The sequence below is a fragment of the Carassius gibelio genome, chromosome A24, assembly GCF_023724105.1.
Source record: "Carassius gibelio isolate Cgi1373 ecotype wild population from Czech Republic chromosome A24, carGib1.2-hapl.c, whole genome shotgun sequence".
In the NCBI taxonomy this organism is placed as follows: Eukaryota; Metazoa; Chordata; class Actinopteri; order Cypriniformes; family Cyprinidae; genus Carassius; species Carassius gibelio.
The window spans coordinates 4,434,083-4,506,171 of record NC_068394.1 but is presented as its reverse complement, the minus strand read 5'-3'; the positions used below and the strand labels follow the sequence as shown (position 1 = coordinate 4,506,171).

At 35.6% G+C, this 72,089-nt stretch overlaps 5 protein-coding genes across 7 annotated transcripts in view; 1 reads left to right on the top strand and 4 right to left on the bottom strand.

Annotated features, from left to right (window-relative positions):
* The window catches only part of LOC127946185 (E3 ubiquitin-protein ligase DTX3L-like), a 4,581-nt gene extending 2,476 nt beyond the window's left edge, over window positions 1–2,105 (bottom strand). The window contains exons 1-2 of the mRNA XM_052542553.1: window positions 2,024–2,105; window positions 732–895 (exon numbers count right to left, since the gene is read on the bottom strand). Coding sequence (XP_052398513.1) covers window positions 732–895; window positions 2,024–2,105 — 246 coding nt within the window. The remainder of the gene's footprint in view (window positions 1–731; window positions 896–2,023) is intronic.
* Window positions 2,106–19,418: 17,313 nt separating this feature from the next.
* On the bottom strand, window positions 19,419–24,083 carry LOC127946441 (complement C1q-like protein 3). The gene is made up of 2 exons (XM_052543024.1): window positions 22,807–24,083; window positions 19,419–21,107 (listed from the first exon to the last, which is right to left on the bottom strand). Exons 1-2 carry the CDS (start codon window positions 23,389–23,391, stop codon window positions 20,928–20,930), a joined length of 765 nt encoding a protein of 254 aa, XP_052398984.1. The 5' UTR covers window positions 23,392–24,083; the 3' UTR covers window positions 19,419–20,927.
* A 3,715-nt stretch (window positions 24,084–27,798) lies between these two features.
* LOC127946361 (ras suppressor protein 1) lies at window positions 27,799–55,255 on the bottom strand. Of its 3 annotated transcripts, none has more exons than XM_052542883.1 (9): window positions 55,086–55,255; window positions 52,795–52,906; window positions 52,536–52,586; window positions 49,272–49,392; window positions 46,629–46,747; window positions 45,167–45,249; window positions 44,579–44,693; window positions 42,317–42,449; window positions 27,799–28,856 (listed from the first exon to the last, which is right to left on the bottom strand). In XM_052542883.1, exons 1-9 carry the CDS (start codon window positions 55,101–55,103, stop codon window positions 28,754–28,756), a joined length of 855 nt encoding a protein of 284 aa, XP_052398843.1. In that variant the 5' UTR covers window positions 55,104–55,255; the 3' UTR covers window positions 27,799–28,753. The 3 variants fall into 3 exon arrangements, with proteins under 3 accessions (XP_052398843.1, XP_052398844.1, XP_052398845.1); XM_052542884.1 differs by lacking the exon at window positions 55,086–55,255 and adding an exon at window positions 53,020–53,187; XM_052542885.1 differs by lacking the exon at window positions 55,086–55,255 and adding an exon at window positions 53,009–53,170.
* Window positions 55,256–65,277: 10,022 nt separating this feature from the next.
* On the bottom strand, window positions 65,278–70,112 carry LOC127946616 (tRNA (cytosine(38)-C(5))-methyltransferase-like). The gene is made up of 10 exons (XM_052543312.1): window positions 69,950–70,112; window positions 69,582–69,691; window positions 68,846–68,922; window positions 68,523–68,594; window positions 68,174–68,239; window positions 67,325–67,394; window positions 67,161–67,244; window positions 66,776–67,083; window positions 66,001–66,188; window positions 65,278–65,527 (listed from the first exon to the last, which is right to left on the bottom strand). The coding sequence occupies exons 1-10, from the start codon at window positions 70,020–70,022 to the stop codon at window positions 65,424–65,426; spliced, it is 1,152 nt and encodes a 383-aa protein (XP_052399272.1). The 5' UTR covers window positions 70,023–70,112; the 3' UTR covers window positions 65,278–65,423.
* A 1,046-nt stretch (window positions 70,113–71,158) lies between these two features.
* The window catches only part of LOC127946615 (vimentin beta), a 6,677-nt gene continuing 5,746 nt past the window's right edge, over window positions 71,159–72,089 (top strand). Inside the window, exon 1 of the mRNA XM_052543311.1 lies at window positions 71,159–71,770. Coding sequence (XP_052399271.1) covers window positions 71,250–71,770 — 521 coding nt within the window. The 5' untranslated portion in view covers window positions 71,159–71,249. The remainder of the gene's footprint in view (window positions 71,771–72,089) is intronic.

Genomic DNA, 72,089 nt, shown 5'->3' with positions numbered 1-72,089 from the left:
TTAGTCAAATAAATGTTAAAATTGATAGCTCTAAGTTATACTATAATGCTGAATGGCTATTGTCAATGGCTAAATATAAGAACAAAAAGAAAATAAAAAACAACAACAACAAAAACAAAAAAAATTTCCTAGAGACATCAGTAGTATCAGTGATACTCGCCTTCAATCATATATATATATATATATATATATATATATATATATATATATATATATATACAATTAATTTAAATTAAAATTAATTATTTAGAAAAATGATGTATTACAAATGATATGAAAAATAATATATTTCTTAAAGAATGTATAAATGCAATATTTATAATCATTTATTTACATGCCTAAAACAAAAGTAAAACTTAGATGGCACTATAGTAAAGCTGTTTTTCAAGTTATACATTCACATGAAAAACATCTCATCGCATCTGATTGAAAATAAAAATCTGATGGTCACTGTATGAAAGCTAAAGCACAGCGCAGGAAACACTTCAGGCATTCATGCTTATCATAATAGGGGATTTCGGTAGTTATCAGCACACATCCGTCAGTGTCTTCATTTGTCCCTTGGAAGTGAATTAGAAACAGGCTGGACAAGATTCCATAGAGCAGGAAGACGGATAACTGAGATGTTTTAGAGTTGTCAGTGATACACTGAAAAGGTGGCTCAATTGACCTCGCTACTAAAACAATGTCAAAGTGATACAGTAAAAGATAAGAGCACATCATGAACTCACCGACTGGATTCCATCATCAAATTGAAAGAGGATTTGAATTGTGTCACAGTCAGAATGTCCCGGCAAACTCCGTCTTTCGATTTTCCAATTCATCTGCCCTCCGTCTGGCTGATTTCCTTGTTTTATCAGTGAGTTCTTTTTGAGGTTGCTTGATCCTTGTTCATCTGTTTACATTTACATTTAGATTTATTCATTTAGCTGATGCTTTTATGCAAAGCGACTTACAATTGCTATATATGTCAGAGGTCACATGCCTCTGGAGCAACTAGGGGTTAAGTGTCTTACTCAGGGACACAGTGGTGTCTCACAGTGGATTCGAACACCAAAGGCATGTGTCTTATCCACTGCACTGACACCACCCCCATGGCTGTTTGCCATAAAATATAACATACACTAAATAACTAATATAACTTCCCTGAGCTTATTTTTTTTTATTATTTTTAACTAACAGGTTCAGTGCAGGGGTGTCATGCACTCATTATTTTTGAAGAGGCACGAGTTAATTAAGATTATGGGTGTTATGCCATAACATATTCTTAATACAACTGAGTTTATATTTAATGTGAATTTAACATTCAAAGTTAATGTGAATCAAAACATTGCAAGTTAGGCTACTAATCATCAGAGGGGGACTTAAGCATTAGGCAAAGATAGGTGATGCTCTTGGACCCCCAAAAGCCAAGGGCCCCCTGAAATTATTTTTATATATGAGATGCACGTTCAGCGTGGAAGCACAAGTCGTTGCTGTGGTGTTCATTACCAATTCGCCAGCGAGTGAAGAAAACACAGTCATTTTAGCGATAACTCATCTGAACAGATCTGATTGGTCATTGCATTCATAAGCTCAACAGCATCGTGTGTGATTGGTTATAATGCAGAGCTGTAAAAAACGTGTCTGTCTCTAGCTCAGCGCCAGCCAGCGAACACAGATTTGAATTTAGCAGCTGATGAAATGATGCACTCAACGTTCTAATCATGCTGGTGAATTGTTTTAAATACAGAAAATATTAACTGGCATTAATATGAATAATCTAAGTCTTTCTCACGAAGTTCACACATGTGTGCAGAGTAACCAGGTATAGTTTATTACATGAATTACTGTATGAACTTGATCCACTAATGTTTGACAACCACAAAGTGTCCAAATATTTTTGTCTTAATATATTGCAATATAATTACAAAAATTATTTAAAAAATTCAATTTCCGTTTATGCATTTAGCAGATGCTTTTATCCAAAGCAACTTACTAAAGGGGAAGAAAGTGAAGTGTCAGGAAGTGCTCAGAAATTCACCTGTCTCAGTCAGCGGTGGAGGACCTTTTCCGTTCAGGTATCTGGTGCAATGCATCTTCTCCTTGCTCTGTGAAGCTCCCATGATCCGTTCTGAGTTAAGTGAGCAATGATTTTATAGGTTTGCAGATCACTGAATAGAATAAGCTTTGAAATAGATACAAACATAAAATAAGCATCACAGAGGTTTTGATTTGATGCAGTTTATTTCAAACCATTTTTAAAAATGTTATTTGCAGTACACATACCTGATGTCTTTACACCTGCTTCTCTCGCCTTTAAGGGTGAACTGCTCATCCACACTCTGACTACAAGCTTAAATCTTTCTCATAGCTCACAGATTATCAGTGCAAAAATAAGGGCATACATACGGAAATGAAGGCAGGTGTAGTTAAACCTGTTGTGGATGAGACGGCTGGTTAAGAACGGGAGGGGTTTTAAGGATTTGAGCAGATGAGCATAGCATGTAGTTTTGTTTCATTTGTTTGCTGTGTCATGACAGACATTTAATCTGGTTCATTAAGTTCCTGTGGCTCAGTGGTAGAGCATTGCGTTAGCAGCGGCAAACATGGTTAAGGGTTCAGTTCCCAGCAAACAGACATACTGAAGAAGAAAAAAATCCTAAATTAAGTGTAAGTCGCCTTGGATAAAAGCGTCTGCTAAATGCATAAATGTCATTATTAGTGTGCTATGAATGTCCTCATGATTTACGGATGCCAAATACTCACAGTATTTGATAGGTTTAGTTCAGTTAATAGTGTAATAGAAGGGCTTTTAAAGCATTGATTTTACTTTTAAACATTTTACAGAATATGAGACAATTTGCAAGTGTTCTATAATCAAATATCTACTTATATTTGGTATTATTTAATGAACCATTTAGCTTAATGATTCAGTGACCAATTGGTTGAATGAATGACTCATTGTCTCATTCATAAAAAAACAGTCACTTGTCTCCACCTGTTGTGTGTGTGCTGCAGTGATATTAGTTTGTTAAGTTATTTCTGCACTGATCTTTCAGGACTGAATTCACTTTAATAGCATATGGATAAAATCCTACAGATTTATGTTAAGATACTTGCATTCATTTACTGTAGCTATCTCAAATGATCTAATGAATATTTATTTTTACAGTGCTCGAGAGTATTCTACTGTATAACTTCCCAAATATAGGGTTTCATTGGCCATATACTTCACTTGAAGTTTGTAGAGATCTGTTTCTTATGAAACACCGAGGGGGTTTTCCGACTCTGTAACGTATTATTTAATAAAGGAAGGATAGAAAAACAGGAAGTCTGATTCTCAGAAGCGTGGAGAGAACATCACTCAGACAGCCCATGAAGCCGTGGATCTGCTGCAGAGGCTCAGAGTGAGATGAGGGGAGATGAAACCAAAGACTCCAGGCTGAGAATAGATTGAGAATCCCTGCTTTCAGCACACAAGAAATCCACAGACGTGAGCAGAGAGAAGGACTTACTGATCTGCAGACTGAACAGAAGTTTACTGTTTCCTTTTTTTTTTTTTTTTTTTTTTTTTTTTTTTTTTGGGAGGCAAAACAAATATGATTTTTTTTCCTGTTTGTGTAGATTCTGTCTTTTCACACACAATATTCTCTACTTTTTCTTTCCTCTCATACATATTGATTATATGTTCAATTCAGCAATAAATGTTTTGAGGAGCATCATAGAGTCTTGATGACTTGATTAGTGCAAGGAGCTAATCAACCAGATAATTCATACACACACACACACGCGCGCACACACAGAGAGAGAGAGAGAGAGAGAGAGAGAGGACAGAGATAAACCTCTGATTGTGTTATAATATCTAATATATAATAAAATTACTTAATGTTGCAAAGTTTTTTATCCTTTCTCCAGTTAAATGCAATTTGGTTTTTCATTACTTTAGCCACCCTCTCTTTGACCCTTACAATTAAATAAAAAAAATTGCTACTATAACTTTAATTTCTATATATGTTTGTGCACCAAAAAATCATTTATGTTCATTTATCTCATTTATGAAAAATTTATATTTATTATCTATTTATCTCAAGTTTGTAGTGGCAAATAAATATTATTTAGCCTTTTATGACTTTTTCCACCCTCTGATTTACCCTTAAATGCAGAATTTTTGCTACTGTACCTTTAAGACTTCTATGTAATGAAGTCTTGGCCATCTTGGCCATATATTTTTTTTGCAAGAGACTGTAAGAGTGGACAAAGTGTACATCATGATGCATTTAAGAGAAAGATTCACATTCCCAGCCTTTCCTAGTTCTTCCGTACCAGCTTTAAAAGCCACAATTATCCTGAGAGCACATCACTTCCATCTTCTTCTAAAAATCACCATCCCTCTATCGCCTAGAATACTCAAGAGCACATGCACACTTCCTCTGGGCAGCATGGCAGCATTAAAGAGTGTGTTTTGTCACAGGAGGAGAGAGAGGCATATCTGTACTGTGCTCCTCTGGAGCGTGCCGGAACATTCCTCACAGATTTGGGCGTCAGCTTCTTTCTCTTAAATCCTGGTAGTGCTGCGTTTCCATGGTGATCCAAACTTATATGAGCCATCTTTATTCATCACTGTTGCCCAGAGGGCTGGAGAAGAAGCACTGACGATAGAGAAAGATAAAGAGGAAGACAAAGATAATCTCCTGCATCTGTCTGGGGTTGAACAGACACCTTTTTATATAAAATTTACAACAGTGAAAGAAACGATAGTGTCAAGTGATGCAACAAAAAACATTTGTTGGTTATAAAATGTATTAATTACTCCCATTGATCCCCGCAGCATATGACACATGAAAAATACACAAGCTTCTCAATGGAGAAGCAACGATGAACACTGATGTACTAGTTTCATAACCCATCGTGCCCACTGGCTCTGAGCCTCTAATCTGTCTGTGTCCTGTCTCAAGTCTACTGCTCTTTCAATAGTCATATAACAGAACCATAGAAACTACATTTGGAGTTTGTTTTCATCTCTACCTTGTCTCAAGAGCCACATGTTAGCTCTGTCTCTCTCATTGCTTCGCCTGAGAGCAGACATGCAGTGGGACACTGAAGAGGGCAACACTTCTGACATCATACGGTACTGATGAATGATAACTCAAATCACGCAGCTTTTGAGCAGAGGTGATCTATACCTTTCTAAGTGTGTGAAATTATGACTTCCACATGGCTGATTATAAAAGGGGTGAAAAATCTATTTACATTGAAGGAGGAGCCTGAGCGTATTTAGAGATCAGTGTTAATTTAGTATTATTGAGATATAATATTGAGATATAAAAAAATGATGTTTCAGCTTTTAAAATTAAGTGTTTGTGGCGCCTTAAAATTTGCTTAGTTGAGACCCTTCGCTTAACAAGTGTGCACTTTACCATACAGTCTCACATTTGAAAGTGTCAGCCAAGCTAAGTTTGTGCATTCAGTGCCATGAATGCAGACAAGGAATATATACATGTATATATAGATATTTGAATCATACGGTTAGATTGTATTGCTTATTTGAAAGGTTTCTGGAACATAACTTGCCTACATAAATAGCTGGGCAGAGGAATCACTGCGATGTCCGGCAACTGAACTGACTTGCCTTACCCAGGCTTTTTCAATAGTGCTAGAGATTTTAAATAATCTCAGGGTTTTGATTCAGCTCACTAAAGAGATTTGCTCACTGCTTCATTGACCATTTGGCCTACTCATTAATTGTATGTTTTCATGTGATCTGTTTAAACCCCACTGATAGACCTTCATGCTTGCTCTTCTAAAAATCTTATGTTTCCATATTACGTAATGCAATGCACATAATGCAAACTCATATGAAATTGCCAGGACACATGGGGACAGGACAAAGCTCCACAAAAACAAGTTAAATCCAAAACAAAGAATATAAACCAATGAACTAATAAAAGTAAAGTAACAAAGTAAGAAATTACCAGTTTAACCCACTTAAGAGAATGATCAAACAAAACCAAGACTAGAAAACTAAGTAAATATTACAAATGAAAGCAAAGGGCAAGAACAAACAAATTACTAAAACAAGGAGCAAGACAAGAACATAGAATTACAAAGACTAGACAAAACAAGGGCACAAGACCAACCAGACAGGGAGACATATTCAACCACATCCACAGACAGGGTGTGAGAATGACAACGGACTAGCAAACACAAAAGGGTAAGATGGACTATAAATAGGAAGGAATATACATGAGGGACAGGTGAGCACAATTAAACCAACTAGGGTAACAAGAGGGTGTGGTAAATAGGAAACAAGGAAGAGGGGCTAAAGGAGCACATGGCCGAGAAAATAACTAAGAAGGCCATGTGCTGACACTAGACACAAGAAACAAACATAAAACAAAGTGACAGTGCAAAACCCTGACATATATTTTACATAGGGGTATATAGTGAATGAGAAAACAGGAGGCAATTCAGATTCAGCCTTTGTTTTGGTTGCACCATTAAACCAGTAACTGGCAAACAGTGACATCTTTTTTTGTGATATCAGTGAATCAACGAATCATTCCCTCAGTCATTCTTGAATCAATCCCTCCTCTGCTGTCTTTCCACATCTGTCTTTATGAACAGGGCAAAGGATACGTCTGAAGGGAAATACACTGACCTTCTGTGTACACACACATTAAAAGGATGGCCTAATCGTCTGAGTTCTGTTATATAAACCATTACTGCCACAGTCCATGTATTTTTTATCAACCTTTAAATATGAGGCGGTGGGAGCATTTAATACCAGCTGGACAAATAGGGGTCTGACCGCGGTCGTGATCAATAAACCTCCCTTACAGGAAGCTTCAGATCCCCTACTATCCAACCTTATAGTTCTTATACACCAAAGAAGAGCAAGCAAAGATACACGGCCATTGGGACTCACAAACTCAATACTTCTCCCTGTTCGCAGGCCTGAGGGGTCATGTAATGATCCATCCTCTGTGCCAAATATTATTCCAGGCCAGTTTAGAGAGGTGTTTTCGATCTACCCAAAAGAGTGTTTGAAACAAGATAAGAGACTTTACTTCATTCCCACTGTCTAACTCTTTGCCTCGTCTACCAGATTAATGAGCCTATGCTCATCAGAACTGCTAAACCTGTTAAGCTATAAGACGTTCAGGATAGAAAGTGGATTTTGTTAGCAGAATCAAGGCTTTGGCTGAGATCCGGTAGCTTCAGATAGCTGCCAAATAATTAGGTATCAGATGTCCGGCGCCTTACAAGGGGCAGTTGAGCGAAATTAAGTGAACACACAGAATAAATGGACAGTGGGTCCTGATAACTGATCGCAGAGCATCTTAACAGACAACCTGACTGCTGCCCTACGCAGGCGTATCTTTAGAAAATTCAGCATTCTCCAGCGTGTCTCACGCTAATTAAATGCAAAACGTTCCATCCAGAAATGTCACAACTGATTTATCTTCTTCTGTGGCCAGTGACTTTACTTCAATCTTTCCATGGATAAGTGAAGAAAGAAGAAACACTGGGGGAGTGGTGATGTCATCCGTCAAACGCTCGCTTGATCTTCATGTCCTTTTTTTTCTACAGTATGTTCTAAATTCTCTGTTTATGTATCTTTATTTTACTGGATGGTTAGCTGGACTTACAGATTGAAAACAGTATAGGTCTGCTGACACAAACATTTTTTAATGCCATTACATGGTGTCCAAAATGTTCAGTTCAGTGAGTCGTTCAGTCAGTAAAAGGTCTGATCAATTCAGTTCATCAAAGTAATTGTCACACTGATTCAAACTCTAATTTTTGATGTGATCAAATGTTTGTCGATGGAAACTGATAATGTAGTATGACTACACTAAAAAAAATACAAAATAAATAAAAGAATTGTTCATAAGATTAAATTGTTGCAGAATCAGATTACCCTAGTCATGCTTTATGTTTATAATTCACTAAAAAGGACCAAGTCAATGTTCAGAAACATACCCTTTCGCATTTTATGATGTTAACGTGTAACCCATGAGAAAAACTCAACAGAAAGACGGGGGGTTTTTTGCCATTCCACATTGTACTCAGTCTTCTATTACATCAAATTCAACACAGTCTACAAATTCACATACACAACTAAAACATGGTTTCGTTTCCAGTTGCTCTAAAGATTCAGCAGTGTGGAGCCCGCTTCTGACAAGCGATGGAGCAAACACTGTATATGCAAATCAAATAATTTTTTTTCCAACATATATCGCTAATATCTCTTAATATTATAGTAGATGCTTTACTGGAAGGCTCTTCGTAAGTGTTTTCCCTGTCTTCTGCCTTTGACGTCGCAGCTCAAGATGAAGTTGCTAGTGAAGGGATCTGTGCACGTTCCCATAGTGACATGATGTCATTTCCTCTGGCTACAGAATATTTTAGACTCTTATGATTGGCTCAGTTGGGTTATTTGGTTGTGCTGAAGCATGACACAGTTACAACTAGCTCCACTGATAAGCAAGAAACCAATGAGAGTCTCTTCCTCTCTGTCACTTCCTTTCTGTCAGAGAAGACCGAACTGAAGCATCATGTCATTGTAAATGTGTCAGGCTCTGTGTTGTCATGGCGACTATAGGAACAGGAGCCCATTAGGGTTGTGTGGCCCCTGATTGGCTTGTCTAGCCTGTCCAAATTTCACTTTATTCCCAAGACTGCCTTGTGCACTGGTTTTTATTTCATGGTGCCAGCTTGTTTCCTGTTTGACCCCACATCCACTGTGATGGACAGAAGCTACAAGCACTTGTGATGGCAAGGCTGTGATTTGACATCTGTCTTGTCTTGGCTCAAAGCAACAAGTCATGGAAAGAGAAAGACACCAGGACATCGATGTCTCAGGGCCTGTGATCTGTGTTTTTAGTCTAGACACATTCATACATCTGTCTGTCTGTCTGTCAGTCTGTCTGTCTGTCTGTCAATCTGTCTGTCTGTCTGTCTGTTGTCTGTCTGTCTGTCTGTCTGTCTGTCTGTCAGTCTGTCTGTCTGTCTGTCTGTCTGTCTGTCTGTCTGTCTGTCTGTGAGTCTGTCAGCCTGCAACACATGTATGTGCTTTAAAAATGTAGATAACTAAACTCTGGTAAAAACAGCCTGAGATGTTCCCTATTAGTCTGGTTAACTTATCATTGCCAGGAAGAATAGCTGCTCTTTGACGTTTTGACTTCTTTTTCAACAATGCTCATGCAGTGTTATGTTACACATGGAAATGAATGGGATATATCATAAATTTGCCTGTAACTTTATTTGAAACTACTGAAGTTAGTGAAGCAATAAACAGAGTAACTTGCAATATCGAATCTGAAATGTAAGTTACTAACAACTGTTGTATAAAAGCAATATCACACTTGCAGCCGTGCTGTTGATCTGAATATCAGCATAAGAACATTAATGTGCATTAATACAAAACTCCTGCTTGTGTGGTATTCAGTGTTACTGTAGCATTATTTATATACTATTATGGTATTTATTCATATTTTGAAATAGCTTTTATATGTTTTTACTCCCATTGTTATCTTGGTTAAAGTCATTTCAACGCTATCTCACGGCCAATTTGTACGTATTTTACGAGGTGGCTTATTCGTACAAATTTGTACGACCTCACTCGTACGATTTTATACGATTTGTCTAAACCCCAATGACGGTTAGGTTTAGGGGCGGGGTTAGGTGTAGGTCATTCATACAAATTCATACGAATTGTGCAACTCGTAAAATATGTACGATTTGGCAACAATCGTATGAATTTGTACGAGTGTGGTCGTACGAATTCGTACGGATAAGCCACCTTGTGAAAAAATTTACGAATTGCCGTGAGATCGGGTTGGTCATTTTTATGTGCCTTTAATTTACTCTTTAGCTTATTTATTTTTTATTGTCTAATGGTTATATTTTATTCCAGGTTTATATAAATGAACAAAAATAATTCTTAAAAGTTGTATTTTTAGTTAATAACAACACTGGTGATATTGCTTAAAAGGCCAGTGTGCTTTTAGTTCAAAGCTAAAATAAATCAAAATATAGTTAAGAGTTGCAAACTCTTGTGTTTCTGATCAAAATGCTACTGTTAAAATTAATTAATAAATCAAACATCATCACATCCAATCATGTTTGATTTAAGATGTATCAAAACTGGATCAAAAATGGCCAACATTAAAGGTTGCTGCTCAGTTTACTCAGAAACAAAAATCCTATTGTAATTAAGCCAATGTCTTTATTTCTGTGGAATTTATAAAATCTGCAGATTTCTACAGACTCATTCTTAAAATTATGTAAATATTTAGCAAGTTTACATGTTTGATTATATTAATGCTTTTATTAACATATTTTTACATGATCATATCTATTTTACAGAGTTTCCCTCAAAACCTGTGCAAAAACCATGCAGGAAAGGTGTGCAGATTCAAGATTCAGATTCAGGTCTAATAATGGTTTGTAAAGAGAAAGAAGGTAACTGGTTAAGTTATTAGTTAGTACAAGTGGTCACAAAGCAATCAGGAAAATGGCTTTTTCTTTAGAAAACCAATAAGAGATTGTAAAAGATTTTGCAATGGTGCTATAAGGAACTAATTTTGTCTTTATTAGACACTTTCTTACCAAAATGTCTCTCCAAAGTGAGCACAAATCACACCAATGGCAATTATCAGGACGGGTGGCTGAGAATACAGGCAAAGAAAACAATAGCATAGAAATACTGTAACACTCTGAAGAGGAGTATAGAACATTTTTGTTACATTTTCAATAATATCTGAAAGTGTGTATGTATTTATAAGAGATGAATATGAACACTGCCAGGCATGATCAGACAGGAATTATAAAGAAATTATAAATTATAAGAAACCAGGATTTTATCTGGTTGTTACAAAAACTAATTTTGATAAAAAATTATAATTTAGAATTCATATCTCACAATTTCTACTTTTTCTTTTCTGAGAAACAAGTCAGAATTGTGAGATAATTCAGAATTCTGAGGAAAAAAAAGTCAGAACTTTGAGATATATTTAGAATTCTGAGCTATAAACTCGGAATTGTGAGAAAGAATTTCAGAATTCTGAGTTTGCACCTCACAATTCAGAATGTTTTTTTTTTTTTTTAAGAAATGAGGGTTTATATCTCATATCCTTATATATTTAAGAACTTTTTTTATTTTTTGTCATGGTGGAAACCAAGCTTCCATGGCTTATTCAAGACACACAGACAGAGAGAGTGTAGTACTCAGAGAGAAGCCATGACAAATGTGCTTTTACCATCACTCACCCTAACAGAGCACAGCAGACTTCTTTACACTCCGACAACAAATAGAGATATTAGGGAAATTGGAACAGACAAGCCCCTTTAAGCTACATGGCACACTTTGCTCTGAGTTAATAGGCTCCTCTCTGGGAGATTTGATAAGCATGGAGAGCCGTGTATCACATCCCCATCCAAATAGTTCCACAGCACTGTCACAACTGATAACATCAAAGTAGGAAAGAGAGGGGCAGTGTGTGTTAATGTGTGTGTACTGTCCTGATCTCTGCCACCACAGACAATCAGTTGTTTACGAAGCATCAGATGGCTCCATGTTCCCCAAATGCATGGATTGCTTGTGACAGCGCTGTCAGTGATACAATAGGGAATTCTGGTAGGTGTGTACCGTGGATGTCCAATACTGGCCTTCAGCTTTTAATTGTAAGTGCTCTTTAAAATGTACAATATAAAATTAATTATATAAAGTACATCTATTCTAGAGCTGCACGATTCTGCAAAAAAGGAGAATCACAATTTTCTTCCACGAATCTGTATCATGAAAACTAAGCAAAATAACATGTATTTTTCTAAAATGTTCCCAGCTAACAAAAATATGTTCTATGAACTTTTTGCTAATAACTGAATGCTCAAACATGTTTTTTTTTAATGTAAAAAAAAGTCATTTTTAATGTTAGACGAATATCTACAATTTTTAAGGAAAATGTTGAGAGACCTGTCAGAACATTAGCCAAAGTTCTGAAAATGTTCCCTGTTTGCTAGGTTAAGTCCTGCAGCCTATCTAAAAATATTTATTTAATTGAAACATTTATTTATTTTTTTTCTGAGAGAATAATTAAATTACTTTATTTGTTTCAGTACTGTATAAATCAGCATTTTTGTACCGAATCTCTTGTATGGATGATTCAATGACAAGTGCATATTAAACTCACTTGTTGCCACCTACTGGCATAACAGTGTAATTATACAATCTTTTTGTATTCAAAAATATTTTGTATTTTGATCTCTGCAGTAGACATCAGTGTTTATATTGTACAAAAAAAATGGCCCATGATTTCTGTGATAATTTATCGCAGAAATAACTGTCTTGACTTGTTTCAGCATGGAATAAAATAAAAGGTAATTGCACATTTTATCTCACAATGCCGACTTTTTTCTTGCAATATTGATTGTAACTTTTGACGCTCGGTTAATAAACAGAACTGCTTGCGTCTTGCGGAAGAACATCGTAGCCGGAACTACTTCTCTCTTCTTATGTCTATGAAGAATCACAAAGGTACTGGGTTACTCCGCCGCGGTACCCCCGAAGCAATCTAAAATAGTCCGAATATAAACACTTATTATAGGTGCACCCTAGTTATTCAGGACAAGCTAAAAACACGGTTTGGAAAATGGATTCATGGTGTAAATTGTGAACACAAAAAAAGTTACTGACCGCAGCTCTGATTGGTTGTTTCTTAACAGGAGTGGTGTATTTCTGCAAATAGCAGTAGTACCACTGGGAGGAGCCAGAGGAGCTTGATTTTTTCACAGATTATCTGTCTCATATTCTACTGTCAGGGCATAATGAAAGGTTTAACAAATATGTAAAAAATACATTTTTACAAAAGTTACCTACTGCAGCTTTAATTGAGATATAAACTCGCAATTGTAAGAAAAAGTTAGAATTGTGATATTAAAAACCTTTCTTTTCATTTATTTTTTTCTGTGGCAGACACAACAAATAAAATTTAGAGATACTTAAGAAATTGTGAGATTTAACTCGGAATTGCAAGTTTAGTCTACATTTTTTTTCTCAGAATTGCAACGAAAATTCAGAATTGTAAGACAGCAATCTTACAAAAAGTCACAATTATGTTTCTGTTTTTATTATTATTCATATATTTATTTATTTATTGTAATCCCATGGTGGAGACAGGCTTCCATAGTAAAGACTTTTTGTGAAGGTGCTTTCATTCATATACATGACATTTGCCCTCTCTGGGTCAATGACAGCACGAAGGTCGATAATGTTCTGTTGTGACTGTACTAATCAAAGGCTTAACAGACATTTCTTGTGCTTTTATTTGCATAGCTTCATAAAATTATGGATGAACCACTGATTCCACATGGACTGTTTTAGCGATGTCCTGACTACCTTTCTGTCCCTTGAAGGTGGTAGTTCTGTTGCAGTCTATGCAGAGCCAGAAAGCTCTCGGAGTTCATCAGAAATATCTTAAGATCTCACGGGTTTGGATTGACATAAGGGTGAGTAATTAATGACACAATTAAAATTTTGGGGTCAGCTATAGCATTAAGAATGAGGACTGAAATGCATTTCTCTCAATCCTCTCTCTCTGTCTCTGTTTGAGTGAGGGATGGGGGGGGGGAGGGATGCAAGGAAAGGTAATTGGACATATTGGTTTTTTCACTGTGGATCCGTCAAAGTCCGGGAGGATTTTAGGCTGTCAGAGATGGTTCCGTGTTGGGTGTTAATTATCCTCCTTGGAGCTTAGGGACAACAGTGTCAGCAGCCCAAACTGTTTTCCAAACAGAGCTTTAAGATCTCCGAGTCCATCTAGCTCAGACAGGGTCATCTGCCATCACAGCCACTGGATTGTTTGGTATTCATACACACCACCAGAGACACTCGCTAGTCTGGAAATCAAACCCAGCAGATAAAGGATAGAGTTTAATGTGGAATTCTCCCCACTGCTCACGTCATTGCTTGAAGACCCAAAATTGGTCAGAACTGGAATTTTGTAGCTTTTAGTCCCTGTCTATAAAGTTTGAGGCCATCCGTGTTCTCAATCTGTACATTGTTTTGGATAAAAGTGTCTGCTAAATAAATAAACTGAAATCTGTTTGCTAGTATACCCCTAGAAATTGACAAAATAAAGATCGATGTGTACTTTCATATGAAGTTATTAGAGTTTTTTTTTTTTTTTTACCCATAATTATTAAATTATTATTTTTTTTTTGATTAATTATTTAGTTAATTACAATTACATATTTGAATATTTAATTGTTCATGCTCGTTTACCCTACATTTCAATAACTCGTTGATTCTGTAACATTTAAATAATTAAATTTAGTCTTTAATGTTTTTTATATGTAATATTTTAATGTGCAATGGTTTTTTGTTTATATGGAGTAATGCTTATCAAAATATATCTACACATCAATATTTTATAAAGAAAAATAAATCTTATCATGGTATTCACAAATATATATATATATATATATATATATATATATATATATATATATATATATATATATATATATATATATTTAGCAACAGCTGTTTTTAACATTGATACTAATGAGAAATATTTCTTGAGCAACAAATCAGCATATCAAAATGATTTCTGAAGGGTCATGTGACTCTAGACTGGAGAAATGATGGCAAAAATACAGCTATGCATCACAGGAATAAATTACATTTGACAATATATTCAAATAGAAAACAGTTATTTTAAATTGTAAAAATATTTTGCAATATTATAGTTATTATAATATATAATATTATAATATATATATATATATAAAGTACAGTCTTGGTGAGCAAAAGAGTATCTCTGTGTTCAGCTATACTAATGCAGATGTGTTTATGTTGGTGACAGCAGTCATCTGCTGCACGAGGGATCATAGCGTTACTTTTCCTTTTCACTCTCAGTTTTTTCTCTCTTTGACCTTGATAAGCTCAAATGTTTGGGAGCTGCTTGTAGATATTCATACACAAGAATTGATCCAGTAAGAACAATACGCTTCCTTAACTCCTTTTCTCTCTTTCTGCTTTCTCACTCACTAGCTCATTAGCTTCTTCACTTTTTTTATGTGAACTATCCCTTTAAAAGCTCTATTTTTACAGCGGAATATCTCATGATGCTACATTATCCATATGATACTCACAAGACGGGACATAAAGAAGAATCTGAAGATGGATTTAGAGCTCGGTGAACCTCAACTGAAACACTGGCTTGAATCTGGTTTGTGATGAGTAGCACAACATGCCAGTATTATGAATGTCCTGTAACGGCTCTCAGAAATGAACAATACAGATTGATTTTTCCCCTCTTCCTCCAGTCCACAGGCCTACAATCGTCCAATTCCTTTTACTAGCTCTGCTATATAAATGATACACAATGTATTACACAATTGTATCAGCATTTCTATCAATTTGTATTGAATTTTGTCTTAGAGACCCTCTTTCTCTCCCAGTAATGACACCCATGGGTCCCGTACAACACTGTGTGTGTTTGGAGGTAAGTCATATTTCAATTGAACCTTCCTAATATTTTCAAAATATAAAGTGTTGTGCTTTAAAACTGCATTTAAGATTCAGTCTGACAGAAATTGTTTCTGATCAAAAGATGTAATCTCTTTATGATCAGGCAAGGTTTTACAGAACAGACTAGGACAAAGCGGAGCAGGGTATTTAAACTCACAAAGCATTCGAGGGAAACTCAGGACAGCTCAAAGATTCCTTAAGATCCTGTCAAACAATTTCAGCTTGGGTCCCATGAGTGTGTGGAACAAACCTCCAGTCAAATCTGCTGTTTTTGTGTCTTGATGCTTCTTGCAGATGAAGGTCTGATGGCGGCAGCTCACCGTAACCAGTGCAGTGCATCAAATGATGAGCGACCGAGTCATAAGTGAGAGGATGACCTTTCATAGTGGTGCAATTTTATTAAATGTTTGCATAATAAGCTCATAAACTGTGCACGGTTGTTTTTGTACAGATGCGCCCCATAAATTCATATCAAGGGCTCATATTTACACTGGTCCGCCTGTAAGAGGATTTGTGTCAATATAAGTGCTAGAAAAGAAACTCCTATCCAGGCAGCAGTCTATGAAGATTTACATTTGCAGTAAAAAATATATTTTTTTTATATATTTTAGATATGTTGAAATAAATATATTTTATTCTATATTTTATATAATTCGCTATAAAAGTAGTTGATAAAATCTTAAAATAAACAATGAAAATGTTAATAATTTTAAACAAAATATATAAATATTGTGTAAATATTTAATATGTGATTATTTTTAATTAAAAATAATTTTTTTAATAGTCATAATATTGGGAATGTTAAACTATGTAATTAAAAATATATAAACCTAAAAGAAAAAATATTTGTTACAATTTTATTTTTAATAGTATTATTTTTATATTTTGTAATAAATACACAAACAATATTAGTAATGTTAAAAATATTAATATAAAAATATATAAAAAACGAAATAATATATTTTAATATAAAATAAAAATATTTTATAGCTTTATAAAAAAACCATTATATATATATATATATATATATATATATATATATATATATATATATATAGTTTTTATTGTATTGATGTATTATAATGCGATAATTAATTCTGAACTGTTGACCACATTTCACTTTTTTACAAAAACATTGTATCATTAATTTTATATATTTATATAATTTTATATAATATTTATTATTTAGAAATGTACTTATTTAATTATACATAAAATAAATATAAATGTTTATTATTTTGTATTTCAAATGTTATTTTATTAATATATATATAAATAATTATTATCATACTGTGATTAGTCATTCTGCAATCATTACTGTAGTCACTATTGACCACTCCCCCCACTATTAGACCTCTTTAGTCTGTGAAATAGTAAAAAAAAAATGGTAATTAATAAAAAGCTGTGGTCAGCTGATATCTTTTCCAGCAGAGACAAATTCCCCATAAATGTTCTGATATGTTATGCATGTCTAATTAGATGAGTGAGATGTGTTTGGAAATCTCTTCACGTCGTGTGGTCCTGAGGACAGTATCCTGGGTGAAAGGTGACTGATGTTGAGTGATGTGTCCGTCACGGTTACCCTGTGAAAGGACTGAACAGTTGGCTTCTTGGACAGGGTTTCTGGTGATGAATGACATCTGTTCAGGGGCAAAAAAAAAAAGATTTTGTTTAGTCACATTAAGAGGAAAGAATGGTGTGGCTCTTGGCCTTGGTCTGCAGTGGGATGAGGAACTGACCCTGGACAAATCCTCTGAGCCCTGGATTGGGATTCAGAACATGTTACTCTGTGACCTCTAAAGCTGAGCGTGCACAAAAGCTGCTGGTAGCAGATTAGTTATTTCTAAACGTTTTTATTTATCAGATCTGTAAATAATTGTGGATGATTTGTGGAATGAGGTTATAATAAATCCCTAGGTAAAGCTCTCTCTCTTCATAAACAACATCATAAACCGAGGAAAATCCTGAGTATGGAAATGTAATAAATATTTATTATATTTGCCTGCCATATATATATATATATATATATATATATATATATATATATATATATATATATATCCAGTACATTATATTCACACATAAACAAATAATGTGATTGTGACAATTACATTTTTTTGCTAGATTTTATTATTATTATTATCGATTGTGATTATTCGATTTTTCTTCATTCGATTTCTTGTTGCTGAAATTCTGTAATTTTTTTTTTTTACAATGTTACAGTAAAATTACTGTAATGCTATTTTTCAAATTAAGATTTTTAAGATTTTTTTTTTCATATTAAAGCATATTTGGAGAAAAACTGAATTTCTTGGGATACAATTAAACATATTTTAAGGGTCATCAATGTTTTTTGTTGTTCTCATTACAGACATTTTGGTGGAAAATTGAAGTGATTATGTCAAAAGAAAAATGTAAAAAAAAAAAAATCATATTTGGGGAAAAATAAAAAGGCTTATTTGTCAATGCAGGGAAAATTTGACAAAAACATGTCAATGCATGGAACAAAATTTAATGGATTTAAATTATAATTAGTTTTTTAAAATGGAAAGCGAAATAAAGAGGCAGAAAGAGTGTGAGCTCATTATAAAAGGCTGTCTTTATGTCAGGGATCTTTATGGCTGGTGAATGTTTTACACAGAAGTTTGACTCCTGTGTGACCCCTGGCTGATTGTCCCGGCCAAACACACATTTCCTATGAAAAAAAAACTTAATGCATGAAGGGAAATGCATGCAATTGTTTATGTCAGCTTTGAGAGAGTGGTACGTATACTCAACCAATCATCCATTTCTATTACTGAGATGCATCCAGTATCTCTTTGACATTATTAAATGACTGCATTCATCTGGAGTGATTCATTTTCGTTCACTCACACCTGCAGAGGCCAGACCTCCATCTGGAGTGTGTGAGTGAGTCCTCCATCTGACCTTCACCATCCACCATCAAAAGTTTAATCTAAGAAGGATCATATAAAGCCCAAACAGACTAACAGTTTGATAGAAGGTAAAAACATTTACTAGCATACAGGAACCGTTTTATAAGCCCTGTTCCAGCAGAGACTTTCACCCAAAACTCAAATGCTCACTCAGACTATGAAACTTCCATACATTGTATGACATATGAAACGCCATAGAATAACCATTTTTGGTTCTCCAAAGAACCTTTCAATTAACAGTTCTTAAACGAACCATTTTCTTTGAGTTAAGAACTTTCTAATAATCTTAAAAACTTGTTTTCCAAAATAAAGAACCTTTTAATGAATGAAAAGATTTAATGGATGTTAAAAGCTCTTCGTGGAACCATACAAAAAAAAAACAATCAAGAACCTTTATTTTTAAGAGTGTAGCACTGAAATTGTCAATGCAATTAAACTTGAGTCTAGTTTTTTTGCAAATAATTCATGCCACACAATCTCCGCCAATCAATTCCCACCACATAAAATCCCTGGATAAATATCCTGATTCACGCAGAAGAACATCGCAGTGCAGAAGTAAAATGGGTTGCATATCCATAAACACACCACAAGCTGAGGGCCAAAAAAAGAACCAGAAGGAAGACCTATTACACACTCTCAGTAAAAAAGGTATAATATGGTGCTATCCCAAGATATAAAGGCTAAAAAGTACATCTTTGTACCTTATTTACCCCTAACGTGCCATATTAGTATCTTAAAGGTACAAATTAGTACTTTAAAAGAACATACTGGTACCTTTAGAAAGACAGTTTGGTAGTGATGGAAGAAACAAAGCTTTTCCAAACTTTGAATCAATTGAACCAACTGGTTCGCAAAACGAAACACTTTTTTTAACACGCTCAAAATGCCAAATGCTGATCGTCAGAACAGTGTAAATGCAACAAAAACACCTTTTACAGAACAATTGGACATGCTTTATTGAAATCATTAAATATGAAGTGTCTGTATTATACGTAATTTATTCATTTGTTTTGTTTGTTTCATGTAGAGCTTGGCTAATCGGGCCTCATTTTTTTGTCAGATAGATACTAGTTCATGGGTTCACAGAGATCACCCCTAGTGGCGAACCACTAAAAATAGTTATGACATAACTAAATGTGACATTAAAAAATCACATAACTTTGGCAGTTCAAATTCACGCTTTGAATAGCTGATTCAAAAGGGTTTCGAAGCTTCATGAAGTGTGTTTCAAAAGCAGTTTGGAATACAGTTGGTACAGTACCTTGTTTTCTGAGATGCATGTAAAATAACATATTTCTCTTAATGAATATGCATATAGAAGCTGATTCATTAATGGATAAAACAAGGAAAATGCACATATCTGATCAAATTTCCATTTAATGGAAAATGTGTTTGAAGGTTTACAGCAGCAGGACAGGAAAAGAAAAATAATCCTTGGATAATAATTCATCACACACATTCCCTGCCATCCCAACCTGGAGATGAGAGTGACACAGATACATAACGCTCACCTGATGCACAGTCATGAAAAAAATAAAGAAACCCATTTCCATATTTACACTAAAAATAACAGGCAATATTATTAATCACATTCTGGAAATCTCTGAAGATAGATACACATTTACATATTAACACCCATACTCTGCATAGTGCTCTAAATATCACAAGAAATATATTCCTTCTTGGTCTAGTACGTCTGTGTGCAATAAAAGATGCCGGCTAACATTACACATTAAAAAAAAGGGCTTTTGACACCCTGACCCTGGAGACTAAAAGTAAAATGCTGAAAGCTTTAGCAATTCTGGAATATTATTTCACTGCAAGCCATTACCACCAAGGTATATTGTTTTGTTTTGTGTCCCTAATTCATAATTAGCACTCACGAACAGTCAGGGAATGCTGTCGATTTAGCAGATAAATAGTATTCAAGAGGAACACAAGAGGATCATTTTGGTCAGGTTACACTGGACATGGATGATGAGGAAATTTGGGCTAATGCTTCATGATATGCAACTCATTCTGACTAGTGAGGTATGACGAGATGGTTTTTGAATAACAAATATCCTACTTTACGTTATTGCACATATAGCTGATTACAGTATGTCAGGTTACTGTACATGTTACAAAACATCTCACAGGCTTCTTTGATGGCCACAGACATAGAAAGACACACAGTAAACTCCTCGGTAGCTTCGTTTCCTCTGTACATCTTTCCTCAGTGATGAAGTGCTTCTTTCTCCGGGACTATTTTTGGGGGGTTCTTCCTTGATTTTTGGATTGCAGGGCAAAGAGTTCTGCCTTCAAGCCCACATCTAGAGACTAATGATGAGGGGTGTTTGAGCAGGTCTTGTGTGCTTGCCCTGGGCCCAAAGGAAAATTATGCAAAAAAAAAAGAAAAAAAGAAAGAAAGCAAGGAAGAGGAATAGCAGAGGAGGACGAGATCGAGACCATCTGGAGTAGGTACGTATGTCCTAATCGACGTATATAATAAAACCAGAGAAGGTGCTGTACTTGTTGTTGTTGCCCCCGTGGGCTTTACCCCCATCTAGTTTGATGTAGACTTCGTCTCCGGGCTCCAGATGAAGAACTGCGCTGTTGCTGGCGTAGTCGTAGTTTTGATCTGCGTCCTGGGCGATGGCGCTGGCACGGACCTGCGGGAGGAGAGGAACATTTAATGCAATGTCAGATAGAGAAATTACATATGACATACAGGCTTTCTGTGCATATATGAGGTCTCAAGGTCTTTATAGACCCTTATGAGACTTGACAAGAAAGAATTGAATTTAGTCTGAGTGTTTATTTAAGAAAGATATAATCATTTGTTGACATATTATGGTAACAGGTGTATATATAAGTTAATATTTAATGCGTAACACATATATGTAAATATATCATATTATCATATTGGCCACACCCACAAACCTTTTTTATAAATGAAGAATGTAGATTTGTTTCTTTAATATACACAAATACGTGAAACAGTGGCACATATGGTGATGTTATTGCAACTTTTGTGTTTTATTACAATGTATGAATTAATGTAAAAGCACAATTTATTTGTGTGTGTGTGTGTGTGTGTGTGTATACATATATATATGTACACACACACACACACAAACATACCAGTATATATATATATATATATATATATATATATATATATATATATGTGTGTGTGTGTGTGTGTGTGTGTGTGTGTGTGTGTGTGTGTGTGTGTGTGTAAGTGTGTGTAAGTGTGTATGTGTGTGTGTGTGTAGTGATGTACGCCAACATTACAGCAACTTTTTATATATATATATATATATATATATATATATATATATATATATATATATATATATATATATATATATATATATATATATATATATACATATACATACACACGTTTATATTTAGGGATATATATATTATTGTGACCTAACAGTCTAACTAGCAGCTTTGGCAAGGTTTAACTTTTAATGAGTCTTAAAATGTATTTAATTTTTTTATTTAATATAATGAATTTGATGTTTTTAACACGTCATGCTGGATGCTAGTGTTGCATGAAGCACGTACTATTGCTTTGACTCACGCAAGCTGTTGCATCTATTAACACAGTTATTTAAACTTTCTATTTCAGTGTCATTAATTTTCACCTTTTGAAACTGTGTCCAACCCTAAATGTATTTTTAAGCTCTGAAAACCTAATCCAAATTCCTACTTGAACTAAAATTTAATACAATTTTATGGAAAATAAAAAGAATGTCAAATAATCAGATTTAAATAAAAATGCAGTTTATATATATATATATATATATATATATATATATATATATATATATATATATATATATATATATATATATTATTAGATTATGAGAAAAATACAATTTAGTGTATTTGAAATATTTTAATATGAATTTAAAATAATAATAATGCTATTGAAAATGTATTCATATTTTTTTATTATTATGATATCCTGCCAAGAATAATTCATAAATATAACAAATAATAGTCCTAAATAACCTTGTCATGATTTCTTTCCCATGGTTTGATGGTCTGATCATTTTATTCCATAGAATATATGTCAACAACCCCTTGGAAAAGAGTTTTATCTATATAGGTCAAAATTACCTAAATATAATCATGTGAATCCATACGTTTTCAAATACATGTAGCCTATTTCACACCCATAAGAGCTGGAATGACTGTAAGAATCCTTCATTTGGAACTGAACAGAATATTTCTCACGTTTAATTTTTGAGATACTGAGAGAAGAAAGAAAACAAGGTCACCAGTTAAAAGTCTTTAAATGTTTTATGTCGCATGCAGAATATTTATTGTGAGGTTGTGTTTGCGCGCGCTCACCTGGTTGTTCTTGCACAGATCAGCCCACATGCTGGTTCCGTCTCCTCCTCGCATGAGAACATGGTACGTAAAGTAGTATATTCCCGGTATGGAGCAGGTAAATTTGCCCGTGGTCGGGTCGTAATGATTCCCGAGATTCGTGACCACATCATCAAACTTCAGCAGCTCGTAGCCCTCGTGCTGCTTTTTGAGCCCTGCGTAAAAGGCGATTTTGGGCACGGTGCTGTAGGTGGCCGCGCTGATGGCGCCGGTTGCCATGTTTGGTCCCGGCTGCCCGGGTAATCCAGGTCGTCCCGGTTCCCCCTTCTCTCCGGGAGGTCCAGGGGGTCCGGGTTCACCGGGAGGGCCCTTCGGCCCAACTTTACCCGGGCGTCCCGGTTCACCTTTCGGACCTTGTATAAATGTTGGCAAAGACTGCATAAGGTTGCTGTCCCGGGCAGGGTCTGCTGGGACCGTGCTGGTCGGGGATTTGGTACCGTAAGGATCGCAAACCATCTTGCAGGTGCCGAGCATCTCGTAGTGTGCGGCGGATGTCCCGGCAGAGCTCACCAAAACCGGGATCAGGATCACCAGCACCAGGACCATGACCACACCGAGCACCCCAGCCACGATCAGCCGCTTCCTGACGACGAGTCGCGTCAGCACCGGCCGATCCTCCTGTCTGCTTTTGGGCGAAATTTTGAAGGTTGGTGAGGTACCTCTTCAGATGAAAAAAAAAAAAAAAAGGCCGATTGGTTTTGTTAACGAACTTCTGGCTTGTACCACAGAAGCTTCTCCTTTCCCCCCCTCTTGATTCTTTCCTAACTTAACTTCTTTTCTGCTGATGTTGGCTCACTTACAGCCCCGCTTCAGCATCAGCATCTCTCCGGAAGCGCAGCGTCTCTCCACATGTGGACGCGCAAAGAAAAAAAAAACTCCACTGATAGACGAGAAAAGCTGCCTAATAGACTCGAACACAGCCTGAAATCATTCCGTCGCTTTTAAAGTCTTTCCACTGTGCACAAAAAGACGGGATGAGCTGGATAAAGTTGGATGTCATGAAGATCTGAGTCGCTCTGTGGGAGTGTGCGCTCAGCGCAGGGCATGAGAGAAAAAGAGGGAGGGAGAGATCCAGCGCTCTCAGAACACACCAAAACGCTAAATCACACATCAGACATCCACACAGGACAGACACAGATCGAAAAAAAAGAAAAACGCCGTTTAAGCGCACATCTAGACTGTTCAACACACTTTTTAAAATATAACGGACTTGTTGTCACACTCTGTGGGGAACCTGGTGTTCATTAACATTGATTTGCGATTAATACCTTTTTTTTACATAATGAAACAGGCCTACTTTGTGAAGTGAAAAATCCTTAAAATCTATTTAAAACTACTACTATTTCTGAAAATACTACTTAGGCTAATTAACAATATTTAATCAGCAAAACACATTTGTATATTTAAATACATACTATATTTTAATCATAATAAGGAAATTAAACAATAAAATGTAACAACAATATCAGATAACGTTTTGGGTAACAGAAATTGTAATCAATGAAGAGTATAAATCAAATCTAACTTGTACTGAATCTAATTTGGAAGTATATGTATTTTATTGTATACAATAATAAATTGTAAATTATATTAGGCCTATTTTTATATTTATATAGGCTAAATTAAATTATTACAAACTACTTTTCAGCTATTAAACAATATTTAATTGTTGGATGCTTATATTTATATAAATACAGTTTTAGGTAATATAATTTTAATATTTACATATATCCTTTACTTATGTACATATATGTAAGGGCCCGTAATGCCACGTGACATCAGGATGTGACGTGTAATGTACGAGTCGAAAACGCCAGGCACCTTAACTTTAGGCTTGTTCGACTTCATGCAGTTTTGCGCAAACCGATCGTCGGCTGACTTGAAGCAGTGCATGCCGGTTAGAAATTTTGTCCGACTTGATACAGCGCTGACGCCACGTGACTGTGACGTGTGCCGTCAAAGTACCACGAGAGCGATTCGAGGGTAGCCGGAGGACTCAGCCAGCGCAGCTTCTGAAGAGCGGCTGCACAGGTTCTGATGACGACACAACTGATCCACGATTGGCTGGATTCACTGATGACACCGATGATGTACGTTTCAAGTTTATTGCGAGTCGGCTTCAGTTTCAGAAATTCTCATATGGACTTTTAAAACAGTTCAATACGTTTTTATGTCGTCTTCATCTTATAAATCATATTTATTAAATATTGTTTTACTGTATTTACTTTATTGTTAATATAAAGTTTGTTTTGCATGACTTTCTTTTTTATACAGACCTTTTACAGTATTCAGCAGCATAACCTATTCAAATGAGCATTTTTAAGAACTAAAATGTTAATCTTAAAAGCATACAATCTAATGTGGTCATAAATGTATGCTCCTATACAAATGATACATAATACATTATGTTCCTCCATTTGTTTGGTTTCTTCATATTCTTTAGTTTATTTTGCTGTGTTTATACTTCACCTGCATGTGGTTAGCAAACTGCTAACAACTTGCTGTAACTTCAACTTAACAACATTCAAGACCCTTCCAAAACACCACTTATACACACATTAAACGCGATCAAGTAAGCAATCGCCACGTGATCTGCCATGACTGAAGTAATTGCAGCAAACTACGGGAGCCACAACGTGTCCGGCTTCATATCTCCGTTTTCAGCTCCTCCCCACCTGCACGCGGCTACTCTCGCCGATCGGTTGCATCCAGCCGCAGCCGATGTCGAACACACCTTTTCACTTAAGCTGGCAAACGATCTCAGCTTTAGCGCGCTCAGCTTTAGCGCGGATAGTGAGGAGCTCACTGATCTGTGCTTCATTACAATTTGCACGTATTTTTTTTTTTTTTTTTTTTTTTGCGAACGATGATCTGCTTTTAAAGTGTTTGGACTTTTGAATATTTTTCTATCATTTAAATGCGTTTTGTTTTTTAACTTTCAGATGTGGAACCCAAACTTTTTGATACGTACAGTCCCCTTTTTAGACAGGTTGATGTTCTAGGTCACTGCACAGTGAAAAATTAAGCTATTGGAAATGTTTATTCACGTATCCCTGAGAAAGAGCTTTGAAGGTAATGGCGCAACCACTAAACGACACTTATGCCAATAGTATAGACCTGCCAGTGATGCACTGCCACTACAGGAGGCAAGAACAAATCATTCATTTACTCCAATCTGGGCATCGACCACCTTGCAAGTTGCATGACTCTGTGCACACCCTGAACAGTTGTGGTGCACCTCTCAAGATTTCAACAGATTAGTTACTAAGTAACCTCCCTTTCACGTGATTATTGTTTAGGTGGACTGGTTGCACCGTTGGCACCGAATCTACTGTATTGTTCCAAGTTTGGACTCAGCGAGGTCTTGAACACATCCAATTATCTTCGGACAACACAATGGGCCACTGTCCACCTGAGCACTTGATGAAAGTCTAGGTTCAACAGTGCCTTCGACGACGCCATTTCATTGGTCGGCATGGGACCTGCTCTCCAGAGGAGTTTCCCTCGCCCCATAAATCAAGCGGCAAAAATCAATGACCTCGGTTAGCGAGGGCCGTAATGCCCTTCAGCGTATGAGCTGCATAGAGTACGCCACAAGAAATCGTTTTAAACAGGGTGATAAAACAAACAAAAAAAGTAATCAAGCCAAGCAAAATCGCTACAAGTCTAACTCCAGGAAACGGAAAAAGACATTTAAGGATTCCTCTGAAAGGCCAGTGAGTAATTGGCGGCGCATGGTGATCCATCGCCATCCGGACTCATTTTTAAACTTCAACGTCCCACTTTCTATCGACGCTGGCAGAAGGATAGGACAACCGCTTCTCCAGCTGAAGACGTTGGGCCGTAATGAATGTCCAACAGCTTGTGGATAACTTTTCCAAACCGCACTTCTCATTCTTTGGAATCTTTAAAGAAAACTTTAGGAAATGGATGAAGAATTAAAGGGGTCGCAAAACAGTCGAAGAGTGGAAGAGGTTCGGTATGCGGTTTGGACTTTGAAATGGACAGATGTTCCTGCTGAGAGCAAGAGGTAAGTGTATTGGGGCGAACGTGCGCTGGACAGATGTGCCTGCTGAGAGTGTGAACGAGAAGAGGCGTCTGGATGGGGTAATAATAATGTTAGCAGAATATTTGCAAAGAGAGACAGGAAATCCCATGCGGTTATTATAGACCTTCTACAAACACAAGCACACACCCCATCATCATCTGACTCACAGCATTGAAAGGTCTGCTCATTTACCCCGATCTACTGTTGTGGAGGTGGTCCGGACCATGATAGGGCCTCCGATGGGAAGATCGTTTTTAGATGTGATGATCCTCTGTAGCTGTTACAGATCGCACCCTGCAAATCAAGCATTCGCTTCAGAACTTTCTTGCAAGGAGCTTCAAACTTTAACTCCTCTTCCAAGCACTTAATAAGACTTCAGATTGTTGGAAATTTCCAAAAATAGAAAATAGACACTTCTAATTTTTAGTCTCCAGTGTCACAGTAAGAACTTTAACACTGTTAGAAAAAGAAAAAAAAACTTCAAATGCATAATGTTCTTTGAAAAGGGTCCTGGAAAAAAATTGTTTACACAAAAGTATTGCACAGAAAAACGTTCAACTTTGATAAAAAAAAAAAAAAAAAAGTTTCTTGTGCAGTGAATTAGCATAATAGAATGATTTCTAAAGGATCATGTGACACTGTAGACTGGAGTTATGATGCTGAAAATACAGCTTTGCTCACAGGAATAAATTACAATTTACAATATACCATTATTTTGAATTGTATTATTATTTAAAAAATATTACTGTTTTTACTGTAATTTAAATCAAATAAATGCAGCCTTGGTGAGCATAAGAGATTTCTTTCAAACAATAATTACCAACCTAAACTTTTAAAATGAAGTATACATTTTAGAAGTTGCCTTGTCATTTTATTGACTACTAAAAGAAGAAAAAACTGAATCGTCCAATAAAATGCTGACTTTATTTCAATGTCAAAAATTAAGTACATAGCACAACTGCATTGTGTGCACATGATAAAACATTAAAATATTACACATTTAAATGTGATTGCAATGAAACAGCTTGTGACTTTTAAAAATAAGTAAAAACACATCCATAAAAAAATACAACTTAAATTTCAGTCAAGCTTTGAAGAATTAAAAGATGTTGGTGTAAGCAACCTAAAGCTGTAGTGAACACTATGACCGTAGAAATGACAATTACTATTGAATGATTAACCGGCTCAAGAAACTGGTTCTTTACAAATACTACTGTATATTGTTCTGTAAAAAGTTGCACCATCATGTTAACTAGAATACACAGTAAGAAACAATGACCAACTGCTTCAGAGAACACCATCTGTGGTTTGTTGCGATATCTTGTTGACCCTCTCAAATGGCCACCGGGGTGTTTCTGTCAGGTATCTGCTGTGTACCATCTGAAACCCCCGTTTGCAGCCATTCATATCTGTCATTAAGAGGCAGAGGAAGCAGTCAACAGTTTCCCCCCGGAGACCTGACACAATCCTGCTCAGAGTCCACTAAGACCCCAAAACTCCTGCTAAATCCCTGTACGGTTACAAAATGCTCGTCACCACTTCCCAAAATTCACTGCTCTCTTCGTCTGGATGGTCGAATAGGACAAAACTCCCACCACTTCTCTAAAGAGACACAACAAACACGTTCAGAAAAGCTGATTATCCCCCAATGCAGGTCTGACTTGACCTTTGAAGGCAAAAAAGTGGCATTGGACAAGAAGGACACTTGGAAAAAATAGAGTGGCGCCATTTGGAGATTACATGATGTACGTAATACTGAAGCAATATAAAACATATTTTCTAAATAAATATCAAATGCAAAGGCACATGCAGTTGAGGTTCATCTCGGATGCTCGGATCAGCTCTTCGTAGCCCTCTGTTTTACTTGTTCTTGGCCGCCAGTGGCTTGCGGCTGATCTTCTTGGATTTGTCGGCATTCTTTTTGGGCGGCTCTGGATTCGCCTGCAAGTGTCGCCCGTAAAGACTGCAAAACACAAACAGACATTGTGTGATCATACCTGGCCACTCTTGTTTCTGAAAAAGGCTTGAATACAGAGTAGCGAGGAAGAGACGTTATATTTTTAGTTTTAACCAGCTGAAATTGGATTAACTGAGTCCAACACACTGACGGGTCCCCCACTGGGACACTGAACTCTCTGTGCTGTCCGACACCCCTCGCCTACAGCTGTGTATGGCACAGAGAGACAATTATCCACAACCACCCTACACACAGAGCTGGGAGAGAGAGAGAGAGAGAGAGAGAGAGAGAGAGATAGAGAGAGAGAGGGGAGACATGTAGGGAGAGCAATTTCCAGTCCAGTGGTCCATCTCTATTTCTGCAGCACTCAAAGGCTGGGTTCAGTGATACGAGGGAAAAGACAAAGAGAGAGAGACTAAGGAAGAGACTTGAAGTGAACGAGAGTGACCATGGGTATTATGGATGCAGGATTCATTGGTTCTGTACCAAAACCTGCTGAGCTGCTTTGTCATACACTGCCTACATAAGCAGCACCCTAAAATGAATCAGATTCAGAACACTTTACCAAAGTTTCACAGGTCAGTGTACATAGTCATCTTGGTAACATCCCTTGGAAGCTAATTTCTATGTATAGTGTACTTGTTTCCATTAACTTTATTTGAAAAAGGGCAATAAAACAAATTTCCCTCTTCAAAAAAATAAAATAAAAATAATAATAAAATAAATCGGCCAACAATCAATCAAAAATGTGACCTGCTGGCTCCTTTAAATGAAAGGCAGGGCTTCCAGACTGGACATCACAACTAGCTTTTCTTCCTTCTTGTCTTCCCTGACCTTCTTCTGAGGAATGTGAAACAAGATATTTTGTCTTGGTGACAAAAAAAAGTTAAAATTAAGAGATACTAAGTCATAATTATAAAATGAAAAGTCTAAATTATGAGATAGAAAGACAATTATGAAATGTATAAATTATGAGATAGCAATTATGGCATAAAAAGTCAAAATTATGACGTCAAAATTATGAGATAGAAATTTGATTAAGACAAATTATGAGATTAAAACTATGAGATAAAAACAGTGAGATAAATTATATTTTGAGTTAAAACAATGAGATAAGAGAGATAATTTAGATAAAAACAATAATATTAAAGGACGAAAAAAAAAAAAAGATGAAAGGTGGGGCTTCCAGTGGGCCTGAACTGGAATTTGTGACTGACTTTTCTTCCCTATTGTCTTCCCTGAATTACTTTTTTTTGTGGAACACAACATGAGATAGTTTGTCTCAAGTGTTTTTTGTCCATACAAATCTATAGTCTACAATTAAGATATGGAAGCCCATTTCTGCCACATAAGAAAAAGAAAATCATGCTTTGGTAAATCACAATAATGACAAAGTGGAAGTTCTAAAATACTAAGTCGTAATTATGAGGGGGGAAAAGTCAAAATTATGAGATAAACAATTATAGGTCAAAATGATGAGATAAGTAATAATTGTATTTTTTTTTTTACATTTTATGTAATAACTGACTTGGTGTCATAATTAGAATGATTAGAATTATTTTTACTTCATAATCATTCAATAATCATAATTTTGCAATTTTTACTTTATCTCATAACTAGGCCTTGTATCTCTCTGGAAATGGGCTTCCATTGTATGGACTCCAGCATTCTTCAAAACTGTCTTTTGAAGTCCTGAAGCTTTGGAACAACACTCGGGTAGCAATTTTCACATTTTGGTGAAGTACTCCTTAAAAATGCTATCCAAGTAGGCAGCTGAGCTCACTGGGTTTTGGTACACAGCTTTCATTTTTACTGCAGTCCCGACTGCTGTTTCCATTACATCATAAATACTGATCCCTGATTGGATGTTGACATGGCGGCGGATGATTGCAGAGTTAGCAGAGTCTACACCTAGCATGCCTGCCATATTCCCAAGTGTAATTAAAGAATATTATTTGAGGGAGAATTCTGATCGCAGTGCATGAAATGTCAAGCGGCAGCTCAGATTCATGACTAAAGTTCATATCAAATATTTACAAAGGACCACACACGGCCCAAGCTGAGGTTCCCAGCCCTGCTCACAGCGTTTGAGTCACTTCAATTGCATCGTAAGAGGAAGACACTTAATATTCTTTCTGTAAGCAGTTGCTTTATGCAAAGTGACCTACTGTATACTTTTTACTTAAAACACCTTTGACGTCAGACGGACTGCTCTTTACAGAGTTTGAACCTACAAACTTTCAGCAACAAACTCAGATCTTCAACCAATTTGCCACAATCCAAGAACAGAGCGAAGCAGTTTTGCAAAATGAAAATATTTTCTCCGACTAAGTGTGTAATCTGCTTTCGTCTTCTATAGTTTTGTGTCTTGTTTGGGCAGACAGGCTGAGTGCTTCTCTCATCAACGAGTCAGTCAGTCTCTCTTGTTCATTCTGTCTCTTCATATCTCTCTTAAGCACTAAGCTGCCTGTCCATCTGTGTGGTCCTGTCAGAGGTTCTTCCCTTGGGGGCTGGAGGTTCCCGTTTTTTCTTGCCTCCTCTGGAGCTGCCCAGCCAGGCGCAGAGGCAAGAGCCCAGCCGGGAGGCACTACTCAAGCCCCTGCGGACCCTCAGAGTACAGAAATATCAGAAACCTCAAACACAGCTTTTTAACTCACACATGCAAGAAAAAAAGAAGACGCTTCACATCCAAAAAAAAAAAAAAAAAAAAAAAAAAAAACTGCATTGCTCACCAAAATTAGCCCTGACTGTGAAGTGTGTGCATGTGCTGGTTTGTAAAGCATGTCTTATGTTTAATTCAGTGTTTGGAGATCGAGGTATATGGAATGGGAAAAAACTTTCACTTACTGGAAAGAAGAGAAAGAAAACACTACAAAAAAGAAAAAGACAACAATATTAAAGATCTAGACTGTTTGACAGGGACAAAACACATTAATTAACACACCAAATCAGAGCAAAAGTGCCAGATTAAACCAATATGGCTAATTTTCATCTGCTGTCCCATGATGCCACTATTGCTGATGGTGTGGAACATAATTAGTAATAAATTAAAATACAAATAAAGTTAAAAAATACAATAAAATAAATAAAAGTAAAATGAATGAAGAAAATTATAAATAAAATAAGGCAAAATAAAAATAAATGAAATACAATAAAATAATATAAAAGCATGCTAAAATAAAAAAAAAAATACATTATGTAAAATAATGTAAAAAATAGAAAAATATATATATTTTTCACTATAAATCACAAAATAAAACATTATCAAATAATGGACACAAAATACCATAAAAATAAAAATTTTATTCAATAATTCAAATAAATCTCCTTTAAAAATGATGAAGAGACTGGAATATTATGGCTTCCATAAACATTTACATAAATATACATTCAAAATATGTATTAAAAACTTCATGCATTTCATTTGATATATTTTTATTCTTTTTGACACTTGAATTGCTATGATGTAAAGACAGGAACTTAGGAGCAAAAGAATGGGAAACGCTGATTAAACTTGTGGTGACTTAACTCAGTGTGTGGCGGTACATTAAATATTAGGCCATGGTGCCACTATAAACATATTAAACTTTTCTTTTAATTAAGTATTTAATCACGTATTCTAATTAAACATCTGCAACTGTCAGAACAAAACAAAAAGGTCATTTAAAAATCAGGTGACTTTTTTTATTGTCATGATATTATCACATATGCAGAAGGATGCGGAGAGCATGTTAGTGAGCTGTGTATGTATGTGCACAGACTGTGAGCTGTCTCCGAGCTGACTGAAGGAATCAGTGCTGACAGATGTGCATAGATGTTTGCGCTGGTGTCAGGGCTAAATTGGGCCGTTTTACAGGAGGCGGATATGCAGCGGGGTGTGAGGTGAATCTGATAGCCATTCTCTCTCTGTCAGTGTCCCGCAGCCTTGACGGACCCTCTGGCAGGAAGACAACACTGAGAGAAACTCCCAACGCATCTAACACAACGTCTAAAGATCAGAATCCTGTCCAACAACCAAACTTATCCCTGCTCAACTACTGTCTCGAATCCTTTTTAAATAACTTGACTCTTTATATAATCATATAACTGCATACCTTCAAACCTATAGTCTGGAAACGATGAGAAAATCTTGCCCTTGTCTGTGAAACCATGTTATCACAGCAGCATTGCAGTGCTGAGAGGCTACAGAGTAAACACAAAGATTTATCCCCCATTTATCTGCTTTCCTCATCATTTACAGCCAATTAAAAGTGGACCGGGACAGCAAAATCTACAGAAGCTGCTCCCCGACGCTGCCGGAGATGGTCTTTTTCCTGCGAGTGCTCCAGTTCCACATGGGATAATTAATCTCAGTTACAGTCAAGAGTGTCTAACACAGTCAGGGCGGCCGGTCATAAGTGTGTGTGTCAGAGATGGTGTGTTTCCGTAAAGTGGCTTTCAAAGCATGTTCACGTGTGTCAGAGGTGAGAGGGAATGAATTAATGATAAATGTGTGGGTGACTTGTGGATCATTGATCGGTCATTGAGGTTGGAGGTAATTTGTAAATGGTGTTTCAGCTGCTCTTGCATTTCAGGAGATCTGAGATTGTAGAGAATGAGATCAGGTAAACGAGCCCCAGACTCAAGGATAGCAAACCCAATCTAAATAGAATTTATGACAGTTAAACTGAAAGGTTCTACTGACACACTACAGCAAAACAGAAATAACGGACTTAAAACCATTTTTGTTGGTGAAAATACTAGTGGCCTAAGACTTTTGCATAGTACTGTATATATTAAATTAGATAATTATGTATTAAACACTGACAAAATATATTTAACTGATATATTTAACGCGCGCGCGCGTGTGTGTGTGTGTAATTACAGTAAAACCAAGCGCAACCTCCCGCTCTCTCTAGTGAAGCCAATAAGGAAGTGACTAAAACTGCAATTCATCGACTGGCCACTTGAGGCTGGCTGCAAAAGAGAGTCAATCCCATAGACTCCCCATGTTAAAATGCCCAACTTTACAGCAGAAAAAAAAAAACATTTTCAGCCTGGTGCAAAAAATTATTTTGGTCTATATAGCTAATTTTGCCCTTCATGACAACTGTGAGGGGGGTGAATTTTTTTATAACTCATCCGTTTAAATTATATTAAGCCTTAAAAGTTCTGCATAATTAAGGGCGTGGCCACTTGAGTGACAGGTGGATTGCCACTGCTGTCACAGCTGGCGCGCTAGGTGGGCGTGGCTTCAGCAACCATCTCCCGCCCTTTTGCCCATTTTCGATTGTCCGGGAGAGTCGCGCGATGACGCGCTGCCAAGATGGCGACGGTTCGCTCTGCACACTTTAGGCTTCAAAAACTCTCTTCAGGAGTCTACAGGTGTGTTTTTATATAGTCTAGGAGTAAAACGCAATAAATATGCCTGTGAATGAAATAAGATGCAAAAACAACACGTGTCTCAATCTGAAATGAACCGATGTACTGAAATTAATTTAGCATAAACATTTCAAACAAACAGATTCAGTAAAATCAATTAAAACTTTCCCAGTTAAATGAACAAACCGATTTACTCAAATGAATCAGACCTTCAGATTCTTTTCCTCAATGTTAGTTAATTACTTTCCAATACTGATATACTCTGTAACTGAAAAGCAGGGTTAAGGGAGAATTTTATTAACAGAAAAGTTCAGAAAAAGGACTTTTAAAGCATTTAGGGAGAGAGTCACAGAGAAAAAGGATGAGGAAGCACATCACCGGCACACGGCAGATCATTTTTTGTACCCTTAACCATTGTTAACACATAGAACACCAACGCTAAACTTCTTAGAGCACAAACAAAATCACTACACTCATCTCAGTATAAAACACTATCCGTGCTGACAGGTCCAACAGAAATCCATGCACCAGCTAAATGAGAGTAAATGACAATAATGAAGACGGATGGTGAACGGCTCATAACTGATCTCTCCCCTGACGCCCCCATTATCAGCAAGATCTGCAGGACCGAACGGCCCCATTACTGCAAAAACAGCCAATCACAGCAGGCTTAACCACCACTTTTGTACCCTGTTTGTACATGTACAGGACATTCATGCTACATTGGATCATCTACAAGATAAATGTTTAATGAATTATTCAATGCTTAACTGAGAGGTTACCCAGCACTGTCTGAGCCGGGGTGAACAGTAAGCTGAAGGCTGTGCTGAGTTTGGGCTGTTAGCGTGACATTTTATTGATAAACTCTAGCAGGGGTTCTTGTCTGTGAACCCAAACTAATGAGGAGGGATGGAATTGCGCTCAACCTTTAAAACCTCCAGAACCTAGAGATGAAGAACACAAATACAGACTAGAATGCACAACACGCATAAATAGACGGACCAAAACTCAACCACTGTTGGCTTCTTGTAGGCTTCCCAACCTGACTGAATCAAACAAGCTTCACAGCTGTTTAAACCATGGATCTGTATGTAGATGCCACATTTGACCACTCCAGACACATCAACATTGTTTTTCTTTTTGTTTTTTTATGTATGCACTCAGTATTACATACTTTTAAACATAAGGTAATGCACATAACAGAATTTGCTCACAGATCAGCTTTGAGCATTCCAATATGGAGGATGGCTTATGTAAAACGGACCATAGAAACAGCCCATAATGAGGCATCTATGTATATACATCTATTTTACGCTTGCCAAGTCTGCAAAACAGATCCAGCCCAATTGCTATTAAAAACTACATCTCTTTAACCTGTGGCAACAGTGTAAAAGTAACCCAATCCTGCAGTAAAATGGTTTACTATGCAACACTGATCTATTAAATTAAATTAATGCATTTAGCACACGCTTTTATCCCAAGCGACTTACAGTTCATTCAGTCTAACATTTTTTACCTAACATGTGTTCCCTGGGAATCGAACCCACAACCTTGCGCTGCTAACGCAATGCTCTGTCAAGAATGTGTAATTTATCTACGTTTAAACAATTTATTCATGACTAACATATGTTATAGGACACTTAGAAGTTGGAACAAAGAAATAAAATAAGTCCCCTGTAACATCGTAACATTCTAAATAGGCCTACACATAGGCTTATTTAGCCTATAAATACGCCAACGCACCAATAAAAACAAGTAAATTAAGATAAATTTGAAATTAAGATGGGTATTTGGCAATAACAAAATTAAGATTTTAAGCCGGAATTGCTTTGCCACTAGCAGCTGAAATGTAATAAAAGAATAATGCCATGATGCATTTATGCATTAAAGACAACTAATATTTAGTTATAAATTGAAAAACCTTTACTCCCCAAGGTTAGGCTACATGTTTTTGTGGAGGAAAATGATTGAATCCACTGCAGATGGTTTCAGCGTGTTCCTGCGCTCACTGATGGTGCGTCCAGCAATAAAACCCACTGGCTCATTATTCTCATTAAAAACATGGTCAAAACGTTTCCACATCTCAGGTTTTGCTTTAGTTACTGGTGCAACCAAAACTTATTCGCCAGAGGCAAGCTTCCGTTTCACCTACTCAGCATCTATTTTTGCATTTTTCTCGCGCTAATCGAAACACATTACATGACCGCTCGTTTTCCTCACAGACCGGAGCGCAAGCCCCAGCCCGTGTAAGTATAAATTAAGCCCAAACCCAAACCCAAACAAAGATCTTCAGCTCTACTCTACCACTTGAGCCACAGGAACACTATATGATGTAAACCGTTTAAAATACTAGAAGTGAATTTATGCGACACTAAATTATGATGTAAAAAAATAGGTCCTCATTTTGGGATTGGCAATGGTAATCGAAAAGTAAAAACAGGAGAAATGAGCACACACAATTAAATATCAAATATCTCTCTCCAGCATCTAGTAGCTAGTTTTGCTCTAGCTACAGTTAAGCAAGTGTTGCTGGAATTTACAGTTAAACTCATGTTCAGAGATACCACCAAACAAGAACACTCCAGGTCTCACTTGTCTGAAAATTAGACACTTTTGTCTAGACAATATATAAACCAGTTATGGTTCCAAACTGGCAGTTTCCCCCTTTAAACTAGATGACTGTAAGAGGCATTATGGGAAACATGGTGTCAGTTCTATTGCAGACTGAGAAAGCAGCAATGCATGAATATAATTAGAGAGAATATGGAAAGGAAACAGTTTGTCTGTGGAAATATGCAGGATTTAACTCTCATAAACTCTCACTGCTTTAGTGTTCAGAACATATACAGCACACACACTACCACACCACTTCCGCTGGAGTAACTTAGAGCTAAAGAAATGGTTCACGCATAAAATTAAAATCCCTGTTAACTCACCATCATGTCATTCTAAACTCATAGAACATAGAGTGCTGATAATTTACTCAGAGTATAAACGGAGATCATGACAGCATAGTGCCAGGTATATCCACAATACAAATATAATATTATAACTTACATTTGCATAAACAATTAAGTGAATATATTTAAATTTTGTTAAAACAGGTTAATTACGCTGTAAGGCTGCACGATTATGACAAAAATAATAATTGTTGATTATTCCCTTGAAATTTTAATTGTGGTTATTAATTATCAGTGATGATCACAATTTACATTGAATGATGTTCATACCATTGTTTGATGCAACTGCATGCCGTATTTTTTTAATGAAAATAAATAAGCTGAAAAACTTCAGTGCTTTTTTATGGTATTAAGCATAATAATGAATTGCATTATAATGTTATACTAAAACTAAAATTAAAACAATGGAAAAACCCTTATGATAACATGTAGAAAAATAAAAATGCATCTTAAGCACGCTGAATATCATAAGTGGACTTTGAACAATTAATTGCCACTTTGAACAATTATGTAATTTTGGCATCCATAATTGAAATCGCGATTAGAAATTTGATTAATTGTGCAGCCCCAATACACTGTTATTGTAAAAATGTGAGATGCCATCCTAAACAGTGTCAAGAACACAGAAACTTAATGAAGTTTCTTAAAAGAAAAACCGCTAATAGCTCAATGCTCATTGTTTTTTAGTGTCATTTTGTTTAAGTTGTAAAGCTGTTATTAGTTTTTTACAATTAATTTAATAGAAGTTTATACATCAACAAAAAATATTAATGTTGGGTCTCATCATTTTGGACATTACCATCAACAAAAATGAAAAATAAATAAATAATAATAATTCATTTACTAATATACGTTTATTATATGGCATTATATATTAAAAGGACATACTATTTTAATTAGAGTAAAATGGAATAACATTAATTATTACATCATGTCATATTAAAGGATTTTCATCAAAATCAAAATGGCAATGTGACCTTTGACACCAGCGGTCACAGAAAAAGGCTTCTCTGAAACGCTTTATAAAAAACACACATACAGTAATTCCCAGTCTGTGACGGTACTTCCTGCTGACTCGTACGACTGGCCCATGACTGCATAGACACGGGACTTCCTGCTTGTGTGCACGTCAGGTTTTGTGCCGATGGGAAGTTAATTGCGGTTGGTTTTTCAGTCAGTCCTGGACAGCTGTAAAGAGATTTGCGGCGGTTGTACCGCGGTCAACAAGCGTTTAGAGTTAGTGATGAATAAAAGATGGCGGGAAGGCAGCTTTACGATATGTTAATGCATTATGAGCACGAAGAGTCTCCCCAATGCTGTCAGTCAGACATAAGATCCTTCTGTCAGGTTAACAAGCCGCCCCATGAAATATGCATGACAGGTTACCCCCTCATCCTCCTCCACCCGAGGTTTATTCTACGACCAAACCCACTGACAGAAGAGCAGGAAACAAGAGGAGGGTAAAGACCCGTCAACCGTTTTAATTTCAAACATCTGTGTGACCTCAACATAAATGACTAGAATATTCGACAAAACGTCAGCCTTAAACAAATTTAGTCACCATTAGCCCATCCATGATGAGCCGTGCATACACCATGAGCATAAGCACACAGGACTGTTTGCCTGAGGCTGTGGGTTATGTTGTAATATTGTAAATAATGTTCAGTTTCGCACACAGTGATCGTTTGTTGTTGTTGTTTTTTTTAGATTTTTTAAATTATAAATAGGAATTTTTTTTTTTTTAAAGAAGAAAATATATGTAAATTTCTATTTTTTTTTTCTCCAACTTGCACCCCACTAAAAAAAAGAGAGTATGACCAGTTATAATAGCACACAACCCTGCCAATTAAAAGTGAAAGCAGCCTGGACGCGGCTGTCTTCTGTTTTAACGTTCTGGTATTTGGAAACGCTGGATCAGTGAGTGAACTGAAATGAGAAAACGTCCATCAGGAGTGAAAACTTGATGAGGTGAGGAATAGTGAAAGGAAGAGAGCGCGAGAGGGAGAGAGGTGCGAGTCTTGTGATTTCTTAGCTGAAGGACGTTTAGGCAGGTGAGAATGAAACTGTTGAACCGTGGACACACAACTACAGAGAATTACACACCGTTAACACTTGTCTAATGTGAGACAACCTACTTGTCTCTCTTGCGAACATTCGCAGGCACATAAACAAACAGAGGAACAAACACACAAGCATCTATGCATTAACTATTGTTTTAGATAACCGTTTTAACAATAGTTACTGTACTAATTTATAATAATAATAGCAAATAAGGGCATTTCTGCAAAGAAAACTGTTGATTTTTTTATTGACTTTAAAAATATATACATATAAAACGTCCAGTTTTCACAATCCAATTAGTTCCCAGGGGATAAAATCCTGCCAGATATTTTTTTTTCCTCCTCAAAATGAGTTTTTAATTATTTTTCTTGAAAGAAAAGAAATTATGTAAAGCTACCAGATTAGTTCTCAATGAGGAACCACACATGGTAAGTTAACAGGATTAAAGTTCATGGACTGACCTTGGTGGGGTTCAAACCTGCAACCTTTGGGTTACACTTCTGAGTCATTTTGGATGGAGATCCCCTTCCAACATTTTAAGGAGCAATTCTGACTAAATGTCACAACAAGTATGAAAGATATTTATGAAACAGATATATGGTGGTCAGAACTGCTTAGACTCAGATATCGGATTCAAAAATCTAACGTATGGGGCAGTTTTGATAGATGGATGACAGCGTCAAATGGCATTGATTCACTCAAAAAAATCCCATTTATCAAACTGAATATGCAATGTCAGCTCTCGGCAACGTAACCTTCAAACCTTGTGGACCTTACTTCAATACAAAAAGCAGCGTATAAGAACTATCCGATGCGCAAACTAAATATCGAGTTTAGCAAAACACATGAGGAATAGAACGGATGATACACAGTCAACTTATCGAAATTATTCAAAACATTTCAAGCAGCAGTATCTGATTATTGCGCACCGCACAGACACGCACACACACATGCCCGGTCACGGTGTCGGCACACACTGAGATACGCAGTGGTTCTGACTGTGACTGTAGGGGAAGATCAGTTCCAGTAAGTGGGTTACGACGGTCCTCTCCAGACAGAAGCACAGCAAGCAGCTAAATGATCAAACAGAGGAGGATTTGCCTCCTGTTCAGGGAGATTGATAAATGGAACAGAGCCGTGAAACACATACTACAATTAGTGTGGAAACATCCTTCCCCTAGGTCAAAAGAATTACATCAGGTTCGAGCCATATTTAGTAACATACTATCAAAATGTTGTAATAACATATACTATTATATAAAACAGAAGAACATATGCTATATAATTACACATCACACAACTATACATAACATACCATATGCTTTATATTTTTTATATAAATAATTTATCAATGCATTATAATAACATTATATTAGCATATGTTGCTTTATTACATACTAAATTTCTGTTTTTATTTGTATTTATATATGAAATGCTATTATATATATATATATATATATATATATATATATATATATATATATATATATATATATATATATATATATATATATATATATATATATATATATATATATATATATATATATATATATATATATTTATTAGGGGTGCTCCGATCACGATCGGCCGATCGTTAATGCGCATTTCGTCAGTAAAGCCGGTTTTCTAATCAGCGGTTAATTCCATCAGGTGTGTGATTTCACATAGAGCAGCTGTTACTACACAGAGCCGTTGTTAACTGAGAAGATGGGCCAATAAACGCTGAAAATTAACGTGATTTGCGCATCTTCTCTATTAACAACGGCTCTGTGTATTAACAGCTACTCTATGTGAAATCACGCACCTGATGGAATTAACCGCTGATTAGAAAACCGGCTTTACTGAGGAGATACGCATAACGATCGGCCGATCGTGATCGGAGCACCTCTAATATTTATATATATATATATATATATATATATATATATATATATATGTGTGTGTGTGTGTGTGTGTGTGTGTGTTACCTCAATATTCTAATATTAAATATTATAATAAACCGTTTCATAAATAGTAGGATTTATATGTAACGTTGTTATTATATATATTTTGTACTATGTTGCTACATGTTTGCATTATTTATTATTATTCATTATATTTCTTAGTGTGTATATATATATATATATATATATATATATATATATATATATATATATATATAGTTGCAATATATATTTACTATACATGTTTTTGTCAACTATATATATTACTACACATGTAGTACATTATGAATAGTAAAATTATATTATGTAATATAACAATAAATATATAAATATAATATATAATATAAATATGTAAGATAAAACACTAAGCATTATATTATCATATACTTTCAATATAGTGAACAGATGTTGGACTATTTTATGTTTTTAATACTTTTTTGAAAGAAACTATGAGAATTGAGACACAATGATGGTGAGAACAATGAAGGGAATGGGAAGATGTGAAAAGTCACAAACTCTGTCCGCATGTGCAAAACACCAAATCCATGTCATCTCTATACATCCAAACTCAAACTGATTTTATTTTGTGTTTATTTTTCTTTCAGTGCTATTGACACCCGATGCGAAAAGTCATGGTTTCATTTAATGCAAATGTAATATTTTTTGCATAACATTTTATGGCATGTAAGGGAAAAGCAAGAGCCAAAGAAAGAGAGAGAGCAACAAGACTTTCAGGGTAACGCCTCCAGCTTTCATTTTAATTAGTCTGATTGTGCATTAAATCATCAGATCCTGAAATAATAAGAGAACTGCACCTTTCCTCTCTTTCATCACCATCCTAAGGGTTGATCCAGAAAAATATGTGCCACCATAAAACTGGCCTGTATAGAGGGACTAAATTTATACCTTGTATTTAGCAAGACATCTCAGGATATTTCTTTTCATTGAAGACCCAGGGAGGTTGTCTGGATGAGGGCTGCTGATGTGCGCTTGACTTAATCTGAGTTCTGCAACTAGCATTGTGTTTTGCTACCTTTTTGTAAGCAGCTTGGATCGCTCACTATTGAGATACCACCTCTTCTGTGTCCCTCAGATTCTGGGCATTTAAAAGCACACAGGGATGCAGAGTTACACTCACTATTTGTAGGTCTCTGATCGGATGTACTCAAAGACATGAGAGATGCCCAACTGGAACTGGTCTGCGATGGGAGTCACCCAGGAGTTATTCTCAGCCTTAAACACCTGCTTTGGGCCTGTCAGGTCCAGGTTACCTACAGAGAAGAAATAAGACATAAGAGAGAAGAGACTGGATGAGATGAAATTAGATGAGAGAAAAGAAACAATACAAAACAAGAAAAAAAAGAGACAACATGAGATGAATTATGAAGAGACCAGATGAGATGAGATAAAAAGAGACAAATCAAGAAGAAATGAGACATAAAATTGAAAATACTGGATGAGATGAGACGAAACAAGACGAAACATAAATTAACAAGAGATAAGAGTCACGAAACGTGATGATATAAAAAAGAGAGTGGGGAAAAAAAGATGCAAAGTAAGAAACCTGAAGAGACCAGATTAGATGAAATTTGATGAGAAAAAAGATATTAGATAAAAAAAAAGAAAAAGAAGAAACAACGAGATGGGATATGAAGAGACATGATAAAAAAAAAATTAAATGAGAGGAAAGAAACAAGACATTAGATTAGAGACCTGCTGAGATGAAATTAGATGAAAGAAAAAAGAAAGAAAATGAACAAACAAACAAAAGATAAGACAAGAAGATAAGACTAAAGAAAGGGGGGAAATAGAGTAAATGAGACTAAAAGCAAAGTGAGAAGAGAAAAGAAGAGAAGAGAAGAGAAGAGAAGAGAAGAGAAGAGAAGAGAAGAGAAGAGAAGAGAAGAGAAGAGAAGAGAAGAGAAGAGAAGAGAAAAAAATTAAGAAACTGGACACAAAAGAGAGCAGATAAGTCAAGAGTGAACAGAAATAAGATGAAAAAGAGAAGATACTAGAACAGAAACTAAATGAGACAACAGAACAGTCTTAAAAAAAGAGGACAATGAGAAGAGCAGAAAGACGAAGACAAGAAACATGACAACACAAGTCCAGAGGAGAAGCAGAAGAAACAGTACAGGTCAAAGTGCTAATGTGGCTCATCTCAGCTCACAGGGGGGCTTATTAAATAGTTTCTGATTAGCAAGTGTTGAGCAGCCTATCAAAAAGAGGGTGAAATTAAACCTGATCCCCGGCACACAATGGCACAGCTCACAAACGCAGTCAGACACAACCGTTAGTGAACATCACCCCTTGAACCAAAAAGACCTAGACAGCAGAACCAAAATCTATAACTACTTCAGACCTCAGCGTTCAACCAGACGTCTGCTCTGTTCAGTTTCCACCCTCCTCTTCCTCTTTTCATATAACAGTTTAAAGCATCAGCTTTACACATGATATATTCTGAGTGGTAAAGATTGTCTATCTGTCCTCCTTGCACACTCTCGTTCACATCCCTTGCTTTTTTCTCCTCTTCTCCTTCTCCTTTCCTTCTCTTGGCAAGTGCGCTTGGTTGCTCCTTGTTAGCTGGGCACGTCTCTCTCACACACACACACACACACACACACACACACATGGCGGCGGTGGGTCTTAACGAGGCCGGTCTGAGGAGTGGGATTACAGGGACATGACAGAGGGGTCCTAATAAGCTACACGCAGGAAGAGTCTCCCCTACAGAGTGCACGGGACAAAGACCTGCTGACCGGAGCGTTCACACTCACAACAATGGGCAATTGCTAAAACACTACATAACTCATAAAACTAAAATTTGAAACAATACGTATGTGTTGCAACCACACAGAAACACACTAAGTCAAAACTCTTCAGTCATGGTGCTAGTGAGTGGTGTTGCTGTGCAGGTGCTAAGCAGTTCATGCTAAAAAAGCATGTCTCTATGCAGTTGTTAGCCTGAATTTTGCTATCTGTAACTCATTCAACTGCATGCCACACATACATTTGTAAGCCACTTTCTCCATTTACCTTCTATGGCCATACAAACTACAATAATTTACATGCAATTTCTCCCGACAGACAAACAAATGGTTTGAAATTCATGCAACAAGCTAAAAGAGGAAATTTTCCCAAAGTGAAGGCACTCGGGTAGAGAGGAGTTCAACCTAAGTTGACCCGAGCAATACCACTCTTAACGCAAAGCCTCCAGCCGATCACACAAAATATGACAAATCTGTAGCTAATTAGAATGCACGGCTGTGTAAAGTATGGATTTCTTTGCTTTAGGTAGATGTGTATAGTTTGCATTGCCATTAATCAATCATTGATTCTTTGCTCTGAAATATATAGAATGTTGATCCAGGAGCATGTTGTGCACAAGTTAATGTCTCACCAAGTTCAGGAGGCAGTACAGTGAGTCTGTTCCCTTGAATGTGAAGTTCCTTCAGCTGAGCCAGATCTCCGATCTCTTTAGGTAGAGAGATGAGGTCATTGTCCCTCAAACTCAACTGAGAACAAAGACAGAAGAACTGAAGGGTGACAGCAAACAAACAAACTGGCAATAATCAAGAAAAGTTATTTTCTTGGAGGGACAGAGAGCATTAAATACAATATAAAAAATGTATGTATATATTCAATCTCATTTACTTTCTTAGTAAACGAGTATGATTTATTTATGCATGTGAAATATAAATAAATTCACAAAATAAGTTCATACTGTAATCATTCGTAAAAAAAAAAAAAAAATCGGAAATTTTTCGAAAATCAAATTTAATAACAATATTTTTGCTGACATAACCATTTATGTCTGTGACCCTGCATTGAGTCCGATCTTAGCGAACATAGGGTTGAAGATCAGCCTGTAAATCACCTCTCACCACATCTGGACACACACACTGCGGAGAATAAATCCAACACACGCGACACAGAGCGCCGCCACAAAAGCAATTGATTTCAGAAGCAATTTAGATAAATTACTCACTATCTGTAGCTTGGCCAGCTTGCCGATGTCTGGGGGGAAAATCTCAAAATCGTTGTCACTGAGATAGAGAGCGCGGAGGGTGGCTGAAATCAGAGAGAGAAGTGTGTGTTTGTGTGTGTGTGAGAAGTATTGCAAACACCAATCGATAGATACGGTCATCTCTGATTAATACTACATGGCTACAATATTACACTCAAGTACACACACAATATCAACAGTTTGACAAATAGCATCAAATACACACTCATACTCCGTACTTGAGCACCACATCAGATAAACACTGAGAAAAGCAATAAACACAAAATAGGGCAACAACTAATATGTATTTTGGTCATCTGGAACTGGGATTTTTAAAAAGTCCCACCCACTTACTTTCCATCCAATGATCTGATTAATTAGTGCAACAGCCAATCATATCCATTTAAGCTTTCACTGCTGATATGACTGCCACTCCAAACACCAGTGATAAATGGAGGTTTGAGAGCATGTGTGTGTGTGTGTGTGTGTGTGTGTGTGTGTGTGGTTAGAGTTTCGAGACCTTGATTAATGTTAAGATGGTGCTTTCATTATGTGGCTGCTTTAACATAACAGGTTGTTAGAGCCCATCCTCTGACGGGACCAGGTGATTGGACTGATGAGGATTATGATGATAATGATGAAGACGATAAAGTTAACAGTTATTTTGTTTCCATATTGTTAGTAGGTTGTCTGGTTCTCGTTGCAGTTTATTCTGAACTGGTGCCTGAAATGCAAACGACAACAGTCTGTTCTTGTTTAAGTGGGTAAATCTGAAATCAATAAGCCCACAAAAATAAACAAATGGAAATTAGTGGAAAATTTGTGACTTTGTGGTCACAATTTCAAGCTGTCTAAAAAGTAATCAGGCACTGACACAAAACCCACTAAGGCAAAAGTTTCACCCAACGGACAATATGGTAATGCCACTTTCTTTCCTTATATTTAAATGAGGAAAGACTGAAACGGTCAAAAAATTAAGATCTATATCTAATCAACAATCAGGTATTATTTACAAAAATAATATCATGTTTTTTTTTATTAGATCAAATCAAGATTATAAAAAAAAAGAATTAAAAAAGTAAAGCTGATAAATTTTAGGATTTATTTGAAATATAAATATTTTGTAACATTATAAATTTGCCTCTTTTTATCAATTAAATGCATATTTGCTGAATACAAGTATTCTTACTGACCCCAAAGTGTAATGTAATTTAAAATATTTCAGCCACTATAAAGCAGAAGGAAAGCCAATTTTAAATAATTTTTAACTCAGTTCAAATGAAAACCTGTGCACATAAAATTGCTAACCAATCACAGCTGAGCTACATTTTTACATTTCTTCTCATTTTAGTCCAGAATATACGTTAAGAAGTCAATTAATGGTATTTTGTTCTGAATTATTAAGAATGGTACAGGTTACACATTGTGTGTGTTGCAGACTTACTGAGGTAAAAGAAATTCCCAGGCAGTGAGGTCTCGTTCAGGTTGTTGTACGTCAGATCCAGAACCTCCAGTGCCGGAAGAGATCCGAACCCTCGCGGAAGAGTGCTCAACCTATTCATCCTACACATCAAGACAATAAAACGCCATTTTAACCAAATCAACAGCTTCAAAAACAAACTCACACACACATCCACTCACAGACACACACTTCAACTATTGACACAGGGGAACCCATTGAAAATCTATAGCAGACCTTCTCAGAGACAGAGACAGAGCAGTCTGCACAGATCCATCTCACCGATTATGATTGATATTTTAAATGCGTCACAGATTTATAACACAGGTCAACATATCTACTCACATTTATAACCTCAAAGTTAAATCCAGAGGGATCCAAAAGTCTGAGATCACTAGTGAAAGTGTGAAACCACTTCTACTTTGAATTGTACTAATTTAATTCAACATTTTTAATTAAAAATTATCAACATGACAATTAAGGATGTCTTATATTTGGTCTGCCCCTCTTTTGCTTTCATAAGTGAAATATTTATTTTACACATTAAAGCAAATCTTTTTTTTGTTTTGGATTTAAATTACACTAGCATTCAAAACTTTAGATTCAGAAAGATTTTTTTTTTTTAAGAAATTAATACTTTTATTCAGCAAGACCACATTTATAATGTTACAAAAGATCTCCATTTTAAAATAAATGTTGTTCTTTTGAACTTTATATTCATCAAAGAATACTGAAAACAATTATTACAGTTTACACAAAATATTAAAGCAGCACAACTGTATTCGATTTTGAAAATGATAAAAAAAAAGGCTTCTTAAATCCCAAAATTAGAAAATTGCTGGAAATTTCAGCCTTTTCATCACAGAAATAAATTCAAAAAAAAAAAAAAATTATATATATATATATATATATATATATATATATATATATATATATATATATATATATATATATATATATATATATACAAAACAGATTTTTATAATATTTCACAATATTATCGTTTTATATTTTTGATCAAATAAATGCAGCATTGGTGAGCTGAAGATACTTCAGCCTTTCAAATTTAACACAAACTTTTGAACAGTAGTGCATATTTGAATCCCAGATTTTCAATAAGGTCTATAAAGTTTAATATTCAGGTAGTTGCCCAATATTAAAAATGTGTTATCCGCGCTTGAAATATAACAGATTTAATTTTGGCTGGAAAACTTCTGATAGAGAACATGAAATCTGAAATTGGACGTGCTCAAGGTGTCCGATGACGCTGATAAAACACGAGAGAGAGAGAGAGAGAGAGAGAGAGAGAGAGAGGAGAGAGAGAGAGAGAGGGGCACCCAAATCAGATGCTGATTAACTCTTGCTTATATAAGCGTATGTCCTCCTTCTCTTTCTTTCTTTCTTTCTTTCAAATGACACTTGGTTGCCATGAAGACTCGGAAACATTAGCAATGGATTTCAAAGAAACAAACAAATAGATTCCACTACATGTTTGTGAAGCAATTACCAGAGAAAGGGAATTGTTTTGACAAATGAGATCAGGATAATGGTCCGGCCACACGCTCACACGCACATCCGCACATTTGATTCGGGAGTAGCAGCCAGGAATACAACAAGCCGGCTTATGTTTTCAAGATTATGTGTAGAAATGGTGCGTCTGACAGCAAATCGATAAAAATGTGCGGTGTCAGACGTGAGGCAGAATGTGCTGTGCTTTAATCCTGCATGATATTGTGGAGGCACCACCCTCGGAGGAGAAGGAGAACACTTGGGATTCGGGTGGGGCTCAGGTGGGGTCTAAACACCAGGGGGTGACCAGAGGACCAGGGATGAAGGGAGTCAGAGAGGAAGAGGAATTAAGAAAGACAGCAGCGTTGTTATTGTCAAGGCTTCTCAACCTCACAAAGAAGGAGTGACGACCTTTCCACTGTCTCTAAACCAGATATACTTTTATAACCAGGATATTATAACAGTGCCTGATCCGACAACTGGATCCTCCTCAGGATAAACAGTGACATTTGGGCAGGTTTTATGACCCACGAAAAATCTTTCGTTTTGAAAAACAGAGGAGACGGGAGGGGGGAAAAGAAAATCAAGAGAACCAAATTAAGGATATAAGGCGAGATGAGACGAAAGGAGAAGATTCAAGAGGAAGAGAAAGGAAAGACAAATCGAAGACAAAAAAGAGAATATGAGATGTGAGAAAAACAGCCAAGAGTAGAGATAAAACTAGAAGAACAGACGTGAACACAAGCGAAAGAACTGGAAGAGAGAAAGAGAGATGAAAGTATGAGAGACGAGAAAAAATTAGATGAAAGGAGAAGAAAAAAGAGATGGAAGAAGAAACAAAACGAGATGAGAAAAGTAGAGAAGAGAATAAAAGATAAAAAAGCAATATCAGAAGAGATGAGAAAAGAAAAGAGGAGAAGAAACAAGAAGTAAAAGGGGAGTGAAAGAGTGAAAACCCAAAATGAAAATATGCAAAGAGATGCCACGAGAAGAGAAGAGAAGAGAAGAGAAGAGAAGAGAAGAGAAGAGAAGAGAAGAGAAGAGAAGAGAAGAGAAGAGAAGAGAAGAGAAGAGAAGAGAAGAGAAGAGAAGAAAAGAGAAGAGAGACATCAGACTAACCCAAGGTTCAGATGTTTAAGTTTTTGAAGGCTACTGATCTGGGTTGGAAGCTCCTCAATTTGATTATTGAACATGTTCAACACCTCCAAGTTCTTCAGCTCTGTAATGTTTGGAGGCACAGCTAAAAAGAGAGAGAGAAAAAGAGACAGTGAGGATAAATTCTGCAGGTATCATCAAAACATTTCAATTGAGTATATTCTAATCACGACGAGGTCTAATGATCAGAGACCGAAGGTTTTCTGGTGACCTGCAGAGGTTCAACGACTAATTATCAGAGTCAGCGAATAGACATCCCGTCTTTGATGGCTCAATTATGGGTCACTACCCCAGCAATAAATTTGACATTTTAATGATGGAGGCTTTAGCATTACGGATCAGCAGCACCCCTCCCGCAAGGCCATCCTGCCCATTTCTGCAGTGGACAGAGATCGAAGGGAAGAACAGGCGCTCTATCTGATTACTGGCTGATCAATGGCCCCTCATTACAGAGGAGGAGAGGTGGGAGAGGTCTACACAAACAACATGACACGAATTCCACCATAGAGATCAACGAGAGCTCCTCTGCCCCAGACACAGAGGAACAATGATTCGACTGTCACGCAAATGATTCAAAACTCCAACAACGAAACACAAGCCCTCTTCAGCACACATCTGTATCACTTCATAATAAACATTCACTCACAAAATATGAATTTACTACTAACGCTTTCTTTTTTTTCTTCTTTTTTTATTATTAAATTAATATGATTAAATGTTTATTGTAAAGTGATGCATATGTTTCTTATTAACACTATAAAATAATAATAATAATAATAAAGGCTAAATTAATTAATAAAAAAACAATAATAAAAAGTTGTTAATAAATGTTATGTGATCTGCACTTTTCAGCACATGCTTGGTAATAACAAACAAATATTTTTTTATCATCATCATCATCATCATCAGTAATACTAATAATTTATTATAATACATTTAATTATTATTCATTTATGTATTATTAATTCCACCACCAATAATAAAAACATAACTAATTCATTTAATAATTAAAAATAATTAAAAGCCATCACCAGTGTTATATATTGTGTATTTTCAGCACATGTACTTACTTAATGTATGAAACATAAATTTTTATTATTATGTTCATAAATAATAATGATAATAATAACCATGTATAAATCATCCTAAAAACAATAATAAGAATGAATGGCTGGCTGGCCATTATCAAATGTTATGTAATCAGTAGATCAAGAACTATCAAATATGAGACTGAGTAACAGTGAAAGTGTTACAGAAATGTACATTCTAGACATAAAAATGACTCAAGTTTGCTTGAGTATGTTTCAGTCTGACCATCCAGTTCCCAATTTGTGCATCTATCCTCTGACCTTTCCACCCATAAAAGATACTTGAAACATATGATTTGTTTCCCAATGTCTCTATGGAACTGTAAAGACACAGCAGAACACTGAACCCTTCGTGCCATGTCAGGGTCCCTGACACATAAGACTGATCTCCATCCTTAAGACTCCTACACTCTATCCTCTTAAACCACAGATTAGACTTTAAAGCACTATAGGCTGTCCTTCTACTGGCTTTTCTTGCTTTTTGTATGCATAAGTTGTGAGTAAAAAACCTGCTTGTAAATACTTTGTTTTAAATGTGTATGCGTATTATTGGAGGCTTTTAAACAGGCAGAAAAGGCTGATGGTAACAGGACAAAGAGTATACGGCTATATAGAGCAGAAAGGTTTGGCCCTCTCTCTCCTCTCGGTCTCATTACCTGAGCTGTTGCCTGCCCGGGCCGAACAGAAGCCCTGCTTTACTCATGAGCCACTAATGAAAGGGTTCCAAATGTCACTGTAATCCCGACTACCCTGAAAAGTTCAAAAGATGGCAGATTCCCTGTCTCTGCTCTTGAACCAGGCAGGAGGAGAGAGCGGAGAGGAACAGAGGAGGAGTAAATGCAGAGCAGTAAGACTTTAAGTTTAAATTTTGTAATTTTTTTTTTTTTTTTTTTTACCAAGAAGGGCATAGAATGAGTGAAAAAGTTTTAATCTACTGATTTTTTTTTTTTTTTTACAAAATACTGAAAAACTAAGAAATATATATACATAGGAAATATTTAGAACTCATATAAATGACCAAACACATTAACCACATGTATAGTTTTCTATAATTATATTATAATGTACTATAATAAAATAATATAAGTATTTACTTAATACATATTTAATTTCATAATCTTTTCTTTTTTCTTTTTTAAAACAAAATAGATACATTTTGCTAGTGGTCTCAGGCTTCTGGACCACATAAAGTTTTTTTTTTTTTTTTGTCTTTTTTTTTCGCCCTCATTTAAGCAAACTACAGACAAGCGTGCGACCGGTAACGGAATAAATCAATTCCTCATCTGCAAATCGCATAAATCGTATTAAAAGGCTTTGATCATTACTTCAGATGCTACGTGACAGAAATCTGCATTATCACTCTGAGATCTTCAAAGAGATTAAGAGAAAAGATTCCTGCTAAACAAACAAATCACCCTGTACAGATCAGATGAGAGTGAAGACGGCTCAGAGCTGTTAAAGTGCACCCAAAGATTACGATGGAGGGGAAAACAAGAACCACAAATTACACTGACAAACATATTTCTCCTAATAATAACTCTCTGCATACTCCCAACTTACTAAGATTATCTTTACACTCACACGTAAAAGAAACAAGACAGTGATTGTTCAAAGATTGCAATGAATATGTTTCTAACTGCTAATCTCCAATCTTTATTATTAAGGTACTTAAACTGAGCAGATTATTAAATCAAACAAACAGTGATCAGTAAGGGCAAGACAGCCCTCTAGTGGACTTACTTTCAGTTCTTTCAAAATTAACTATGCTGTTAATTATCATTCAATCAAATAATTAAATAAAATGAACTATATACACAATACATTAATAACTCAAGCAATTAAAATTAATATCATTTTATGTATTTTGAACAGTTCCATAAATTGTATTGCAGCTGCCCTATTGCGTACCAAAATATATATTTTTAAACCTTCTGCTTAGTTGTTTTCTAGATTTCATTTTTATTTTGTATCCAAAATCATAACTGAGATTCATGGAACTGCCTTTCCAAAAAATGATTTGCCTTCTAAGTAACCATCACAATCTTCATTCCTAGGCACAGCCCATGCTATAAAACTTACAGAATTTTTTTTTAAACAATTTCTTAAAAATGTAAACACAAAAAAAGTCGGAAGAATATACCATTCAGCTTGTTGTGGCTCAGGACCAGTTGGGTTATGTTGGACAAGGTGACTACAAAACAAAAATAATGGCACGTTTAGTTGATGATGTCATTGCAAAACAGCGCCAACGTGTTGACGTCACTAATCTTCCATACTGTAAATAGAGACAACTTACAAAGAAAGCCATTTAGCTACAGTGTAAACAAATTAGACCCATTACACACTTTTTAATTAACATTAAAACTTTAATCTGTTATAGTAACTCTCTGCAGACTCACATAGTCCAGGAATATCCAGCAGGTTTGATATTCCTCTGTCACACATGTCCACCTCCGGTATATTCTTATCCCGACTCTCCTCCACTATCTTCTTCAGTGACTTCGACATTTTCTGAAAGACAATATTAGCTGATAATCTTACGAAGAGAGTTTTGCCACTTTTGCCTTAAACAGTGGGCCAAATCCAGTCATAAACATCATATAAAGAACTCACTGAGTATTTACCTAACTGTGCGGGAAATACGCAAACATGCAGGGCAAACAGAAAACAAATATCCAAGTACTCCGGCCAGTAAAACCAGATATTTTTGAAGCAGGACACTCGCTCACACCCAACCGGAAGTTGATTGTATGTCTGCAAAACTCTCGCATTCCTTCCATAAAAGGGTATTTCCGGGGTACCGGAGACAGGAAAAGAATGTCAGGCAGAACTCGGTTGCGTTGTCCAATCAGGTGCGGAACCGTTGAATAAAGGCACATATATGTCCAATCAAAATGATTTCCATGCCACCGGTTTGCATCCTTCGACCAATCAATGGAAATGTACAGAAGACGTGCGGAAAAGCATTCTTCTAATGAGCCTTCGTTATTTACTAGCTATTAATCTGTTTGATTAAAATTTAGAGCAAGTATATACGTACAATATTATAGGAATTGTATAGGCATATCTGAAGACACTGACACATTTGAACGATACTATGATATAAGTTCTTCAATGAGTCATATACATTTTATTTTATTCTTATATTATTTTAATATAGGACCCAGAAGTTTTCAGTTAGCCTTTATTTAATTCTAAATAGCCCTATACAAATATTTGTCATGAAACTAAAAATCCTTGACCCATATTTTTCAGTTTTATAAATGTTTTTTTTTTTCTTCTTCATGATAAAAGGCACTAAAGTTAGTAAGCCATAGTTCAAAAAGTTTACAGTTAATAAATCACAATGTGCTCAGTCCTGCAGCCTGTTACAAGCAAAATTAATTTATTGTCAAGAATGAATGTAAAGTTTAATGGTTTTAATTATTATTATTATTATTTTTTTTTTACTTTTTTGAGAAATAGATAACATTGATAGAACGTTCTTGAAAAAGTTTTTTTTTTCTAAGTGTAAAATTAGTACACATTATTTTATCCATCTTTAGTATTCTGATAAATACAGCCTGAATATGTTCCATTACCATATTTGTTTGTTGCATCAATATTTCATAATTATTATAAATAAAATTTGTATTATAAAAGGGTAAAAAAAAAACACGAAAACCTGTCAAGAGCATATCCAAGCATACTCCACCTCAAAATTCTCAAAATTAAATGTGTGTGTGTGTGTGTGTGTGTGTGTGTATATATATATATATATATATATATATATATATATATATATATATATATATATATATATATATATAATCAACCAATCACATGGCAGTTGCTTTAGTACATTTAGAGGTGTGGTCCTGGTCAAGACAATCTCCTGGATTTATTATTTTACCGCAGTCCCACTTTTTTTTATTTAATATTTTCTCGCAGAGTGCAGCCTGCAATATAATGATGACATGATTATCTTTTGACTCCCTGGACCCGCCCCCGACACGGCACCTTGCAAGTTGCTCAAAATAAAGTCAGATAAAAATGGATAAGAGAAAGCGCAAAGGCGGCGCTGAAAAGGCCAGAATAAAAAAGAAGAAAACTTTGAAAACTGACGCGGCCAAATGTTCTAAGCTGAGTAAATTTTTTTCTAAAAAAAACAAAACAAACGAAGACAACGAGGCCGGTAAGTAAAAGGTAAATTATGTCATTAATGACTCACCCTCATGTCGTTCCAAACCCTTAAGACCTCCGTTCATCTTCGGAACACAGTTTAAGATATTTTAGATTTAGTCTGAGAGCTCTCAGTCCCTCCATTGAAAGTGTGTGTACGGTATACTGTCCATGTCCAGAAAGGTAATAAAAATATCTTCAAAGTAGTCCATGTGACAGTTCACAAAATCCTATGCAAAACTTAGGCTACTGTTTTTTCACTGAATTGGAAATGATGATATTTTTCAAAAATACAATGAATTATAAGGCTGAAGAGAACAGTGTGCCTATTGCAGACTTATGTTATGAGGTTTTAATTACATTATTTTAACATAGTCAGACATGAACTAAAATGGGCCGGTCTAAGGCATGAAACTCCAGGGCTGAAAATGAGTCCCAATCCAGCCCTGTAGTCTATCGATCCTGTCTGAATAAACTGACATTTGTTGTTGGCTGTTGTCTACCACGCAGATCCCCAGCTATTACCTACCTTCCAAGGAAGACACATTGTTTAGACGTCTGCACAAGTGGAAGAGTCTCTGTCTCCTCCTTCTGGCATGTGGCAGAGGTACAGCAAGACTTCTCTCTTCTCTTGGGTTTGTCCCAGGTGGGACCATCCACAGACTGGATCTTAGTTCGTACTTTGCCTGTTTCTCTCTGACTATGTCTGGTTCTGGTAGGGTTGAACATTTCTATGGAGGACTGAAAAACAGTGGCTCTATTTATAGGCTTGATTATATTTGGTGACTTGCAACAGATGCTTCAGCATGGCTGAACTTTGCTTTGCAGAGCGGGAGTTCTGGATTCCAGGCCCAAGGCTTGTTTATGTTGTAATATCTTTAACCAACAACCTCGACCAGAAGCCAGCGAAGAACAGACAGTCTGACATGGCATGAGGGCATGGGGAGGTGTGTGTTTTATTAGAATCTACATTAAGGAGCAATACTTATATGTACACTCGACCAAAGTAAGCACTGAGGTGGGAATGTGTGTATATGTGACTTTTTGCTGTTTGAGTTATGAGGTGCTCTTAAATTATGTGCCTGAGGAGCTCAATTTAGCACAAGTAGAGCAGACCACCAGCATATTCCTGAATACGAGCTCTAGTTTTGTCAGGAATGAATGTGGATGTTATGGCTTGTCCACTGTTCCATTTATTGAGAAGTAGAGAAGATTTGATAAATGTTATTTACACTATCAGTGTAAATACTGATACTCATACTGATGCTCATACTGATCAGAAAATCAGTTATTGACTCATGAATATCAGTCATTTTGTAACCATAATGGATTGTTACCATCAAAATATCAAATGTATTATCATATTAAAAATAAAATTACAATTAGTAAAACCAGTTATAAAATGGTCAACAATATGCCCAAAACAGGGTTGTAGTTATATATAGTTAAAACTGAAGCTAAAATTAAAACCACTAAAAAAAAATGAAATTACTTGAAATGAAGTAAAATGTTAAAAAAAACTTTTTAGTTTAATTATTTGGCAAGAAAATATTTCTCATTTTAATTTACCAAAACAAATGTTTTTGTACCAAAACAACTAAAACTGCAAAAAACAAAAAACATTCATAATAAAAACAATCATAGACTACTAAAAAAGACAACAAAAATGACTAAAATTTAAATGAAACAGGTTCACACATTTTAACTTAAAAATCAAGTTAAAATCAGTTTATGCATTAAGAAAATGACACCTATTATTTTTTATTTTAAAGATTTTAAAATGCACACACACACACACACACACACACACACACACACACACACATATATATATATATATATATATATATATATATATATATATATATATATATATATATATATATATATATATATTTATTTATACACATATCTTTATTACACATAGCCTAGAAATTTGAAGGAAAAACTATTCAAAAATGATTGTGAAAACTGTGACAAGGCCTTAATACAGATGGTAATGTAAGCTCTGTTTTTCTGTTGATCAGATTGCTGGGCCTCTTTTCCCAGAAAGAAATGAAATATTACATGAAATGTTTGTTTGTATTCTCTATGCCTGTCTCCCTCTACAGAGCAGATCAAGCCATTAGCAGTGTCTGTATCTGCTGCGGACTGCTTCTATCTCTCTCCAAATTCATCATCTCTTCACTGTCACTCATAGCCTCTCTCTGTGTTGGGTGTTTAAAGTCTAACGCATCTGGCTTTGAGATGTCAGAGTGGGTGGTTTGGATGAGGTCAAGAGTAAAAAGTGTGGAGCTGAGGATATCAGATAGTGAAAACATATATATATATACTTGTGTAGAGGACACTCTGTTAATGATGTACACACTTCAAGATAAAAAAAAAATTCATAGAAAAATCACAAAAGAGATTTTTAATGTCTTAGTTGTTTTTTGTCAATTAAAATGATTTTATGATGGTCTCTTGAAAAAGCTCTGGCTTAAGAACATAATTAAGTGAAACATCATGAAACCTCTTTATTTTCCAAAAAGGCATCAAAAGTACATGCATAAATCCATTCTTTAAACAATTCTCTACAAATGATGGTTCATATTACATTATTCATGTGACATGATTACTATGTGTTCTGTTTGCATGTGTATGTGTGAATATTTCTCAGCTGCTCCAGATGGAAGAACAGCAGACTGGACAGAGAACTTCACAAACACAGGGTTTGAAGAAGCTCTGACAGGAGCGATATTGGTTTCCTGATTTTATTTATTTATATATATATATATATATATATATATATATATATATATATATATATATATATATATATATATATATATATATATATATATATATATATATATATATATATATATATATATATATATATATAAATAATAATTTATAACAACTATAGCATGTGCTTTCAAGAAAACACCTGCAAGAGGCAGCAGAGTCCACAAAAGTGACAAAATGTAACTGTCATAGTTTTTTAAGATTCAAAGCCTAGTGTCCAAATGGACTATTAGCAGATTTATTTAAAAATAATACAAAAAAAAGCAGATTCAATTATTTACTCATCTTGTTCTCATGGCGTACACATTTTTGTCAAAACAAATATTCTTTGAATGAGAACATACTTCCACATGATACCATGCATCTCTGAATACAGGTTAAACTTTACTAAAATTAAACTAAAATGAAAAAAAAAAATTAAGTTAATATTGTAATAATAAATATACATAAATACATTTTTATAACTATTATATAACAAAAAAATGCAGGCATAACATGTATGAAATGAGATGGACTGCTGATTGTCCCAGAAGTACCATTAAACATGCAACCGCAGGCTGTTAAAAACACATAAACACACATTTCGATATATGTATAGTACCATAAACACAGTAATCATAAAAACCAACATGTAGAGATGAAAATCATAGGAACAGCTCTAAATGTATTTAAATGTCTTGTTCGTGTGCTTGAGGCTGACAAAAGGAGAAATTCGGGCTGTCTTCCCATACAGCACCAAGTTAAAGAGCACTTGACTGTGCATTTCTATTGTGCACCATTTACAGTGAATGAGTTTGTTTGTGGAAGTAACGGTGAAATCTGCATTGGAGTTCTCTTGTATATTTGCATTTCCCCTCAAATCCCTTCATATTGTTTGAAAAGTGCAGCGTCCTCTCATTCCAGTCATTCTGCTCATTCCACATTTGTGGGCTCAGTGAATCAAATCTACTTTACTGCCATGATAAACAACCCAAATTTACTCTAGCACACACTTGCATCTAACAAACCCTACACCTCCATCTATGTCATATATTTTTTCAGTGTTGTAGTCTACTGATTGTCATTTTTTTAAAATGATTGACAGTATAGTATAAATCAAACCTGAAAGTATTGCATTGAAGTTGGTTTTGTAGTTGAGGCTTACGTATGTTTCTGTATGTTCTGCCAGGAAGCCATTGTCATGGATGATAGAATCAGAGTAGAAGTTGATGAGCACTGGTCAAAATGTGGTGAAGACGCCTGGGATGTCATTTCCACAAAGAGTAGCCAAGGGAACACCACTGGTGGTGATGCCACTATAGATCTTTACACCATCATAGACACATTTGGAATATGCTATAGAAGATGGAAAGGCATGATTATTTACCCTACAGAACTGCTGTTATCCTTTGAGTTATTTTTAGATTTCTTATGTCAAGATATTATAACAATTTATGATTTTTGAGGAGGATCATACCCTCTTACTGGAAAGTTTTAAAAGTAACCAACGCCACAAAATTTACCCAGGAGTGGAGAAGACTCATGCGGACCATCATGGATCTAAAGAGTAGAACATGATTCTTTTGTCCATAAATTGGTCTAAACTGTGATGCATTGGGCTGTAACATCATGAAATCACAAATGTTGCCACCGTGGACATTAAATCCTACATCTGCACACAGAAAGGTTAGCTACTTACAGCCACGTAATTAAAACCACACAAGCTGTGACTTTCAACATCCAGATCAGTCAAGTTGAAGAAGACTCGATGCCCTACATCCACTGTGATGACCCAGGAACAGTCCACATTGTAAGGATAATTGCTGGGATACTGCAGAGAGTGGATCTCTCCACTGGGGGCTGTGACAATCCCTCCACATCCTGAATTTTCAAAGGGGTGATTTTAAGAAATTCATTAGCAAAGGCTGAAATTAATATAATGGCATAGTATTCGACTACAGAATAAAAAAAAAAAAAAAAATAATAATAATAATAATATATATATATATATATATATATATATATATATATATATATATATATATATATATATATATATATATATATATATATATATATATACTTAAAGACTAGCCATTGTGAAGACCAGGGTCATTTAAAAATGTCTGAAAATCACTTCATTAGACAATAAAATAATAAACTAAGAGGTTTAAAGAAACAAACAAAAATTATACTAAAGATTTTCTCAGACCCAACTTGACATCATGACTTTTTCCCTACTTGTCCCAAAGATGAATATAATTCTGTTATCTATGGACCAAATTTTCCACCAAGTTTGACAACCAGAAAGTGTCAAAATATCAAATTTGATCATAATTTTTGAACAGTTAACTGTGAAATGTTTTGCATGAAAAGTGTGCTTGTACTGTCTTTAAGATAAATACCCCTTTCTTTTCAAGACAGACAATCATACATATCTAACTGTAAGGTGTCCAAATAATGCAGATTGTCTCTGTTTTCTCTGTTGTGATGAGCAAGCAAACAAGCTATGTAACAAACTAAAGGCCACTAAACGATTGCCATTTTAAAACAATTGGTCTAGTTTTGGTCTGACATCTGTGTGGCACAGAAAGTGTATGTTTGTGTGCATGCGAGACTGTCTCTAAGCCCTCTCTCTAAGCTCTGATTTCCAGTTAATTTCTGCCCCGATGGCTCCATTCAGTGCTACAGTGGAGGTCAGCATTCCACGTCTGCACAACAAAATACACACCCACAGAGTCCATCTGATGCCAAAGGGGTATGAGCCGGCACACACCCATATATATATATATATATATATATATATATATATATATATATATATATATATATATATATATATATATATAATTTGATCTCATGATGAACAAGCGAGACATTTTAGTGAACATAAATCGAGGAACTTGAACACTACTTCCTAGGCAGTATGTACTTCTATCTTTTTTAAAAACAAAATTGCATGAAGTATGTAACAATAAGCCAACAACTTTGTATACAGCAATAGGGAAAATCACAAATGATTTTGCTTCCAGTTCTTTCGTCACAGTGGAAACTGGAGGTAGTTGTGTGCACTGCAATGTGGGATGCATTATCTCATGTGTTCTCAAGTTGTATATGCAATAGGGCATATACTGAGTGCAAACAGATATTAGAACAGATATTATAATATATATATATATATATATATATATATATATATATATATATATATATATATATATATATATATATATATATATATATATATATATTTGCATCCCTCAAGCTTGTCATACTAAGTTGCAGTCAGGATGATACTCCACATCAAACTTAAGGATGATAATGGAAACGTTACTTCCAGGGCTTGTTTGGATGTGCCAGATGCACTCACGGTTTGCTGGGTATTTTTCCGGATAGCCTGGGCTGGCAAAAGCACCAGTAGGCCTCATGAATTCCCCACCAAAACCTGCAGGGGGTAAAAGTGAGGCACTTTGACTTTTGATTTGCCTGTTTTTAATCAGGGATCCAAACGAAAGTCCACAACAGAAATTCTACTGTACGAACAGAAGATAACCAAGAACACTACGGCACTACATTATTTGTTGTAAGTGTGGCATTATACTTTGTAACTTTGAGTGTCTGTGTAAAGAGTGTCTGTGTAAATGTGGTAAGGGATTTTTAAGAGGACAGATAGTTACATTACAGTGTCAAGACAGGAAAAATGTCTCACATCAAGCTTATCAGAGGATGTATGAAACAATATTGGCCCTCACTACAAGAAAGGCAGCAGCAACAAGACTAAAATGCATAGATTAAATTGCAATACATTCATTTTGTTGAATTGAGGAATTTCTACAACACCTGCGTTATTTAATCCCTCAATTTTCTTTTTTAGGTCTTTCTTTTATTATAAGGACGTCTCTTCTGTCCCTTTTATTTCTTACTCTTTGTTTGTCATTTATCTCTCACTCAGGAAGGTTTTTACAGCTGCAAAACTGTGCTGTGCACATTACATAATAACATTACAGTGTTCATTCTCTATATTGTGTCTATGGAAACCAAGACCATTTCCTTCCAAATAATGACATCATCACAGACAGAGGTGCATGAATAATTAAAGTCTCTCTCTCTCTCTCTTACTCTGATCCCACTCTCTGTGCAAAAATAACAGTCCACACCCTTCAGCAATGTTACTCGATGTCTCACAAGCACAAGGACAGAGAAACATACACACAAAACATCACACTAAAATATGGCTCAGTATCTGACAGATTTATGTCTTGGTCTTTCTTCTTTGATACACATATACTGTAGATGGATGGCTCAAATTAAAGCTTTGTAATGAAACTTATTATGAACAGTTCATTTATTTTAAGTGAGATATAGCAAGAGTTAAACAGGCTTTTCCCAAGAAAGAGAACAAGGACAGAGCTTTATTGGTCTGTTCTTTCTAGAGGAGCTTGTAGACTTGTTTTCCACTCTGTCATTCTGGAACAGATTTTTGCTGGCAATAAGCTAACACGTGCAGAAAATCCACTAGAAATCCCGAAATTCTACAGCAACAGTAGTTGCTACATTTAATCTTTCCTTTCTTTCTTTGCTAGATTCATTCATCGCTGGCAATTATCTCTTTCCCTGCTGGCCAATCAAAGTGAAGCTTTCCTAAGTGATGTCATGGCTTTGCCTATTAGGACTGCTATTTGTTTTACAGATTTAGTGACATCATCACTCAAGAGACTATAGGTCACTGACCTCTGACTGCCTTATAGTGGCTCTGCATATTTTATTTCCTTCTACTGTTTCCTTCTGTTTTGAGCACTTCATCTGTCTTTCCACCGTCACACACATCTAGAAGTTTCACACAATGTTTTGAGGTTGAAACAGGTCCTCAAAAACCTTTCCATGAATGGTGGTACTTTCCATAAATGCACAAATGCCGAGAAGTTTAAGCACTATTTTGTAGAAAGTGCCCAGTGAGTTGTGTATCTGATCTTACCATTCTGGTACCAGTCTATCTGAAAGACTTAACATTTTAAAATGAATACAATTTGTTGAGAAAAAACGTACACAGTTGTGAAACCATACTGAAACCTTTTACATATTACTGATCATGTCATGTCATAATAACCTTGAAAAAGTAATAACAAAATAAAATCAAAGCTGATTTCAGTGATTTCGAAAACTGATTTCAGATTAAAGTGTGAAACATGTATTTTTTCCGCAGTAGATCTCAAAAATCTATGTATTTTCACAGGAAATACAACCAATGATGTCATATCAGTAATTCAGACCATATGTTCGACAGCATTGGGAAGAAAAGTGTGCTGTGATATTGTTGGCTTGTGCACAGAATCTCACATTCCGAAAAGTCATCAGAGTCCAAAATATCCACCACAGCTGTCTATGTATTTACCCAGCTGATTAATGCCTGTATTTGGAATGATGTTTTTGAAACGGAGTGTAACCTCTTTCAAGATGAGGGGAAAGGCAAAAACTCGACATCTCTACAAGAGGCCCTAATGATGTCATCCTGTTTTGGATGGCCATGGTGATGAGTGAATGGAGAGGAACTAAAGGCCCATTGTACATTTTCAAAGACTCTGCCAGTAAATCACTGTAGTGTAACTGAATGGCAAACTGTCCGGCATGAATTAGGCTACTTGACCCCTTCACAGAGAAATAATAAGATAATACAAGCTTGAAAAGACATGCAGATGGTCCTCGAGTCAGAAAAACCAACTCAGTCTCTCAAAACAGATCTCTTAAAGTCAACCAGAACCAGCATTCACAACCTATTTCATTTTCGCAACATGAGCAAAACAACTTATTCAATGAGAAAATGGGCAGGACTTGATTCCATCCATCAGGAACTGATTGGATTATGAAAAGTGGGCATTCCATATCAGAATAAACCCGATCTGAAAGCTGAAGGTCAAGTTTCCCGTCAAAGGTATCTCAATGCATCCTTTTATTTTCCACATTTTTTGTTATTTGTCTAACCTTTTCAAGATTTCAGGCTGGAAGCGGCCCAAAACAATGCCTAAATAGGCTATTGGTTTACATTAACACCCAATGTGACGGAGTAATATAACATGCAAAATATGACCAGGATGTCTATTAAGAAAACAAATATGGTCAATTTCGATTTCATGTTGACTTTTAGCAGCAATGCTAGGTACACTGTAAGATTTTTTTAAGGTTGTATAATTTAAGACAAAGCATGTGCTGATCTTCACATAGTCTCAGGCACATCCAATGTGGTTCTCCACCTCAAAGGTTATAATAGTGTAGTTGATGGTGTTGCCCATGGAGGCCAGGATGGTCCAGCTGCAGTCGGCACGAGATTTATACTCATTAGGGAAGTTCAAGCTCTCAGTCTTTCCCAGCTCAAACTGGAGTTCAGCACACCTTGGCAAACTATAGGAGAAAAGCCAGTCCTGATTAACTGCATAAGAATAATATCACTTGGGAAGAATTAATGAACATCAAGAACTTGCTGAAGTTTTAGATAATATTTTACATAATAAGATTTCAAGGAATACATTAAAACTGGTGGCATCTTGCCATGATGACTAGAGCTGGATTTGACCCTGAAGTAAAGGTTTAGAGTCTGGGAAACACACTGGCATGTGACCACTGACAACCAAAGAAAAGGCAAACGACTGATGGAATGCACAAAAGAAGATAGACAGTCCTGCACTGAGCTCTAAACTGTGACATTTCACCTCCACAAACATAATTAAAACAAGGCTGAGTGAACTTAACCACCAAATACCAAAAAAAATTATTTCCATGTTTTGGAATACACACACCATTGTAATACCAAGGTATTCTTTGAAATACTAATCTCATGGAGTACACAACAAGAATGATTGCATCACACAGTATTTTACCAGTACAAATATATAACATTTCATAAGACATAAGATTTTTTTTCTTCTGAAAAATGTGTAATACAATTGTCTTTGTTTAAAAAAAAAAAAATTGAAAATTGAAAATTGTTTTTGGCATAAACCCAATTTTGAAAATTGTTTTCAGAGTATGCATATGTTCCATATTTAACATATATGAAAAAATATGTATATATAATAATAATAATAATATATATATATATGTGTGTGTGTATTATTGTATTACTACCATCTTATACCATCTCTATACCATGGTACCACCACAATACTTCTTTTGTAAGAGTTTACAGCAAAAGTAATTTAAAAATAAACTATATTTTTACATTTTCTTCTGGGTTTTCTGGACTTGTGGACCCAGGTGTTCGGTGGGTGTAACTCACTGGTTTGGTAGGTAGCCAGGAATCTGCCTGCGTGGATGATGCTGTCTGTACGTAGCTTCATGTACATGTTCTGTCGAATAGAACTGATAGGGACAGGAATCTCATTTCCACACATCTTAGCCATCTAAGGAGCGCTGGTGGGTTTTTGTTAAATAATGACACTCTAAGATCAAAATTATACTTACTTTTGCTCTCATCAATACCTTCACAAAATCAAAAAGACAGCCACTATGAGTCTCCAGGTCCATGTGGGTGAAGTTGAGCACCACTAGCTCACTACATGGCATTCTGATGATATAAATGCACTGCCTATTGGAAGCATATTTATTATGACAGTTAGGAGAGATGATGAAGCCTTCTGTGTCTGATGCCTCCGCAGCCCGGGTCAGCTGTTGATACAGAGCACTCTGCATTACACTTAAGCAATTTATCCCAATATTGTAAGACAACTCACTTTGCCCATTTGAACCAAGCATCATGTTTTGCTGGAGTTTATAACATTTGCTATATGACTTGTGACGTTTAATATCTATACAATGCCATTAAACTGTTTTCTGAGCAGTATTCCACTGATGGATCCATGTAAATGAATTAATACTTTTATGCAGCAATGATGCAGATCTTTTGTTTGGAGTTATCAAATGGAGGAAAAATGACATTTCAGACTTTGTGGCAAAAAAAAGAATTCTGTAAAAAATAACATTTTATTTATTATCCAACAAATCCAACAATATACAAGGTCTTAATTTGAATAATAATAAAATAAAAACATAAAATATATAGTGCATACATATATATTCCCTGTACACAAACTATCTAATTTCAAACTGTCTATTTTGAGATCAGGAGGTCTATAAGTTGTGAAACTACATGGACGTTCAGGCTGTTTCCCAGCACTCGGTACTGCTGCTTAATGGAAATGTGCTTCGGAAAACCTGAAACACACAAAATATAAAAAAAAAAACGGATTGAAACTAAATATGTAAAAGCTTGGGATATGCACAAACAACATCAGGGCCAATGAATGGCATTTCATAGACAGCTACAATAATGTAATACATTTCACTAAATGCTCAATACCCCTTAAAATGCCCCATGTCACAAAAACGGACTGAATTCTTGACTATTATATGGTAAAAAGCCTAGTAGTCTTTTGTAAAAACAAACTGTTTTTGAATTGAATGAAATCCTGAAATTATCTGCATGGAAGCAAAGAGTGAATAACGGGAAGTTATTTATTAAACTTTTCAAACACCAGTGGAATGATAAAGTGGACTTTAAAACTTATGTTGCTGAAATATTACAGCAAAAAGGACATCTATGTATATCTGTTTATATTAATCTAAAGTTCCATCAGATTTCATGTGAATTTATTGGTTGCTATGAGGGGAGAACGAGGAAGTCTTACTGAAGTCTGCAGGAAAGCCCATGAGACTGGCGATCTCTCTGGGTGTGAAGTATCTCAGCTTTAACTGAGAAAGCTGCTTTAGTTTGTCCTCTTCAGAAAGCAGCTCCAAGCTCTTAAATACACCCTCTAGCTCCACATCCACACGGGACTGCAGGACGGAGCCCGTGCCCTCCACATAGTGACCATAACTACACAGAAACAATCAACAGTTATGATCAACAAGGGTATTAGCTGGGAAATCATTTCAAAATATGGTTAACAGTAGTACTCTCCTACTGGTGGCTGAAAACATGATCAAATTAGTGTATATTAGTGTATATTAAATAAATGTTAATTTTCTCATTATAATCACATTTATATTTATATAAAAATTATAAATGTAAATAAACTTAAATTATATATTTTTAAAAACATTTTATATATGCATTTAATTCTTATAGAATAATTATGATGTAAAAAAAAGTCATTAAACTGTTAAATATACAGTATATGTGTGTGTATATAATATATATATAACAAACACACACACACTTAAATAACTAAGTTTACATATAAATAAATGTATAAATTAAATACAATAAATTAAGTATATATATATATATATATATATATATATATATATATATATATATATATATATATATATATATATATAAATGGTAAGGAACAACACCCTATAATGTAAAAATAAATAAATAGTTAATATATAAAATTATTAAAAATATAAACTGTGTATATATACTGTAGACACACACACACACACACACACACACACCCTTTAGTAAAGCAGACTGATCTCCTGCTGCTGGGCTGAACTATATCCATCAGTAAAGCGTATCTGAGCAGGGTTTTGGGGGGCAGCAGATACTGATCCATGCCTTCTTCATCCTCCTGAAGGAAGTCCTGCAGCCTCCGGACTGTTTCCTGGCTGTCCTGGATCCTCTTTCTTTCCAACTCTTCTTCTGTCTCCAGCTTAAAAATGACCGTCCCAGTCTTTTCTCTCTCACACTCAGATGCTGTAGGGTGATTGTGTGGAACAGCGAGACTGTTTGAAGATTCAGACATGGGGAAGCCCTCTATAATCTGCCAGTAGAAGAACAGCTGTAGTATTCAATAGCAAATGTACCACGGTGCTAGAATAGATCTAAACAGAAAACTACCTCTGCTGAAGCTGGGAATGAGAAGGATCCCGGTGGTCTCCGTGCAATGAGGAAGTATCTGAGTCTAGAGTTTGGTATCCCAAGCTGTGGCAATAAACACTATCACAAAAAAAAGACTGGGATATACTTTCTGAGATATTTAAGAGATGAGGAAACATGCTTACAGATGTTGGTGAGATCAGAAACTCCTGAAAGCTGTAGTCACACTCTCTCAATGTCTTAAGCAAAGCCTCCCTGCAGATTAAAAGATCAGATCAGCTATGTTTTTACTGATACTAACAAAAAGCAAATAAAATAAAATAAAATATGTATTTGGACACTTTAAAATAATGATCCAGTCTTTAAAATAAAAATAAAAATATTTAATGGCTTTGATGGTTCCATGAAGAATATATAACATGCATGGAAAATTTAAAGGATAGTCCACCCAAAAATTTTGAGAAAATTCTGTCATCAAATTCCAACTATTTGAAACCTGTATGAGTATCTTTCTTCTGTTTAACACAAAAGATTATATTTTGAAGAATGCCAGTAATCTGATGGTAGCCACTGACTTCCATAGTATTTTATTACATACTATGGAAGTCAATGGCTACCGTCAACTGTTTGGTCACCAATATTCTTCAAAAAACCTTTATTATGAATAAAATTCATACAGGTTTGGAACATCCCTTTAAGGCTCTGTTAAGTGGAAAAAAGATAATCTTCTAAAGTTCTATAGATAATCTTTTAAGAATTGTTCACAAACAATTTCTCAAAAGTAGTTGTTCTATAGCATCACTGCAAATACTCACTTTTGGAAACTTTTTTTTTTTTTAAAGGTTATGACCAATTTTATGGTGACATTTACTTCTTTCATTATTACTATGACTTTATTATTATTATTACTTTGATCCATCCAATTTTCATTTATTGTGCAGAAACAACTATAAGATTCTTATTAGCACAATCCATGGTGACAGAAGCACAGAAGGGAAACCAGTGACCCTGTTGGCTCATAGCCATGTGTTTACCTTGCAGCAGAGGTCTCAAAGCCCTTCACATTCTCCAGCAGAATGAAGCTTGGCCGCTTGCTGAGCCTTTGACGAGAAGGAGAGGTTCATTCATTCACAAACACATTCTGGGAAAAAAACAACTCCGAGATCGAGAATAAAAACAGACAAGAAAGGGCAAATGGAGAGGGAGAGAAGGGAAGCTTCTTTGTACATTAATTAATAATGTAAAATGTGCAAAAATACAGTAGAATGTGCATTGCCAGGAAATAATATTAAGATAAAGAGTGAACTCAAATTTGGAAAACAATATCAGAGAAAAAAAAAATGTTTAAGTGACTTAACAAGAGCAGAGATAGATCAGTCTGACCTGGGCAGAAGCTCCAGGATATAGAGGAAGCTCTTTGTTCTGGGGTCGGCAACATCTCCCTGCAAACCAATCCTGTTGAGAAACACACATCAGCTTTAGTCGAGTGATACAGCAGCCTTCACCACATTACAAAAGCTTGGGGTTGGTAAGATTTTTATGATGTCTTTATTGTTAATCAATGTAATGCATCACTGCTAAATGAAAATATTAATAACAATAAAGTAACTCAGATTAAAATAACACAAAAAAAGAAAGTTGATTTGAAACAACATGCAGGTGGAAAAAAACAATTGTTTTATGTGAACTGCACTTCAGTGATTCACCTGGTGAACGGCTGGCATGGTGGGCTCATCAAAATCACATCAAAGTTCAGTTTGTCAAAATCCTGTAACGTCATTCCCTGTTGAAAATGACCCAAAACAGCTATTACAGTATTTAACAAATATCTTAAAATCACACTTTTAATTATTTGCATATCAAAACACACACACACACACACACACACATGTTTGTTTTTGTGACATTCCATAGGTGTAATTGTTTTTATACTGTACAAACTGTATATTCTATGGCCCTACACCAACCCTACACCTAACCCTAACCCTCACAGGAAACTGTGCATTTTTACTTTCTCAAAAAAAAAAAAAAACTCATTCTGTATTATTTATAAGCGTTCTGAAAAATGGGGACATGGGTTATGTCCTCATGAGTCACCCTCTCCTTGTAATACCTGTGTCATACCCATGTCATTATACACAGTTGTGTATCATTTTAAGGATGTTACAAAAGAGGCATGCTCTTAAGAATGCAATAAATCAGTTAAATAATACAGATTTTGTTTACAAATTTTAGATTTTTGTTCGAGTTTGTCAATTATCACTGACATAAATCTACACAAAAATACCTAAGACACTCATAATTATCTTACTTGCTAGAATATTGTCTGTTTATATTTGCATTAAGAAGGAACATCATGCAACACATTAAAGCCACTCAGTGGCATGCGACTATGATATTATTTAGATAACCAATAGAGAACTCATGAGGGCAAGCACTGACCTCAATAGTTTTTGGCAGGAGTGGGGTATTGGGGAAGTTGTGTTTGTAGATTTCATTGGCTGTTGTGTTGACGTCCACAGCAGCAACAACTTCAGCAAGAACTGAGCTCTCTGAAAGAAACACACACATTTGACCTAATTTAACTTTTCAGTTAAACTCTAAAGAAACAAAGGACCTTTTATTCAGTCTGTTAATGTATATTTATGAACAAAACAAACTGCAAATGTACAGTAAGGGAACAGTGACACCTGTGGGATTCATACAACAGACTCTCAAACACCACCAGCGTGGCGATCATTTATGGACAACTGATCCTGAATCAGGCATGTGTGTCAATAATCGCTACAAATTTAGACCAAATGACTTACCCTTTAAAGCATAATGCATCCCTCCTATTCCGCTGTATAACTCCAGGACACGGAGTCGCTCCGTGTGGTCCATTTTTCACCGCTGAATGTTGTTTATGATACTTGACAGCGACTGAAACATGCCACGCGTGTGCGATCCCGAATATATGACCCTCTAGAAACAACTGCAACAGAGGAAGCGTTCCACTTTTCGTTTTCTTCTTCTTCTTCTTCTTCTTCTTCTTCTTCTTCTTCTTCTTCTTCTTCTTCTTCTTCTTCTTCTTCTTCTTCTTCTTCTTCTTCTTTTTCTTCTGCATTACTATAACAATAATTCAATAAAATGTAATTTGCATATAAAATGGTGACAGAGGATGTTGACGTTACCGTGAAAAAAAAAAACTAAAACTATATGTATATATTGCACTTCTCTTTTGTTGGGGCCTCTTTTATTTTTTATGGTTTCTTTTCAGATGTTTTTACTTAAATTTTACTGCTAGATATTAAAATATTAATAATTTATATATGAATAATTAATTTGTATAACATTACATATAAAAATGTCTGTATATGTGATATAATCTGAATATGTTTTAATAGTAGGCTAATTGTTATATTTACTTTTTATACAAATTTTAGCCTACTGTATTTTATATATATATATATATATATATATATATATATATATATATATATATATATATATATATATATATATATATATATATATATATACACACATTATTAAAGTGGTAACCTGGATTTGAGCTGTTCAACTGATCTAAAAATTCGTTTTGTTGGTATAAATGAATGTACTGATCAGTAATATTAATCATGAAGATATTTTGAATTGCACAAAACCAATACATTTTGATGTATCTTTTAAAAGAAAATATTTAAAACAATTTTATAATAAACTAACTAATATTTATTTTCTATTAAATGGATAATGAATGGATTAAAAAAAAAGTTTTTTCTTGTGTTTGGCACTGAGAAACACATCCTGCAATTAGTGTATTATTATATAATTTAAACATATTACATGCAATCAGAATCAGAAAGAGCTTTATTGCTTTTATTGCCTTTCCTGTTTTTGCCACTGTTAAACTCTTTTAATAGCCTAACTTATGGAGAGGCACATCTGCTCCTCCTCCCCGACTGTGTTTCCACGTCACTAAAGCTCCCTGCACCGTTATGTCATTAGCATAGGGAGTGGACTATAAATGCAAGCCGAATCTCTGCACTGGTCTCGGTTGGTCTGGACAGGTTGAGGTTCTGAGAGTAGACGTTGATATCAGAAATAACCCAGAATTAAAGGATTACAATGTCCAGTCGGACAAGCACATCTTCTTATAAAAGGATGTTCGGTGGGGAGCGACAAGCGATGGTTCGGTCCACTTACTCCAGCCGGCAGTACAGCAGCCCTGGGCGCACAACCTCTCGCGTGTCCTACAGCAGCGCGTCCTCCGCGTCTCCATCCCTCTACATGAGCAAGAGCGCGAGGGTGCGCACCAGACTCGCCACCGAGACGCTGGATTTCGGGCTCGCCGATGCCATCAACACCGAGTTCAAAGCCAACCGAACCAATGAGAAAGCAGAGATGCAACATCTCAACGACAGGTTTGCCAGTTACATAGAGAAAGTGAGATTTCTGGAGCAGCAGAATAAGATCTTGACCGCGGAGCTGGAGCAGATGCGGGGCAAAGGCTCGTCCCGGGTCGGTGATCTGTACGAGGATGAGATGAGAGAACTGAGGCGACAAGTGGACCAGCTCATCAACGAGAAGGCCTCAGTGGAGGTGGACCGGGACAATCTGGGAGAGAACATCGAGCGTCTCAGACAGAAGTATGTCCAAACATTGTCCAACAGAAACGGCTATGAGTGTAAAATAATATTACATATCTGCCAGGTGCACATGCATAAGTTTATTATTATTATTATTATTATTATTATTATTATTATTATTATTATTATTATTAGTATTATTGCAAACAATTGGTTTAAAAATCATATTATTGTCATTTCGTATAAGAAAAGTGCATTCATAAATGCGTTTTAACGGTACCTTTATATATAACAATATCAAAACAATGTTTTATGTATAAGATGATTTGGAGTGCCTAATGTCATTTAAAAACTGTTATACACACACATGTATATAAAA

Excerpts from the sequence above, each read along its gene's own strand:
- LOC127946441 (XM_052543024.1), bottom strand. The coding sequence starts at position 23,391 with ATGGTCCTGGTGCTGGTGATCCTGATCCCGGTTTTGGTGAGCTCTGCC. Across the intron at positions 21,108-22,806 it reads ATCTGTGCAAGAACAACCAG|GTCCGTGCCAGCGCCATCGC; the intron begins GTGAGCGCGCGC and ends CTCCTCCCGCAG.
- LOC127946361 (XM_052542883.1), bottom strand. Across the intron at positions 46,748-49,271 it reads CTTAAACATCTGAACCTTGG|GATGAATAGGTTGAGCACTC; the intron begins GTTAGTCTGATG and ends CTTGATGTGTAG. Across the intron at positions 45,250-46,628 it reads TGGGAATTTCTTTTACCTCA|CCACCCTCCGCGCTCTCTAT; the intron begins GTAAGTCTGCAA and ends CTCTGATTTCAG.
- LOC127946616 (XM_052543312.1), bottom strand. The coding sequence starts at position 70,022 with ATGGACCACACGGAGCGACTCCGTGTCCTGGAGTTATACAGCGGAATA. Across the intron at positions 68,595-68,845 it reads CCATGCCAGCCGTTCACCAG|GATTGGTTTGCAGGGAGATG; the intron begins GTGAATCACTGA and ends GTTTCTCAACAG. Across the intron at positions 66,189-66,775 it reads TCAGTCTGCTTTACTAAAGG|TTATGGTCACTATGTGGAGG; the intron begins GTGTGTGTGTGT and ends GTTTCTGTGTAG.